Genomic DNA, 72,089 nt, shown 5'->3' on the forward strand with positions numbered 1-72,089 from the left:
CAATGGAATGTTGTCTACTCCTGGGGCTTTGTTTTGACTCAGGTGTTTCAGTGCTCTGTAAAACTCTTCACGCAGTATCGTATCTCCCATTTCATCTTCATCTGCATCCTCTTCCATTTCCATAATATTGTCCTCAAGTACATTGCCCTTGTATCGACCCTCTTTATACTCCTTCCACCTTTCTGCTTTCCCTTCTTTGCTTAGAACTGTGTTTCCATCTGAGCTCTTGATATTCATACAAGATGCTCTCTTTTTTCCAAAGGTCTCTTTAATTTTCCTGTAGGCAGTATGTATCTTATCCCTAGTGATATATGCCTCTACATCCTTACATTTGTCCTCTAGCCATCCCCACTTAGCCATTTTGCACTTCCTGTCGATCTAATTTTTGAGACATTTGTATTCATTTTTGCCTGCTTCATTTACTGCATTTTTATATTTTTTCCTTTCATCAATTACATTCAATATTTCTTCTGTTACCCAAGGATTTCTACTAGCTCTCGTCTTTTTACCTACTTGATCCTCTGCTGCCTTCACTACTTCATCCCTGAGAGCTACCCATTCTTCTTCTATTGTATTTCCTTCCCCCATTCCTGTCAATTGTTCCCTTATGCTCTCGCTGAAACTCTGTACAAGCTGTGGTTTAGTCAGATTATCCAGGTCCCATCTCCTTAAATTCCCACCTTTTTGGTGTTTCTTCAGTTTTAATCTACAGTTCGTAACCAATAGATTGTGGTCAGTGTCCACATCTGCCCCTGGAAATGTCTTACAATTTAAAACCTGTTTCCTGAATCTCTGTCTTACCATTATATAATCTGTCTGATACTTTCTAGTATCTCCAGGATTCTTCCATGTATTCAATCTTCTTTTATGATTCTTGAACCAAGTGTTAGCCATGGTTAAGTTATGCTCTGTGCAAAATTCTACCATACGGCTTCCTCTCTCATTTCTTACCGCCAATCCATAATCATTTACTTTGTTTCTTTCTCTCCCTTTTCCTAGTCTCGAATTCCAGTCACCCATGACTATTAAATTTTCGTCTCCCTTCACTACCTGAATAATTTCTTTTATCTCATCATACATTTCATCAATTTCTTCATTATGTGCAGAGCTAGTTGGCATATAAACTTGTACTACTGTAGTAGGCATGGGCTTCGTGTCTATCTTGGCCACAATAATGCGTTCACTATGCTGTTTGTAGTAGCTTACCCACACTCCTATTTTTTATTCATTATTAAACCTACTCCTGCATTACCCCTATTTGATTTTGTATTTATAACCCTGTATTCATCTGACCAAAAATCTTGTTCCTCCTGTCACCGGACTTCACTAATTCCTGCTGTATCTAACTTTAACCTATCCATTTTCCTTTTTAAATTTTCTAACCTACCTGCCGGATTAAGGGATCTGACATTCCACGCTCTGATCCGTAGAACGCCAGTTTCCTTCTCCTGATAATGATGTACTCTTGAGTGGTCCCCACCCCGAGATCCGAATGAGGGACTATTTTACCTTCGGAATATTTTACCCAAGAGGACGCCATCATCATTTAACCATACAGTAAAGCTGCATGCCCTCGGGAAAAATTATGGCTGTAGTTTCCCCTTGCTTTCAGCTGTTCGCAGTACCAGCACAGTAAGGCCGTTTTGGTTAGTACTACAAGGCCAGATAAGTCAATCATCCAAACTGTTGCCCCTGCAACTACTGAAAAGGCTGCTGCCCTCTTCAGGAACCACAAGTTTGTCTGGCCTCTCAACAGATACCCCTCCATTGTGGCTGCACGTACGGTACGGCCATCTGTATCGCTGAGGCACGCAAGCCTCCACACCAAGGGCAAGGTCCATAGTCTATGGGGGGATTTAATTGATGGAAGGATAAAATATAAAAAATGCAATAAATGAGGTAGGTGAAAGGGAATACAAACGTCAAAAACATGAGATCGACAGGAAGTGCAAAATGGCTACACAGGAATGGCTAGAGCACAAATGTAAGGATGTACAAGCATATATCACCAGTGATAAGATAGATCTCGCACACAGGAGATTTAAAGGCTTTTGAAGAAAAGAGGACCACCTGTATGAATATCAAGGGCTTGGATAGAAAACCAGTCCTATGCAAAGAAGGGAAAGCAAAAAGATGGAAAGAGTATTTAGAGGATCTATACAAGGAAGATGTACTTCAGGGCAACATTATGGATATGGAAGATGACGTAAATGAAGATGGAAGGGACATATGATACTGCGTGAAGAATTTGATAGAGCTCTGAAAGTATTAAGTTAAAACAAGGCCCTGTGAGTAGACAACATTCTGTTAGAGCTATTGATAGCCTTGGGAGAGCGAGCCATGACAATACTCTTCCACGCGGTGAGCAAGACGTATGAGACAGGTAAAATACCAACAGACTTCAAGAAGAATATAGTGATTTAGATTCCAAACAAAGCAGGTGCTGACAAGCATGAAAATTGCCGACCTACCAGTTTAATTAATCATGGCTGCAAATTATTAACATGAATCCTTTACAGAAGAATGGGAAAGCTGGTAGGCTTGGGGAAGATCAGTTTGGATTCTGGGGAGATGTAGGAACATTTGAGGCAATACTGACCCTAGGACTTCTCATAGACGAAAGACAAACCTATGTTTATAGCATTTGTAGACTTAGAGACAGCTTTTGATGATGTTGACTGGAATACTCTCGTTCAAATTCTAAAGGTGGTAGGGGTAAAATCCTAGGAGTCAAATGCTATTTACCCCAATGTTATTCAAATTGTATGTTTAGGAAGCAGTAAAGGAAACAAAAGATAAATTTGGAGTAGGAAATAAAAGTCTAGGGAGAAGAAATAAAAACCTTGAGGTTTGCTGATGACATTGTAATTCTGTCAGAGACAGTAAAGGACTTGGAAGAGCAGCTGAACAGAATGGACAATGTCTTGAAGGGAGGATATAAATTAACATCAACAAAAGTGAAACTAGGATAATGGAATGTAGTCGAGTTAAATCAGATGATGCTGAGGGAGTTAGATTAGGGAATGAGATACTTTAAGTAGTAGATGATTTTTGCTGTCTGGGAAGCAAAATAACTGATGAAGGTCGAAGTAGGGAGGATATAAAATGTAGACTGGCAATGGTAAGAAAAGCGTTTCTAAAAAGGAGATTTTGTTAACATAGATGTAAGTGTCAGCATGTCTTTTCTGAAAATATTTGTATGAAGTGTTGCCATGTATTGAAATGAAATATGGACAATAAACAGTTTCGCCAAGAAGTGAATAGAAGCTTTTGAAATGTGGTGCTACAGAAGAATGCTGAAGGTTAGATTGGTAGATCACGTAACTAGTGACAAGATACTGAATACAATTGGGAGCAGAGAAAATTGTGGCACAACCTTACTAGAAGAGGGGATCGGTTGGTAGGACGCATTCTGAGGCATCAAGAGATCACTCAATTTAGTTGGTGGGTAAAAATCGTAGAGGGAGGCGAAGAGATGAATACAGTAGACACATGTTTGTTTTGTGGGGTGCTCAACTGCGCAGTCATCAGAGCCCTTACAAAGTCCGGACTGGGTATCAGACCCAGGACCCCATCATCCAGAGGCAGCAACGCTAAGCAAACAGAGTCAGAAGAATGTAGGTTGCAATAGTTACTCAGTGATGATTTATTGATTTGATTTATTGATCCATTTCATCTACAGCTGCACAATGTGCAAGAGATATTTGGATTTTTTGTTAATATTAACAGTTTTACATATAATATACCTTTGTACATAATAATTATATATAAAAACAAAGATGAGGTGACTTACCGAGCGAAAGCGCTGGCAGGTCGATAGACACACAAGCGAACACAAACATACACACAAAATTCTAGCTTTCGCAACCAACGGTTGCCTCATCAGGAAAGAGGGAAGGAGAGGGAAAGATGAAAGGATGTGGGTTTTAAGGGAGTGGGTAAGGAGTCATTCCAATCCCGGGAGCGGAAAGACTTACCTTAGTGGGAAAAAAGGACAGGTATACACTCGCACACACACACGGATATGTGTGTGTGTGTGAGTGTATACCTGTCCTTTTTTCCCACTAAGGTAAGTCTTTCCGCTCCCGGGATTGGAATGACTCCTTACCCACTCCCTTAAAACCCACATCCTTTCATCTTTCCCTCTCCTTCCCTCTTTCCTGATGAGGCAACCATCGGTTGCGAAAGCTAGAATTTTGTGTGTATGTTTGTGTTCGCTTGTGTGTCTATCAACCTGCCAGCACTTTCGTTCAGTAAGTCACCTCATCTTTGTTTTTATATAAATTTTTCCCACGTGGAATGTTTCCCTCTATTATATTTTGTACATAATAACACACATTAATATATAAGTTAATGATGAATACTTAAATAAATGTTGTTACGCTATATACAGAGAGATAAAATACAAATGATCTTCTGAATGAGACTACATTGGGTAAACACACAAAAATTTACTTTTGTAGGTATTCATTTACTGTGTAAAAGCAGTGATGAACCAAGTACGACTTCAGTTTAGATTTGAAGTGACCAATGTTTTGTATGTGTTTAATGGTATCTGGTAAGGCATTGTATAGTTTGACACTAGGATGGATAAGACTGTTTTGAAATAACTGTGTGTTGGTGCTTTGAACATGTACATCCAATTTTTGTCTCATATCATAGCTGTGTATTGTGTGATTTTGAGTGATGAGTGGTCTTTTTGTATGTAAGTTTTTCTTTAAATACATTATATTTTCAAGTATATATATGCAAGGAAGTGGCAGGATCATCATTTTTTGAAACAATGGTCTACATGATTTGCGATTATCTATCCCTTCCATTATTCTTATATATATTTTTTTTTAAATTTTGAATGTTTTGATGGCATCTCCAGAATTTCCCCGGAACATAATCCCATACCAGAGGTGAGAGTGTACAACTGCATAATATACACACGAGGTGTGTTGTAGCTGGTACAATTTTTTAATGTACACAGCACAAAACAAGAAGTACTTAATTTTTTGTTCATTTGCTCAATATGTGCTTTCCATTTCAAGTTGTCTTGTAGATGAAGTCCAAGAAATTTAGTACTGGCTGTTTTGGCAATTGTCTGTCTGTATAGCTCTAGATTGGGTGATACCAGATTTTTTGTTTGTGCTGTGTGTGTATCCATAGCTACAGTTTTTTCAGTGTTTATTATTAAGTCATTGTCATCAAAGTAACATGTTAGCCTGTCAGTGGTTTCTTTTATGTTTTTTACAAGAGTTTCTTCTGAGTTTCCTGTAATTAGAACACTTGTATCATCAGCAAATTGAAATATTTTACTGCTGTCATTGCTTATGTTTAGGTCATTTACATAGAGTAAGAACAGAACAGGACCCATTACTGATTCTTGTGGCACTCCATATTTAACAGTCAGTAGCTTGGAATTATATTTCCTAATGACATTGTCCCTTTCTTGATCTATTTCCACATATTGTTCCCTGTTTTTAAGATAAGAGCTGAGCCAGTTGTTAGCTGTTCTCCTAATGCCAAGATTTTCTAGCTTGTGTAGCAATTTCTCATGATTTATGGTGTCAAATGCCTTTGACAAATCTAAAAATATGCCCATGGTAAGTTTTTTGTTGTCGAAAGCTATCAGTGCCTCTAATAGAAAGGAGTGAACTGCAGATTCGGTTGAGCGGTTTGCTCTAAATCCATGTTGAGATTCTGACAGAATGCTATTTACCTCTAAGAAGTCTGTTAGTCTCTTATTGAAAAGTCTTTCTAATATTTTTGAGAAAACAGAAAGAAGTGCCAGGGGTCTGTAGTTGGAAACATCATCTTTGTTTCCTATCTTGTATAATGGCTTTACTTTTGCTATTTTCAAACATGAAGGAAAAATTCCTGTAGCAAAAGATAGGTTACATAGGTGGCCTGAGGGTTCAGTAATCAAGTCCCCACACTTCTTTATAATGAAATCAGGTATATTATCTATACCTGCAGAGTGTTTCATTTTGAGACTTTTTATTGTAACCTGAACTACTTCTACATTTGTTGGGTACAGAAACATTGATCTGCTTGAGACTTTTTTCCCTGTTTCTGTATGCTGTTTTCTATTAGAAGTCTGTTGTAATAGTTTCTCTGTTACATTTATAAAATAGTTATTAAACATATTAGCTACTTCCTGTGGGTTATTAATGTTTTCCAAGCCAGTCTTTAATACTATATTATTAACTCTACTTTTGTGAGATTTAGTTTCTTTTTTTACAACTTGCCAGATTGCTTTGGTTCTGTTTGAAGCATCTTCTATGTATTTGTCATTGTCTCGTTTCTTTGCCTCCTTTATTATTTTATTTAAGATAGATTTGTGGCGTAGAGTGGCATAAATATTGATATTTGTTCAGTGCGTAAGTGTGCTATTTTTGAGGAGAGGGCTTTGGGGCAGGATGTTGGACGCTAACGGCAGTTAGCCTCCAGATTTGTATCTGTGTAGAAGCTAAGTGTGAATAAATCTGTATCTGAGAGAATTCTAGTTGTTTACCTACAACTATTCCATATTCCCTCACTGGTGAACCCGTTTTTTGTGTAATACGCGTCTGAGTTACTGCCCGAAGATTATTTACGCGCCTACCGCGTCGGGTTTCTCCGCGATCGCGAGGGCCTTTGTTCAGCTCCAGACAGTGGCCTTTCAGCACTCACCACCGCCCGGATTTCAGCAACATCTCTCCAGCACTCCTGCCGTCGTAGTGGACATGCCACAAGAATCTTCGGAATCCTTCAGCCAGAACATGCAGTGGAATTCATTGAGTGCTGCCAGTTTCTTCCAACTGCCAACGGTCATGGACTCTGGCTTTGTTAGCCTAGACTTTCCCACGTGTTCTCCACAGAGTGTTGGTCGGAACATTCCTACTCCTGTGTCGAACGCACAATTCAATACAGTTCGTGGCGTCGAGTGAGGTTTTGCTACTTTGGAAAATCCAGTAGTAAATTCAAACTCCTATCAGTTCCCGCCACGTGTGTATCCTTCCGCGCCGGCTAGTCAACAGGTGTTCAATGCTCGCCAAACAGCAAATATCACACCGAGTGTGCATCCTAGTGGACGTGTGTGGGATCCTTGTGTTGCTTGTAATCAAGTCAACAATTCTGTGCTGGACAGTAATTACTCCGACATCTACAACCAGCCCCACCACTCACGGTCGAGTGAATACTGTGTGCATAACGGACATTCACCGGCGTACTTAAGTAGTTGTGGCTTCTCTCCGAGCTACCACGTCAATGAGAATGCACATTTTGACTACGATCCTCACACCGTTCGAGCGTCCGTCGCTTCTCAGCCGCCCCCCCGGCGTCAAGTGAATTTCGCGATTCCCGCATTACGGGATGCCAATAATTCGGACTCGCTATCTTCTGCATGCTCTACTTCCGTCCGAAGTAATAGGCGCACCTCCGCAGTGACTGCAGTGCCGAATCTGCCGAAACTACCAGACTTCAAACCGCTCACCCGGAGTTCTGGTTTAACCTGGTTGAGCAAACATTCAATGTCTGTGCTTTGGACGACGACGCACACTTTGTCTGCTTCATGAACTATCTTCACGACCACGTCTATTTAATTTACGATCTGGTCAAAGCACCCCCCCTGGCAGGGAAGTATGCTGTGGCAAAACAGACGATACTGGAGCGCGTCTCTAAAACCAGGAGAGAAAATGTGCGACAGCTCATCTACGAAGAGCGTCTCGGCGACAGGTCTCCGTCCCAGCTGTGGCGGTGCATCCATCTTCTTGTCGATGAGCAAGTTATGCCTGATGACACGCTCACAGAAATCTGGACTGGAAAGCTGCCTTTGCCTGTCCCGACTGCAATCTCTGCATATGAAGATAGGCCAGTAAATGAACGTTTACGCGCCGCCGACAGAGCATATTCCGCCAGGCAACATGAGCTCCGTGCACTGCATTCTGGACGTGACCGCACTAAGATGCTTTCTGACGTCATGCCCTTGTCTGGTGCTGCTAATAACAAGTTTGTTAAACTAGCCGCCCTGCCTGCACCTTCAACTCCCCGCAACGACAGTGCATTGGCCTCTGTGGATGATTCTGGGGCACATACTCTGTCACCTAGCAACTACCCACAGGAGCACAGGCCCGCCCAACCTTACTGTTTCTTCCACGCGAGATTCGGGGAGCAAGCTCGCAAATGCCAATCACCGTGTTCTTACTCAAACTCCAACTGCAGGTAGGCTACGGTGCCACCTCCTGCGATGTAAACAACGGGCACCATCCCACGATGCACTCAGTTTCGGACAACAACAGTAAGTGTGGTCGAGTCTATGTTCACGATTTACAATCAGGTGTATGTTTTCTGGTAGACACTGGCGCAGACGTCTCTTTGCTGCCGGTTCGCCTAGCAACCAATAAAGTGCAACCACACAAAACAGTACTTCGTGCAGTGAACTTGTCTACCGTACAGTGTTTGGGTTCCACTTTGTATACAGTGAAACTTTCGCCCGAGTGCAAGCTGGAGTGGACGTTTCTAGTGTCAACAATTGAAGAACGTATTCTCGGAATTGATTTCCTCAAGCACTATCAGTTGTCACTATATTTTGTGCAAAATACTGTGTTTTACCCCCCCCCCCCCCCCCCTTAACAAACGTATTCCTTTCGCTCCGCCGAGTGACAGTTCGGCTAACACCAAACATGTGTTCTGTGCTAAGAAGTGTGTAAACCTATCCTTGGAGCTGCAATCTTGGACAAACAAGTGGCTAGTGGAGTGTGCCAAGTCTTCGAAGTTGCGGATGGAACGTACGGAAATGCTGCTGCATCTCCGCAACATACACCACGAGTTGGCCTCCACACAACAACGCCTCACGGCACTACAAGCAGATGACTCGTCGGCTACAGACAAGGTCAGTCCGTGCCAATCTGGTGTTCCCGTACCCACGCACGTTAACGACAATGTTGTGAACTCTCTAAACTGTATCAGCACCCCCTTTTGTAATGATAGTGTATGCCCGAGTGCTCATGCTCCTTGCGTTCCAAATGGACAATTAACTTGCCAAGCTCGTGGCAATGAACTACGGCCATCTGCTGTTCGGCCACGCCCACTCGTGCCTACAGCGCTCGTAGTGGCACGGCCCACTACTAAGAACCAGTGTACCAACCTCGCCCACGTTAACACGCGTGCGGCCTTCACGCAGCCTACGAGTGGTTGGCACACCTGTACTTCCTTGCCCTCAGCGCCACAGCTTTGCCCGTCCGCCACTGCCTGCTCTGCTTCACGGACATCTGACTGTCGTGCCGCGCCATGTATTGCAGTGGTCACTAAAGGCACAGTTCATCGGTTATGCCTAACTGATGGGCCGCCCATATCGCAACGCCCACGCCGCCTCAAGCCGGAATTTATGAAAATTGCAAAAGAACAATTGGATGATCTATTACAAAAGGGAATAATTGAACCTTCTTCCGGTTGCTGGGCTAGTCCTATCCTGTTTGACCAAAAGAAAGACGGTACTTGGCGTATGGTCGGGGACTATAGGCGTTTAAATGCCCGCACCATCATTGATAAATATCCGGTCCCACATTGCAGACTTCAATCATGCGCTCGCAGATGCAAAGTACTTCTCTGTTTTGGACTGTAAGCACGCATTTCGTCAGATTCCTATGGCTCCAGAGGATATTGAAAAGACTGCCATAACCACTCCCTTCGGGCTGTTCCAATACAAATTTATGCCGTTTGGGTTGAAAAACGCCCCCCAAACGTGGCAGCGTTTCATCAATCAAACTTTATCCCATCTAGACTTTTGTTTCGTATACATCGACGACATATTGGTTTTTGCTTCTACTTTGGAACAGAGTGAGGAGCGTGTTCAAGTCGTGACAGATATTTTAGCAGCCGCTGGTATTGAACTGAACAATAAAAAGACTCAACTGCACCAGTCATCCGTCACATTCTTAAGTTATGTTGTGTCATCGGATGGTCTGACACCACCGCAGGACAAGATCAAGCCTGTTCTCGAGATGCTACGCCCTCAGACCTATAGGGAATTACGCAGGTTCATCGGAGCAGTTAATTATTACCTAAAACATTTGCCAGCCGCTTCTGCGGTGCAGGCTCCTCTCACAGATGCTCTCGCTGGCCCACAAACTTCTGGTACCCGCCAGGTACTATGGACACCAGACATGGACAAGGCATTTAACGAACTCAAACAGCTGTTGGCCTCCGCTGTCACTATTGCTCACCCATGTGCGGACGCCACAATGTTTATCACTACTGACGCTAGTGACAATGCTATCGGCGCAGTACTGAGTCAGACATACAACGATGTTACGACCCCCCTGCAGTTTTTCTCAAAAAAGCTAAACAACGTGCAGAAGAAATACTCAGCATTCGACAGAGAATTACTTGCAGTTTACGAGGCCATAAGACACTTCAGAACTGATGTTGAGAGACGAGATTTCTATGTGCTCACTGATCACAAGCTGTTGGTTCCTGCCATAAAAAATCCTGCGACTGATCCCCCCCCCCCCCCACGACGTTTTCGTCACATTGATTACATCTTGCAGTTTACAAATGACATTCGCTACATCCGAGGAGCGGACAATGTGGTTGCTGATTTTCTCTCGGGTGTTGGTGCAGTCACAACCTTAATTGACCTAATGGACCTACCTCAGTTGCAATCGGCAGACCCCGATACCACGCAGTTAATTTCGGACCACAGCTCCTCTCTCCAACTGGTACGCCCTACTTTCCCTAGCATATCTGACTTATTGTGGTGTGATGAATCGACTGGTACGATGCAGCCATTCATTCCTAAGCCCCTTCAATGCCAGGTCTTTGACAAACTACACACATTAGCACACCTCGGTGTCAAAGCTTCCACCCGTCTGGTAGCTGAATGGTTTGTCTGGAGAGACATGTGCCGCGACTGTCAGTCTTGGGCAAGGGCATGCATGTTGTGTCAACAGAACAAAGTTTCCAGGTTCACTTCCCCACCCCTTGGCTGTTTTTCCCAACCGCCAGGTCGGTTTCACCATGTTCATGTCGACCTCGTAGGCCCTTTGCCCCCCTCCGAGGGTTTCCGTTACTTGTTGACAGCTATTGACAGGATGACTTGGTGGGCTGAGGCTGTACCTATTCCGAACATTACCTCTGAGACAGTGAGTCGAGCATTCTTAGATTCGTGGATCTCTAGATTTGGCTCATCTGTTTACCTCACCACTGACCAGGTGCGACAATTCGAGTCTTCAGTTTTCTCTGACTTATGTAAAATGTGTGGTATTGTCAAAATTCATACTTCTGGATACCACCCCCAAAGCAATGGGCTTGTCGAGCGATGGCATCGCACCTTAAGGTCTGCCCTGCGTTGCCATGACTCACTATGGACAGAGGCACTGCCCTTCATGCTTCTTGGCCTTCGTGCGACTTTCAAGGAAGACCTCAAGGGTTCCGTAGCCGAGTTTGTGTATGGCCAACCTCTGGTTTGGCCTGGAGAATTAGTCACTCCCACCCCACTTCCACAGCCCTCTGAACTCCCTTCACTTCTCAAGCGAGTGCACTTGCACTGCAGCAAAATTCAGCCGCCACCTCCGGCTGCTCATACACCTCCGCACGTGTACGTACCATGCACGCTAGACTCTTGTGAGTACGTGTTTCTCAGAGACGACTCAGTCAAAGCCCCGCTTCAGTCGCCTTACACAGGTCCTTACAAGGTCGTCAAACGCTCTGAGAATAACGTGGATCTCCTCATAAAAGACTCTGTAACCACGGTCTCACTCAACCGAGTGAAACCAGCTTTCATTGAGCCTCAGGTGAACCTCCCTGATTCTGCCCCTATTTCTCCCACTCCTGCTTCGAGCGGCCATCCATCTTCCCATAACATGCATTCGGGTATTGATTCTCCACAGCGTGCTTCTCTGCCGAGCACTGCTCCTTCTCCGTGTTCATCTAATTCGAGTGGCCAATCTTTTCGGGGCTTCACTCCTCACAGCCCTTGCAGTTGAACTGCCAACCACGCGGATTCTACCATTGTGTTACCATCTTCGTGTGACAGCTCTTTGTCACGCCGTTCAATCCACGCTGGCTCCTCGCTGCCTTCGGTCACACTCCCTCGTCTGTCAGCTGATCGCCCGAGGTTGTCTCCTGCACAGTCCAGTGCACCTGCCAACCCCCTCTTAGCAGATGCTTCCCCCTGCCATGGCTTTCCCACACCTCCCTGCCTCCCTACCATTGCTCGTACAGGTGCCGCCCAAGAATACACAACACATGTACACCCTGATTACATACATAAATTATCTGTTGTCGTAGATGGTGATACAGTGTGTGTGGTACTCGCGTGTGACAATGTTGAGGGAGGAAGTGCAGAATCTCGTGTGGTGCGCCGCTTTAAATTGAGCAGAAGTGCTGCGTGTGGCAATTTGCGTGCCTTTGTTAGGCCTTCTGGCAAGGTGATTCTCTGCCTGCTGGCTGACGAAGTGCTACACCTCCACTCCAGGATGGTATGTCGTCTTCAGCCGCCGGCGTCGCTTGCTGACTTCGCCGCCGACGTACCGGGTTTCACCCCCTGGTCTCCTACCAGTCGACCGCTTCCGCCTGATGCAGAAGAACTGTAGGTTACCTTCCTAACTTCTCACCCTCCCCCCCCCCCCCCCCCATTCACAGGGACATACTCCATACTGTGCGGGGGGGGGGGGGGGCTATGTGGCGTAGAGCGCCATAAATATCGATATTTGTTCAGTGCGTAAGTGTGCTATCTTTGAGGAGAGGGCTTTGGGACAGGATGTTGGACGCTAACGGCAGTTAGCCTCCAGACTTGTATCTGTGTAGAAGCTAAGTGTGAATAAATCTGTATCTGAGAGAATTCTAGTTGTTTACCTACAACTATTCCATATTCCCTCAGATTTATATTTTTTAAAGTAACTATCAAACTCCTGAGATGAAGAGGCTTGCACAGAATAGAGTAGCATGGAGAGCTGCATCAAACCAGTCTTTGGACTGACGACAACAACAACAAGGACAAAGTCACTATAGCGCCACACAATTGTCACAGGGACACATGCATTCCACTAATTGTAAACACACTGAAAAAACTTGAGAAGTAAAATGAGTTTTTGAAGGTGTAGTAATTGTTTGTGCATATCTAAGCAATATAAAATAGCAAAAATAGTTACGTCCGACATTTTTTGTAGCAAGAAAACGAGGAAAACCGTTTCGAGACGCAGGAAACAATGGTTACAGCACGAAAACTCAACGCGGCAGACCATTTAAACAGTCACAACCTTCTACACAATGAAAAAAGAAATCAAGACATTGGAATTCTCAGAGTTCAGAAGAGCTGCCAATAGATGGCAGCACTATGCACACGTATGCAACTCTTCTACCAGTGTTCATGATGCCCGAAGTTAATGTGCCCCAACAACCCCGAAAGGGATAAAGAGCAAACTTCAATACAGTGGGGTAACATGCTGGGCACTCCGCTTTACTATTAAATATGTAAAGGGGGAAGATGATACCCGATGCAATATCACAGCTGCCCATTGGTCTTCATTCAGATCAAACTGTAAAGGAAATGGACAAGTTTACTGATTATTTTCTGAAGGTAAATATCTACAACTCTGCATCTACATCCATACTTCGCAAGCCACCTGACGGTGTGTGGCGAGGGTACTTTGAGTACCTCTATCGGTTCTCCCTTCTATTCCAGTCTCGTATTGTTCGTGGGAAGAAAGATTGTCAGTATGCCTCTGTGTGGGCTCACTGGAACAGGAGGGGTACTGTAAACACGGCAAGGCGCGTGACCACAGCGCTGACGTCGTGGGGTGTACAAGGCAGGGGCGTCAGAAATTAAAAAAATGAAAGTCGTGTTTTTTATAATTTGGCACCTGAACATGATAAAGTGATCCGAGAACTACCTTCTGACACCTTTTTTTACATTACATTAAAATTTATTGTCACTGAAAAAGAGAAATATTCAAGCTTTTAGGAAAAGTTCTTTTTAGCGTTACTCTATATTTATCACGCCATATCTCCTAAACTGTGTGTCGCACAGCAAAATAATTTTATAATTGCCTTCAGTACTATATGTTGATGACGTCTGCAAATTTTCTGCCCAATAGAGTCAGTAATAGTGAAGTAATAAATTAAAATCAAACGTCTGATGCAGAACTTTTACCAAATCATCATCCGAAATATAGTAAGCGACAAACGTTTCTCCTTTAAATTTTTTTGTGGGGGTGTAAGCGAGAAAAGTTTCAGAAAGGTTTGAATTTAATTTTGTAGTTTGTTCGAATGCGATGGGTGCAACCGTTTGCCCTTTATGAGCGATGCATTGTGCGGTTTGCAGGCGCGCCGCTCAGTCAGTGTGGCCGTCTCAGTTGCAGGTGTGAGCTCCTTAGTGGATGTTGTACAGCGGCGAGATCAGGATATCTTAAGTTCATCTGTAAAGACGCTTGAAAGACTAGTTGTTGATTATTAGAGTAAGTATATGTGTTTGTAGACACGCTGAGCATTCACTGTTTATCTGCGCATCCGATAGCATCGCATGGTTTCTTATTTTATATATTCACTTATTTCATTAACATCACATACGGCTGTCCTCATTATGTCATCCACGGATTCAGCGAGCGAGGTCGACGTGTCAGTTCTGAGTCCACCAAAGAAGCGAGCAAAGAAGAAATCATTAAGTTCTTTTGGGAAACACATGGTGCTTAATGTGTATAAAACGGAACTGTTAGATCCAGAGCAGTCGATGAGAGACATTGTCTCGAAAACAGCTGCAGCTACAGGTGTTGGACGTTCTTCAGCGTATCGTGTGATAAGTGAGTACAAGGCCACACACTCTTTGACGTCTCCCAAGAAAGGAAAATTACGACAGAAACTTTAGAACGTGTTGATGACTTCGATAGAAATGCGAACAAAGGAAAGTACACGATTTTTGTTTTTCGTAACGAATTGCCAACAACTGACGAAGCGCTTACAGTAGTGAACGAAGATGCAGATCTGGGCAATTTTCGGAGAACTACATTTTATAGGTTATTGAGAGAAATGAATTTAAAATATGTCCGGCGTGGGCACGATAGCATGCTAATAGACAGGGATGACATCATTTTATGGAGGCGGCGTTATCTTCGCACCATTAAACGGTTGAGAGATGAAGGCAGACCAATTTACTATTTGGACGAGACGTGGGTGAACGCAGGACATACCCGAAGTTGCGTCTGGATAGATGACACTATAAATTCCTCAAAACAAGCGTTTCTGTCCGCATTATTCACCGGAAGCAAGGGCCCATCAGGTAAAGGGAAACGTCTGATTATCGCACACATTGGCAGCAAAGCAGGGATCGTTGAAGGATGTTTGTGGACTTACGAATCCAAGAAAAGTGGAGATTATTATGAGGAGATGTGCGCCGAAACCTTCGAGAAGTGGTTTCAAGAAGTTCTTCCTCGGCTTCAGGAAAATGCAGTTATTGTTCTTGATAACGCGCTGTACCATTCTCGGAGAAAAGAAAAAGTTCCCAATGCGAATTCCAATAAGCACGAAATATCAGAGTGCCTAAAATCTGAAAACATCGATTTCGAAGACGGTATGTTGAAGAAAGAACTTTTAGATATAGTTAAAAATCACAGAACAGGGGACAACGAATACGCAATAGATGAAATGGCGAAGAATGCAGGGAAAACTGTTCTCAGAATTCCTCTGTACCACTGTGAATTAAACGCCACAGAGTTAGTGTGGGCCAGAATCAAAGGCTATGTTGCAGCGAAACACAAAACATACAAATTGCCGCATGTTAAAGTACTGCTAGAAGAAGCAGCAAGAACAGTGACTGCAGAGGTTTGGAACAAGTGCGTCCTCCATGTCGTTGAAAAAGTGGAAACTCAAATGTGGAAATTAGACTGTATTATAGAGGAGAGAGAGGAGCGGTTTGTTAGAAACCTCAATGAAAACAGTTCAAGTTCGACAGAGTGAACCTTGTTTCGTTCTTTATCATTATTATTACTGATATTGTTATTAAAATTAACAATTAATTGTGTTTGAATGGAGCGTTTTGTTAGCAACCTGAATGAAAATAAATCTGCTTCGACAGAATGAACTCAGTTTAACATTATTTTAACATTATTGTTAAATTTATTTCGCACATAGTTGCCCAGGTTTATCACGGTCCGCTGTGACAGCTCGGCAGCCAGCCGAACGCCGCCAGCTGCAAAGCGTGCGCCAAGTATTTTCCACAACCCTACGTATCACGTGAACACCGAATGCTTTCTCTGGAAACGAGCGTAGTCGCTCACGTGACACTGTTTATGTTTCGTTCCAGCTCTCGGTGAATAGACTGTAATCTCTCTGATTTTATCGTCATGGTCTCTTCGTGAGATATATGTAGGAGGGAGCAATATACTGCTTGACTCCTCGGTGATGGTATGTTCTCGAAACGTCAACAAAAGCCCGTACCGAGCTACTGAGCGTCTCTCTTTCAGAGTCTTCCACTGGAGTATATCTATCATCTCCATAACGCTTTCAGATTACTAAATGATCCTGTAACAAAGTGCCCTGCTCTCCGTTGGATCTTCTCTATCTCTTCTATCAACCCTATCTGACAAGGATCCCACACTGGTGAGCAATATTCAAGCAGTGGGCGAACAAGTGTACTGTAACCTACTTCCTTTGTTTTCGGATTGCATTTCCTTAGGATTCTTCCAATGAATCTCAGTCTGGCATCTGCTTTACCGACGATTAATTTTATATGGTCATTCCATTTTAAATCATTCCTAACGCCTACTCCCAGATAATTTATGGAATTAACTGTTTCCAGTTGCTGACTTGCTATATTGTAGCTAAATGATAAAGGACCTTTCTTTCTATGCATTCGCAGCACATTACACTTGTCTACATTGAGATTCAATTGCCATTCCCTGCACCATGCGGAGATTTCGTTCAGATCCTCCTGCATTTCAGTACAATTTTCCCCTGTTACAACCTCTCGATATACTACAGCATCATCCGCAAAAAGTTTCAGTGAACTTCCTATGTTATCCACAAGGTCATTTATGTACATCGTGAATAGCAATGGTCCTACAACACTCCCCTGCGGCACACCTGAAATCGCTCTTACTTCAGAAGACTTCTCTCCATTGAGAACGACATGCTGCGTTCTGTTATCTAGGAACTGTTCAATCCAATCACACAATTGGTTTGATAGTCCATATACTCTTACTTTGTTCTTAAACGACTGTGGGTAACTGCATCAAACGCCTTGCAGAAGTAAAGAAACACGGCATCTACCTGTGAACCCGTGTCTATGGCCCTCTGAGTCTCATGGACGAATAGCGCGAACTGGGTTTCACACGATCGTCTTTTTCGAAACCCATGCTGATTCCTACAGAGTAGATTTGTAGTCTCCAGAAAAGTCATTATACTCGAACATAACACGTTTTTGAAAATTCTACAACTGATCGACGTTAGAGATATAGGCCAATAGTTCTGCACATCTGTTCGACGTCCCTTCTTGAAAACTGGGATGAACTGTGCCCTTCTCCAATCCTTTGGAACGCTACACTCTTCTAGAGACCTACGGTACACTGCTGATAGAAGGGGGGCAAGTTCCTTCGCGTACTCTGTGTTAAATCGAACTGGTATCCCATCAGGTCCAGCGGCCTTTCCTCTTTTGAGAGATTTTAATTGCTTTTCTATCCCTCTGTCATCTATTTCGATACGTACCATTTTTTCATCTGTGCGACAATCTAGAGAAGGAACTACAGTGCAGTCTTCCTCTGTGAAACAGGTTTGGAAAAAGACATTTAGTATTTTGGCCTTTAAACTGTCATCCTCTGTTTCAGTACCATTTTGGTCACAGAGTGTCTGGACATTTTGTTTTGATCCACCTAACGCTTTGACAGAAGACCAAAATTTCTTAGGATTTTCTGCCAAGTCAGTACATAGAACTTTACTTTCGAATTCATTGAACGCCTCTCGCATAGCTCTCCTCGCACTACATTTCGCTTCATGTAATTTTTGTTTGTCTGCAAGGCTTTGGCTATGTTTAGGTTTGCTGTGAAGTTCCCTTTGCTTCTGCAGCAGTTTTCTAACTCGGTTGTTGTACCACGGTGGCTCTTTTCCATCTCTTACGATCTTGCTTGGCACATACTCATCTAATGCATATTGTGCGACGGTTTTGAACTTTGTCCACTGATCCTCAACACTATCTGTACTTGAGACAAAACTTTTGTGTTGAGCCTTCAAGTCTGAAACCTGCTGTCACTTTTGCTAAACAGAAAAATATTCCTACCTTTTTTAATATTTCTATTTATGGCTGAAATCATCGATGCAGTAACCACTTTATGATCGCTGATTCCCTGTTCTGCATTAACTGTTTCAAATTGTTCCGGTCTGTTTGCCACCAGAAGGTCTAATATATTATTGCCACGAGTCGGTTCTCTGTTTAACTGCTCAAGGTAGTTTCAGATAATGCACTTAAAAAATTTCACTGGATTCTTTGTCCCTGCCACCCATTCTAAACGCTTGAGTCTCTCAATCTATATCTGGCAAATTAAAATCTCCACCCAGAACTATAACATGGTCGGGAAATCTACTCGAAATATTTTCCAAATTTTCCTTCAGGTGCTCTGCCACAACAGCTGCTGAGCCAGGGGCCCTATAGAGATATCCAATTGCCACGTTTGAGCCAGCTTTAACTGTGACCTTCACCCAAATTATCTCACATTTCGGATCTCCGTCAATTTCCTTCTATACTATTGCACTTTTTATCGCTATAAACACGCCTCCTCCTTCACTGTCCAGCATGTCTCTGCGGTATACAGTCCAATCTGAGTTTAGAATTTCATTACTGTTTACATCTGGTTTCAGCCAACTTTTTGTCCCTAGTACTATGTGGGCATTGTGACCATTTATTAATGAGAGCAGTTCTGGGACCTTTCTATAGACGCTCCTGCAGTTTACTATTACCGCATTAATATTGTTATTCCCCATTGCTTTTTGCCTACTGCTACCTTGTCGCGTCTCAGGAGCAGTCTTGTCGGGCCTAGGGAGGGAATTCTCTAACCTAAAACACTCACATGTGCACTCCACACATAGTCCGCTACCCTTGTAGCCGCTTCCTGCGTGTAGTGCACGCCTGACCTATTCAGGAGGACCGTACATTTCTCCACCCGATAGCGGAGGTCGAGAAATTTGCACCCCAGATCTCCGCAGAATCGTCTGAGCCTCTGGTTTAAGCCTCCCACTCGGCTCCAAACCAGAGGACCGCGATCAGTTCGGGGAACGATACTGCAAATAGCTAGCTCAGATTCCACCCCAACTGCCTGTATGAACTGAGGATGACCTCTGAACCCAGAGTCATTGGTGCCGACATGAGCAACAATTTGCAGTCGAGTGTACACAGTGCACTCTATCGCCGCTGACAGGGCCTCCTCCACATCTCGGATGAGACCCCCCAGAAAGCAGACAGAGTGAACACTGGCCTTCTTCCCCGACCTTTCTATTTCCCTAAGGGGCTCCATCACCCACCTAACATTGGAGCTCCCAATCACTAATAAACTCCTCCCCCCATGTGCCTGCTCGGACCTTGCTGAAACGTGAGAAAGATGAAGATTTTTTTGTAGAAACTGAAAAAAAGATAGACACTTGAATTTGCAAATTAATACCGCCCCCATGAACCGTGGACCTTGCAGTTAGTGGGGAGGCTTGCGTGCCACAGCGATACAGATAGCCATACCGTAGGTGCAACCACAGTGGAGGGGTATTTATTGAGAGGCCAGAAAAAGGTGTGGTTCCTGAAGAGGGGCAGCAGCCATTTCAGTAGTTGCAGGGACGTCAGTTTGTAACACTAACCAAAACGGCCTTGCTGTGCTGGTACTGCGAACGGCTGAAAGCAAGGGGAAACTACAGCCGTAATTTTTTCCGAGGCCATGCAGCTTTACTGTATGATTAAATGATGATGGCGTCCTCTTGGGTAAAATATTCCAGCGGTAAAATATTCCCTCATTCGGATCTCGGGTGGGGACTACTCAAGAGGACGTTGTTATCAGGAGAAAGAAAACTGGCATTCTACATATCAGAAAGTGGAATGTCAAATCCCTTAATCGGGCAGGTAGGTTAGAAAATTTAAAAAGGGAAATCGGTAGGTTACAGTTAGATATAGTAGCAATTAGTGAAGTTCAGTGACAGGAGGAACAAGACTTTTGGTCAGGTGAATACAGAGTTATCAACACAAAATCAAATAGGGGTAATGTAGGAATAAAGTTAATAATGAAGAAAAAAATAGGATTGCGGGTAACCTACCACAAACAGCATAGCGAACACATTATTGTGGCCAATATAGCCCCAAAGCCCATGCCCACTACAGTAGTACAAGTTTATATGCCAACTAGCTCTGCAGATGATGAAGAAATTCATGAAATGTATTATGAGATACAAGAAATTATTCAGGTAGTGAAGGGAGACGAAAATTTAATAGTCATGGGTGACAGGAATTCGAGAGTAGGAGAAGGGAGGGAAGGAAATATAGTAGGTGAATATGGATTGGGGGTAAGAAATGAAAGAGGAAGCCATCCGGTAGAATTTTACACAGAGTATAACTTAATCATAGTTAACATTTGGTTCAAGAATCATGGAAGAAGGTTGTATACATGGAAGAAGCCTGGAGATACTAAAAGGTATCAGATAGATCATATAATGGTAAGACAGAAATTTAGGAACCAGGTTTTAAATTGTAAGGCATTTCCAGGGGCAGATGTGGACTCTGACCACAATCTATCGGTTATGAACTGTAGATTAAAACTGAAGGAACACCAAAAAGGTGGGAATTTAAGGAGTTGGGACCTGGATAATCTGACTAAACCAGAGGTTGTAGAGAGTTCCAGGGAGAGCATAAGGGAACAATTGACAGGAATGGGGGATAGAAATACAGAAGAAGAAGAAGAATGGGTAGCTTTGAGGGATGAAGTAGTGGCTGCAGCAGAGGATCAAGTAGGTAAAAAGACGAGAGCTAGAAGAAATCCTTGGGTAACAGAAGAAATATTGAATTTAACTGATGAAACAAGAAAATATAAAAATGCAGTAAATGAAGCAGGCAAAAAGGAATACAAACGTCTCAAAAATGAGATCGACAGGAAGTGCAAAATGGCTAAGCACGGATGGCTAGAGGACAAATGTAAGAATGTATCGGCTTATCTCACTAGGGGTAAGATAGATACTGCCTACAGGAAAATTAAAGAGACCTCTGGAGAAAAGAAAACCACTTGTATGAATATCAAGAGCTCAGATGAAAACCCATTTCTAAGCAAAGAAGGGAAAGCAGAAAGGTGGAAGGAGTTTATAGAGGGTCTATACAAGGGCGATGTACTTGAGGACAATATTATGGAAATGGAAGAGGATGTAGATGAAGATGAAATGGGAGATATCATACTGCATGAAGAGTTTGACAAAGCACTGAAACACCAGAGTCGACACAAATCCCCGGGAGTAGACAACATTCCATTAGAACTACTGACGGCCTTGGGAGAGCCAGTCCTGACAAAACTCTACCATCTGGTTGAGCAAGATGTATGAGACAGACGAAATACCCTCAGACTTCAAGTAGAATATAATAATTCCAATCCCAAAGAAAGCAGGTGTTGACAGATGTGAAAATTACCGAACTATCAGTTTAATAAGTCACAGCTGCAAAATACTAACACGATTTCTTTACAGACGAATGGAAAAACTGGCAGAAGCCGACCTCGGGGAAGATCAGTTTAGATTCCGTAGAAATATTGGAACACGTGAGGCAATACTGACACTATGACTTATCTTAGAAGATAGATTAAGGAAAGGCAAACCCACGTTTCTAGCATTTATAGATTTAGAGAAAGCTTTTGACAATGTTGACTGGAATACTCTCACATTCTGAAGGTGGCAGGGGTAAAATACAGGGAGCGAAATTCTATTTACAATTTGTACAGAAACCAGGTGGCGGTTATAAGAGTCGAGGGACATGAAAGGGAAGCAGTGGTTGGGAAAGGAGTGAGACAGGGTTGTAGCCTCTCCCCGATGTTATTCAATCTGCATATTGAGCAAGCAGTAAAGGAAACAAAAGAAAAATTCGGAGTGGGTATTAAAATCCATGGAGAAGAAATAAAAACTTTGAGGTTCGCCGATGACATCGTAATTCTGTCAGAGGCAACAAAGGACTCGGAAGAGCAGTTAAATAGAATGGACAGTGTTTTGAAAGGATATAAGATGAACATCAACAAAAGCAAAACGAGGATAATGGAATGTAGTCGTATTCAGTCGGGTGATGCTGAGGAAATTAGATTAAGAAATGACACACTTAAAGTAATAAAGGAGTTTTGCTATTTAGGGAGCAAAGTAACTGATGATGGTCGAAGTAGAGAGGATATAAAATGTAGACTGGCAATGGCAAGGAAAGCGTTTCTGAAGAAGAGAAATTTGTTAACATCGAGTATAGATTTAAGTATCAGGAAGTCATTTGTGAAAGTATTTGTATGGAGTGTAGCCATGTATGGAAGTGAAACGTGGACGATAAATAGTTTGAACAAGAAGAGAATAGAAGCTTTCAAAATGTGGTGCTTCAGAAGAATGCTGAAGATTAAATGGGTAGATCACATAACTAATGAGGAGGTACTGAATAGAATAGGGGAGAAGAGGAGTTTGTGGCACAACTTGACTAGAAGAAGGTTCAAATGGTTCAAATGGCTCTGAGCACTATGGGACTCAACTGCTGTGGTCATCAGTGCCCTAGAACTTAGAACTACTTAAACCTAACTAACCTAAGGACATCACACACATCCATGCCCGAGGCTGGATTCGAACCTGCGACCGTAGCAGTCGCACGGTTCCGGACTGCGCGCCTAGAACCGCGAGACCACCGCGGCCGGCGACTAGAAGAAGGCATCGATTGGTAGGACATGTTCTGAGGTATCAAGGGATCACCAATTTAGTATTGGAGGGCAGTGTGGAGGGTAAAAATCGTAGAGGGAGACCAAGAGATGAGTACACTAAGCAGATTCAGAAGGATGTAGGTTGCAGTAAGTACTGGGGGATGAAGAAGCTTGCACAGAATAGAGTAGCATGGAGAGCTGCATCAAACCAGTCTCAGGACTGAAGACCACAATAACAACCACCTTATAATAAATTCATACTGATACTACTGACAGCTGGAAATTGTACACTCCTGGAAATGGAAAAAAGAACACATTGACACCGGTGTGTCAGACCCACCATACTTGCTCCGGACACTGCGAGAGGGCTGTACAAGCAATGATCACACGCACGGCACAGCGGACACACCAGGAACCGCGGTGTTGGCCGTCGAATGGCGCTAGCTGCGCAGCATTTGTGCACCGCCGCCGTCAGTGTCAGCCAGTTTGCCGTGGCATACGGAGCTCCATCGCAGTCTTTAACACTGGTAGCATGCCGCGACGGCGTGGACGTGAACCGTATGTGCAGTTGACGGACTTTGAGCGAGGGCGTATAGTGGGCATGCGGGAGGCCGGGTGGACGTACCGCCGAATTGCTCAGCACGTGGGGCGTGAGGTCTCCACAGTACATCGATGTTGTCGCCAGTGGTCGGCGGAAGGTGCTCGTGCCCGTCGACCTGGGACCGGACCGCAGCGACGCACGGATGCACGCCAAGACCGTAGGATCCTACGCAGTGCCGTAGGGGACCGCACCGCCACTTCCCAGCAAATTAGGGTCACTGTTGCTCCTGGGGTATCGGCGAGGACCATTCGCAACCGTCTCCACGAAGCTGGGCTACGGTCCCGCTCATCGTTAGGCCGTCTTCCGCTCACGCCCCAACATCGTGCAGCCCGCCTCCAGTGGTGTCGCGACAGGCGTGAATGGAGGGACGAATGGAGATGTGTCGTCTTCAGCGACGAGAGTCGCTTCTGCCTTGGTGCCAATGATGGTCGTATGCGTGTTTGGCGCCGTGCAGGTGAGCGCCACAATCAGGACTGCATACGACCGAGGCACACAGGGCCAACACCCGGCATCATGGTGTGGGGAGCGATCTCCTACACTGGCCGTACACCACTGGTGATCGTCGAGGGGACACTGAATAGTGCACGGTACATCCAAACCGTCATCGAATCCATCGTTCTACCATTCCTAGACCGGCAAGGGAACTTGCTGTTCCAACAGGACAATGCACGTCCGCATGTATCCCGTGCCACCCAACGTGCTCTAGAAGGTGTAAGTCAACTACCCTGGCCAGCAAGATCTCCGGATCTGTCCCCCATTGAGCATGTTTGGGACTGGATGAAGCGTCGTCTCACGCGGTCTGCACGTCCAGCACGAACGCTGGTCCAACTGAGGCGCCAGGTGGAAATGGCATGGCAAGCCGTTCCACAGGACTACATCCAGCATCTCTACGATCGTCTCCATGGGAGAATAGCAGCCTGCATTGCTGCGAAAGGTGGATATACACTGTACTAGTGCCGACATTGTGCATGCTCTGTTGCCTGTGTCTATGTGCCTGTGGTTCTGTCAGTGTGATCATGTGATGTATCTGACCCCAGGAATGTGTCAATAAAGTTTCCCCTTCCTGGGACAATGAATTCACGGTGTTCTTATTTCAATTTCCAGGAGTGTATAAACGACTTTTATGTCATAGGAAACACAACTCTCAGAGGTGCTTATTATTAATCCCACGAAATAGCATTAATTTAATTACTTGGTCTGCACATACAGGATATGCCTATTTTGGCCTAAAATGTGTATCTGTCGCATGAACAAATATTCATCATTTGGATTCGAAGCTTTTATATCTTCCGTGTTTGCAGTTAGAATTGTTGGATGTAAGATCTGCCAGTTATGCAAAACACCGTTTTGGGAACTTTGAAAAAAAAAAACGGTGTTTTGCATAACTGGCAGGCCTTACAACCAACGCATCAACATATTTTATTACTTTGAGAATATGAACTCTCTAGTTAGAAAAATCCTGAGATCCTGTGAAATGTGTGAGTAAGTTAAGGTACAAACTATTGGTGTGCACACTACATTCTATCCCATCATTCCACGTAATTTGTGGGATTTATCAGCTGTGAACTTCTATGGTCCTCTGACTAGCGCCCAGGGAGGAATAATGTGCATATATTTGGAATGCTGGGCCAAAGTAACAAAATTACAGCCATTAAGGAAGACAACAACTAATGTTATAATGAAATTGAGAGATCGTAAAGTCATAAATAGGTCAGGAGATTATTACACGCAGGAGGCGGCTACACTGGAGGAAGGACTGTGAGGCATGGACTGAGCTGCTTTTTAGGTTAGTGTGCCTAGGGGAAACACAAAAAGGGCTTCAGTCTCAACGGGTGTGGGTCGAAAGCAGGAAGAATGTAGATCTAGGAACCATCGATATAGGCCTAACAGTTGTAAAATGTCGTAGCTGTGCTGGGAAAGTACCATAGCTCCAAGAGCTAACAGGAAGCACTGATTCTCAAATGGTTATAGGCAATGAAAGCTGGCTAAAGGCGAAAATGAGTTCAGCCGAAATTTTTGCGAGGTACTTAACGGTGTTCAGGAAGGATAGACTAAACACAGTTGGCAGTGGCGTTTCTGTTGCTGTTAGTTGTAATTTATATCGTAGCGAAATTTAAGCAGATAGTTCCTGTAGTCAGTATGCGTAGAGGTCATTCCTGGCAACCAGAATAAAATAATAATCTGATACTTTTACGGACCTTCCAACTCAGATGATACAATTGCTGAAAGGTTCAAGAAAAACTTGAGCCTGATTTCAAAAACGTACCCGACTCATACAATTACAGTTTGTGTTGACTTCAATTTCCCTCGCTATGTTGGTGAAAATACGTTTTTAATACTTGAGGTACGAATGAAACATCATCCGTAATTGTGCTAGAAGCATTCTCTGAAAATTATTTCGAGCAATTAGTTAATGAGCCCACTCAAATAGTAAACTGTTGTGAAAACACACTTTACCTCGTAGCAACAAATAATCCTGAGCATCAAAACAGATACAGAATTTAATGAACACAGGGTTGTCGTAACGAGACTGAATACCGTGACCCCCAAATTCTCAAAAAATATACGGGAGATATACCTACTCAAAAAAGGCAGATAAAAATTCGCCTGACGACTTCCTGAGAGACAGTCTCCACTGCTTCCACATTAACAATTAAATGTGGACCAGATGTGGCCTGAATTCAAAGAAATTGTATCAACAGCAATTTAGAGATTTATGCCAAGTAAATTAACAAACAACGGAGCTGATTCCCCTGTCCCCCTTCGTACACAAAACGAGCCAGGACACTGTTGTGAAAACAAGGAAAAAAGCAGAACAAATTTAAGTGAACCCAAACTCTCTAAGACTGAAGATCTTTCACAGGAGCTAGAAATTTAACGTGGTCTTCAATGCGTGAAGTGTATAATAGTTTCTACAACGATAATTTGTCTCGAAACCCAGCAGAAAATGCAAAGATATTCTGATGACAACGAGATACTACCGCCAAGACACAATCGAAGCTTTCTCTTCGCGATAGCAATGGAAATACTATCGATGACAGTGCTGCTGAAGTGCAGTTACTAAACGCAGCCTTCCGAAATCCCTTCACAAAAGAAGACGGCGTAAATATTCCAGAATTCGAATCAAGAACGGCTGCCAACATGAGAAACTTAGAAGTAAACAATCTCGGAGTAGTGAAGCAACTTAAATCACTTAATAAAAGCAAGTCTTCCAGTCCAGATTGTATACTAATTAGGTTCCTTTCAGTGTGTACTGATGCAATAGCTCCAAACTTAGCAATTATTTACAACTGATCGCTCGAAGAAAGATCTGTACCCAAAGACTGGAAAGTTGCTCAGGTCACCCTTATATTCAAGAAAGACAATAGAAGTGATCCACTAAATTATAGGGCCAAATCATTAACGTCGATGTGCAGCAGGATTTTGGAACATATATTGTGTCCGAACATTATGAATTACACCGAATAGAACGGTCTATTGACACACAGTCACAAGGATTTTGAAAACGTGGACGCGAACTGTTGAGTGCTATTGACAAAGGATGTCCAGAGGGTTTTTAACAATGTACCACACAAGGGGCTCGTAATCAAATTGCGTGCTTATGGAATAGCGTCTCAGTTGCGTGGTTGGATTTGTGTTTTCCTGTCAGAGAGGTTACAGCTCACAGTAATTGACGTAAAGTCGTCGAGTAAAACAGAAGTGATTTCTGGCGTTCCCCAAGGTAGTGTTTAAGACCTCTCCTGTTTTTTATCTATATAAATGATTTAGGAGACAATCTGAGTAGCCATCTTAGGCTGCTGGCAAACGATACTGTCATTTATCATCTAGCAGAGTCATCAGAAGATCGAAATAAATTGTAAAACGATTTAGAAAAGATATCTGTATGGTGCGAAAATTGGTAGTCGACCCTAAATAATAATGAAAAGTGTGAGGTCATCCATATGAGTGCTAAAAGAAATCCGTTAAACTTCGGTTACACGACAAATCAATCAAATCTAAAGGTCGTAAATTCAACTATATATCTAGGAATTCCAGTCATGAACAACTTAAATTGGAAAGAACATATAAAAAATGTTGTGAGGAAGGCGAACCAAAGACTGCGATTTATTGACAGAAAACTTAGAAGACACAACAGATCTACTAAAGAGACTGCCTACACTACATTTATCCAACTTCTTTTGGCGTACTACTGCATGGTGTGGGATCCGTACCAGATGGGATTACTGGAGTACATTGAGAAAGTACAAAAAAGAGCAGCACATTTTGTGTTATCAAGAAATAGGGGGGAGAGCATCACATACATGATACAGGATGGGGTGGACATCATTAAAACGAAGGCGTTTCTCGTTGCGGCGAGCTCTTACAAAATTTCAATCACCAACTTTGTCCTCCGAAGATATTTTGTTAATGCCGACATCTGTAGGAAGAAACTATCATCATACTGAAAAATGGGAAATCAGAAATCGCAAGTAAAGATATAAGTGTTCCGTTTTTCTGCACACTGTTTGAGAGTGGAATAATAGAGAATTATTGTGAAAGTGGTTTGATGAACCCTCTGCAGGCACTTAAGTGTGATTTGCTCAGTATCCATGAAGATGTAGATGTAGATTTAAAACATGTGGGTAAACTGAAAAATTTGCTTTCGGATACCCACTCAGTTTAAAGAATTTTTGGTATGGGAAGGTGTGAGCCATACCTTAGTTTCTAAATTTCATCCTCAAACTGAACAGGTCATGGGTGAACTGGGCAGGCTTTGGCGGACTTGTGCAGATATATAGTCTAAGTGGACAGACATGGTGATAGAATTTGACAAGGTATTAAATGAGCGGTCACATTCAGTTACAGAGGTTTCACCAGTAGAAGTAGTACGAGAGCAAATAGAAGGAGCATCACTCCTGAAGTTCGTCAAATGACGAAGTGGGATGTTGGTGCACAGGAGTTACTGGGTAATGATGTGAATAATTTGCTAATGAGAAAGATTGAGAGAACGAGAAATAGATCGGAGTAAAGTACACCTGCATAGTATAGGTAGGGGATTTACTTTTAGTTAAGAGACACAAAAAGAGTGAAAAAAGAGAAAAAGTTGTAAGTAAGTTTCATCCTTTGTTGAGAGCCATTCTTAATAACTAAGACATTGCACCTAAAAACAATCATATTAACTGACCATAGGCGGGGAATATTAAAGGTATGTACATTTCTGTGCAGTGTTCAAGACTCAAAACCATTCATTTGTGAATAAGAGTAATAACAATCCACGTAGTTTCAGAATTGTGTACTATAATTTGTATGTTGCAAAACCTCAGAAGATTATTAATTATGGAAGTATGTACCCACTATTTAGCCAATTCAAAAGTTTGTGCGAGATCGTAAATATTCTTATGTTTTGCAGTAAGGAATTATAAGAGGACCATTGGCACCATTGCAGGGTTATGGAGTAGAATGTTTCAAAAGGACGTTCTGGGAAAAGGGCAGCATGTTGTGTATGCTTACAGTATTAAAGGTCTGAATGTGGTTGTTTGTAGGCAATTTTCAAATGTTGTATTGCGTTGGGAAGCGAACTAATTGAGTTTGTTTTAAAGTTTGGTTTAAAACGATTGGTGTTCCCGAAAAATAATGATTGGGTGTAAGTTCAAATGCACATGTAGACAGAAACACTTGGAAGAGAGGCTGTCCATGGTGCTGAAATTTTTTGAACCTGTCATCCTTGCATGAAGAATAAAGGTGTGGGTATGGTGTTGAATGTAGGTGTTGATAGAAAAGATCTTGGTAACAAGGAATACAAGAACGGTCATTAGAATTGTGAATGAACATGGATAGAACTTTAACATTTCCACAATCACTTATCTATGAAACTCCTACCGCTAAAGAGCCAGATAATCTAGACCATTAAGCTAGACGTACTAATGTGTCGTCAGAACAGAAAAAAATTTTGTGTCACTTTTAAGTTTGTAATATTTTGTAATTTATACAGGTTTTTTTTACTCTTTCTCTAACACTGAGGAAGAATTTGTATCTTTTCTATGGAGTTCATGTAGTAACTAAGTGTCCTTCAAATCATCTAGTGAACTCGCTCCGTCCTTCCATTGGATTGAGAATGAGGTGAAAAAGTTCTTACTTTCTTCACCTTCAACATTTGACAAAATTCCTTTACCAAGTTTGATATGAAGTTCGTTATTATTGCTTTTGGCACTCCAAATTTCAGTACCCGTCTACTCATCAACTCTTGCACAACTGTGAGTGCGTGCTGATCTGGCAGATGCATCGTCTCGATATAACGAGAAAAATGATCTGTGATGGTTAACACAGAAGATTTCCTGCTGGCGTTCGGTTGAACAGTCCTAACACATCCACCCCAATAACACTCAAAGTTTCCATCGTTTCTGGCAACCCCTGTAATAGTATCTGTTTCCAGTAGAAATTCGAATACTGTGCACAATTCCTGACGTACTAATTGACCTTATTTTTCCGTGCTCTCCATTGTGCTTCTACACTACACTCCGATACGTTGCTCTGCACCCTCCATGTCCAGATAGAACGAGATCGTGCATATCTCTTAGTATTTATTCCCTCAGCTTACCTGGTACAACTATTCATGGTCCTAATGTCTCCTTACACAATAATCCATCATACACACTAAACCACTGCTGCTTCCCATACTGCTAACACTTGCCATCAGCATTCTTTGCTGCTTGCTATTCAGCAAGTCTTTGACCTAGGGCTTCTACCACTGCTGTTTTCCTGCATAGTGGGTCTGCGTTTCTTGTTTCTTCCCTAGTTTGTGGATTACTTCATATTCAAATTCACTGAGCTTTATTACCTGTCTTTTCAGTATACTAAATGGATCCTTCAAACATAGCGACAACTTCAAAGTAGCGTGCACCTGTCTCTCTATCACAGAATAATTTTTCTCCACTCCATTAAATTGTTTTGACGTAAATTCAATACAGTGTTCCTCTCTGTCGACCTCCTGACTCAAAACGCACCTAAGAGGAAGTTTTGGCACATAACATGATAATATAAACGTCTTACGAAAATCTGAGAGCACCAACACTGGAATCGACGTTAGTGCCTCCTTTAAGTCGATGAACACTCTCTGACACTCTTCATACATATGAAATCGATACCTTTCTTTAATAATTGGTTAAGCCCTAATGCTATATTCGCCAGTAGTGGGACAACAAGAACGCCAGTGCCTTTCGTTAGTGCGGGATGCCTACATCAGGGGCAGGTATGCACTTGGGGGAAAACCTATTTTCTCCTTTGATTGACAGGTACTTACCCTACTGTTTCCCATTGATTAACAGGTCCTTAACCTATTGTTCTGTTAATTGGTTTTCCATGTCACCACACTTAACCTATTGTTTTCCACCCCATCCCACTCCCCTCCCACCTCACGAAACCCCCTACCCCTTGATGCTACAGGTACACTTTGAAGTCTGAGTTAACTTATTGTTCTGTTAAGTGCTTTTCCATGTCACCCCCATTTCCTTTTGATTGACAGACACTTAAACTATTGTCCCCCACACCCCCTCTCCCTCCCCCAACCCCCTCCCACCCTCTCTGCTACAGGTACTCTTTCAGGTCTGAGTTACTGGAATAGGTCCCCTCTCACTCTTATAAATTTGATTCACTACTTAATTAAATTAATCAATCAGTTAACCTCTCTGGTGGATAAGTGCCACATTCCCCTGCCATGCCCCCCTGGCAGGAAGTTCAGTTTCCATCAGGACAGTGAAACCTCTACTAACTTATGAAAATGGCAGGAAGATAGGTCACTTGGGCTACCTCCACTAATCTAAGTCGTCTGGCTGCTACCTCTTCCTAGGGATTGGCGTGGAAGGAGTCGACCTGTACTGGACATAAATCTTTTATTTTGCATGCACCAGTCGTCACTTAAACAATTTGATACAGTACAGCCACCCAGTGTAGTCGCCATGGGCTCCAGACTCCAGCTGACCTAGTACACAGTACTGCCACCAGAGGGCACCTTCATCCATGACGTAATCCAAAACTGGGGCCATGACGTCAGCTGATGTTGCAAGTACCGTTATCCAAGATGGCGGAAAACAGTGTGTTCACCACGAGGTCAGGGTCTAGTACACAGTACCACCACCAGAGTGCCCTGTCGTCCATTCCATGATGTAATCCAAGACCGCAGTCTGGTGGTGGTGAGGAAGGGTCTCATAACAGGAAAGTCAAGGGTATTTTGTTTATTTATAAAAAAAATTAGTTTGTGGGGGTTGGATTTCTCTTGCTCATCATTCTCAGCTGTTTGGAAACATGTAGGTCTTTAAGAAGTAATTACATGGAGCAAACAAATATTACATAACCTAATGTTTGGCATTATACTCCGGGTGCCTTAACGTAATGTTTAGCCTTTTGTCAGCACTCAACCTGTTGTTCTGTTAAGTGGTTCTCCATGTCACCCCAATTTCCAAAACTATTCTACCTCCTTTGATACCAAATTAAGTAATTAGTTAGGACCTCCCACCATTTTCTGGTACACATTTCGAATATCACATGATTTTGAACGTCATTTCTGGCGCATTCTCGGACTATCTCTACTAACTTAAGAAAATAACGGGAAAGAAAGGGCACTTGAGCTACGTCCACTAACCTAAGTCACCCGACTGCCACCTCTTCCTAGGGAATGGCAGGGAAGGACTCGACCTGTGCTGGACATAAGTAATCTACTCCGAACACCGTGTTGATATAACAAATTTATGCAGATTAATTAAATCGATATTTTTCATATGTATGGGGTAGTTTTTATTAATTCGCAGGATCCTATTGGTCGGTGAAATCGATGGAATACAAACAAAAGATTGCTAATAAAATACACGTCTCGCCTCTTTACGCCCGCCGCCGCCGCTGCCCCTAGCCCTGACCCCACCCTGGCCACAGCCGCCACAGCATCGCTCTGGTATCCATAGACCGCACTTGGCCAGGCTAGCAGGTTAGGGCTGCAGCAACCAGGCTGCTCACAGTGACCCGATTCCGCAGAATCTCCTCCTCTGCTGCCACGTCCTCGCCAATCACGCGAGGTATGGAACACACCCCTACCACCTCGACACAGAACTCCAAGGCACGCTCACACCGATTCCATAGGCGAAACAGCTCCGAGCAGCACATGTGTTTACCATTGCTGACACTATACCTATGGATACTGACATCACAGACCTCACTATAGGAATCTGTTTCAGAATAGCACAGGCTGCTTTCTCCCTAGTGATCCTAACAGAACATATGACATGCGTCCAGTCATGCGTACCTGCCCGAGCGAAACATCCACGTGGCAACTCACCATCTAAAAGGTTCTCAATGTTATTCTGACATCACATAGCTATGTCAAATAAGAACTGAGTCGACCTCTCGGAAATAGTTAACGCTCGCTTTCTTGATGTCTCAGCTTGCAGGCACGGAAATTCTTGTCCTAAGAGAACCTGTTTACGAAAATAGCGCGGAATAACCCCGAATGCTTTCTTCCTCAGCGTCCCAACGTGTCACCCTGTCCATCACGTGTTACCCTTCCTGCTTTCAACATACACAAACGTTCTCACCACTAAAAGCCTGTGCACGCTCGCGAAAACACCATTAATCATAAAAACATTCTTGTTGTTTGGAAAGAGAGCACTCTCTAAGCACACATGGGGTGCGATTCTGAACAATTACACAACCAGAATTCGAAGAACTGTCATACAGAAGAGACGAAAATGGTTGAAATTTTCGGTATCCTAAAGCTACAGGTATGGAGATGTCCTAATGCCACAGTGTAGGGTGAGTGATGGCATACCCGCCAGAGATGGATGGCTGCTTCATCCTGTCTTTAGACACTTGCTTGCTCAGAACTTTCAGTACATACCTTGCCCCCCCCCCCCATCTTGTTCGAATCAGTGTATACATGCTCCTATGTCCCAGCACAAAGGTTGTCTTGTGAATGAATAGAGCATTGTCTTTTATATAGATCACCATATTGCACCAGCAATTAAGCTCTGCAATGTGCCCTACATATAGTCAAATACAGAAAGATTCTTACTCAATTCCAATGCTCTCCCACTGAGCACAGGAGCTTGAATATTAGAGCGTGAAACCAATCTCCAACCCAGCAATATATCACCATGTACTGTATCGAAGTAGTAAACATACAAGATCGCCCCTTTTACATCATCTGTACATATACCATGAAGACAGCATCATATACATTCCTCGCAGCACCAGCACTATGTATCCCCCTATGATGTCAGCAGTTATCCACCCCCGGCAGGTGACCAGAGTGCCCTCAGCAGACGGAAGTCACTCTCAGAACTGTTCTACAAATTGGGGTCACCTCCCCTGGCACAAATACGTTACTATTTCTGGTCTGGACATGCTTCCCTGCTTGCTTCCTTTTCTACCCCCATCTCCAGATTCTGGGGTTACAAGAAAAAAAATATTTTTTCACATGTTTCACACACAGCAGTATCCTACTGATCGCTCACACAACATAATTCCCTGATATAGACTGGAAATTATTTCTCTTGAAACCCGAAAATTTTGCTAGGTGGGCCATGCTTAAACCACTAACTAACTAGAATCTTGTACCATGTGGAAAGACATTTACTCGAAAACACGAAAAACAAATAGAGAAAACTGATATTTCCACTCGTGAATACCGATGTCGGTGATGTACCAGATTCCAAATCGTCCCTATAATTTACAAGGTGAACTAAGTTGTTTCTCATGTCTAGAGAACCGACAAACGTGTCTTCCACATGCTAGATACACACACCACAATCGATCTTCTCTCAACTAAATAAAGGCGCGTAATGTGCAGAAGCAATCAATCGAACAATTTACATGGGAGGGAATAACAGTCCAGTGCAAACGCACCTCCATATTCAGTCATCTCAGATTTCCATGCGATCACGAAAGCTATCCAACAGGTACTAAGTATTAGTCCGCTATTCGGTCGTCTAGAGGACAACACAGTTAATTCATCTACATTCCTACACTCCAACAGGCCTCCCCAGCCTGACAGCTCCTACCGTTAACGGGAAATGTGAATCATTCGCACACAGGTCACCTACGCAGCACTCATAGGCAGAATGATCATCCTAAGAAACGATCCTCATATATATTTTATGCCTGTACTTACTACTAAAAGTTAGGATTGTGGTCTCAATTGAATGACATTCGACAATGAGCAGAGTATCAGAAATACAACCTGCTGAGGGCAGTGGCTCTGGAAACAGATATATCCATATCATCGTTATCACTTTAGATACTCTTCCCTCTGCTATCACAGTATTCCACAGTCATCTCCTTTGCACATGTGGGAACACAAACACATACTTTATAAGCCTGGTGCTCGAGGTGAACCTATCACACATCCTCTACTACTAATAAGTAGAGTACTTGACCAATAAATGATTCCAGACGATACAAAATAATACTGAGAAAACATCAGCGATGGGTGGACATGTCTCATACGTTTTTCTTGTGAGTGCTACCACTGTGTCTTAGAAAGAGAGACGTAATCGACCACATGTTAAAAAACCAGATGGCAACAACTACTGTATGTTACTGTCACAAGCGGTCTTCGTTCTACAGGTGCACACAAGTATCCATGTTAAAAGCTATACTGGCTTTATAAATCGAGGTATGGCATTACCTCTGAATGAATTGGTTGTTCTGGACATATCATATTTCTGGCACTCGCATATCTTGAAACGTGTCTCCTTTCTCGACCCTATCTGCTACAGTAAAATTCCAACATGGCTTTAGTCAGTCCTTACGCATCCTGCAACTACTCTCATTTCTGCAGCTTTGCACATGTGATCGTTCCAATTTAAGTCAGAACTGAGCATAAGTCGGAAAAAGCCATATCCGGCACCTTCTGCAACCCATGTAGAAACAGAACGACCTGAGTTAGTGCAATAGGACTGTGTTTCGACCATTCGGTGGAAATGTGTGCATTGTGGTGCGTCTCCAAACTAGATACAGATGGGTGTAGAAAAGCAAGCAAGCAGGGAAGCATGTCCAGACCAGAAACAGTAATGCGTTTGTGCCAGGGGGGAACAAGCCCGAATTTGTAGAATAGTTCTGAGAGTGACTTCCGTCCGCTGAGGGCACTCTGGTCACCCGCCGGGGGTGGATGACCGCCGACCTCACAGCTGGATATCTAGTGCTGGTGCTGCGAGAAGCATGTACGATGCTGTCTGTCTTTCTGGTATATATATGAATGATGTAAAAGGGGCGATTTTGTATGTTTACTACTTCGATTCGGTACATGGTGATACATTGCTGGGTTGGAGATTGATTTCACGCTCTAATATTCAAGCTCCTCTCCTCAGTGGGAGAGCAATGGAACTGAGTAACAGCCTTTCCATATTTTACTATATGTAGGGCACATTGCAGAGTTTAAGTGCTGGTGCAATATGGTGATCTGTACAAAAGACAATCATAATGCTCTATTCATTCACAAGACATCTTTTGTGCCGGGATGTAGGAGCATGTACACACTGATTAGAACAAGATGGGGGGGGGGGGCAAGGTATGTATGGAAAGTTCTGAGAAAGCGAGTGTTCAAAGGCAGGATGAAGCAGACCATCCATCTCTGGCGGGTATGCCATCGCTCACCCGCCACTGTGGCATTAGGACATCTCCATACCTGTAGCTTTAGGATACCGAAAATTCCAACCATTTTCTTCTGTTCTGTATGACAGTTCTTCGAATTCTGGTCGTGTAAGTGTTCAGAATCGCACCCCATGTGTGCTTAGAGAGTACTCTCTTTCCAAACAACAAGAATGCTTTTATGATTAATGGTGTTTTCGCGAGCGTGCACAGGCTTTTAGTGGTGAGAACGTTTGTGTATGTTGAAAGCAGGAAGGGTAACACGTGATGGACAGGGTGCCACGTTGGGACGCTGAGGAAGAAAGCATTCGGGGTTATTCCGCGCTATTTTCGTAAACAGGTTCTCTTAGGACAAGAATTTCCGTGCCTGCAAGCTGAGACATCAAGAAAGCGAGCGTTAACTATTTCCGAGAGGTCGACTCAGTTCTTATTTGACATAGCTATGTGATGTCAGAATAACATTGAGAACCTTTTAGATGGTGAGTTGCCACGTGGATGTTTCGCTCGGGCAGGTACGCATGACTGGATGCATGTCATATGTTCTGTTAGGATCACTAGGGAGAAAGCAGCCTGTGCTATTCTGAAACAGATTCCTATAGTGAGGTCTGTGATGTCAGTATCCATAGGTATAGTGTCAGCAACGGTAAACACATGTGCTCCTCGGAGCTGTTTCGCATATGGAATCGGTGTGAGCGTGCCTTGGAGTTCTGTGTCGAGGTGGTAGGGGTGTGTTCCATACCTCGCGTGATTGGCGAGGACGTGACAGCAGAGAAGGAGATTCTGCAGAATCGGGTCACTGTGAGCAGCCTGTGGACAATAGGTAAAGTGCCTGCCAATCAAAAGGAAATGGGAGGGAATGGAAAAGCACTTAACAGAACAATAGGTTAACTCAGACCTGAGAGCATACCTGTAGCAGTGAGTGGTTGGGGGTTTCATGAGGGGGAGGGGAGTGGGAAGGGATGGGGGAACGATAGGTTAAGTGCGGTGACATGGAATACCACTTAACAGAACAAAAGGTTAAGGACCTGTTAATCAAAGGAGAACAATAGTTTAAGTGCCTGTCAATCAAAGGAAAACAATAGGTCTGCCCCTGAGTGATGAAGGCAACCTGCACTAACAAAACGCATTGGCCTCCTTGTTGCCCCACTACGTCTGCCAATTCTCCCATGTTGTTGTTGTTGTGGTCTTCAGTCCTGAGACTGGTTTGATGCAGCTCTCCATGCTACTCTATCCTGTGCAGGCTTCTTCATCTCCCAGTACTTACTGCAACCTACATCCTTCTGAATCTGCTTAGTGTATTCATCTCTTGGTCTCCCTCTACGATTTTTACCCTCCACGCTGCCCTCCAATGCTAAATTTGTGATCCCTTGATGCCTCAAAACATGTCCTACCAACCGATCCCTTCTTCTAGTCAAGTTGTGCCACAAACTTCTCTTCTCCCCAATCCTATTCAATACCTCCTCATTAGTTACGTGATCTACCCACCTTATCTTCAGCATTCTTCTGTAGCACCACATTTCGAAAGCTTCTATTCTCTTCTTGTCCAAACTAGTTATCGTCCATGTTTCACTTCCATACATGGCTACACTCCATACAAATACTTTCAGAAAGGACTTCCTGACACTTAAATCTATACTCGATGTTAACAAATTTCTCTTCTTCAGAAACGATTTCCTTGCCATTGCCAGTCTACATTTTATATCCTCTCCACTTCGACCATCATCAGTTATTTTACTCCCTAAATAGCAAAACGCCTTTACTACTTTAAGTGTCTCATTTCCTAATCTAAATCCCTCAGGATCACCCGATTTAATTTGACTACATTCCATTATCCTCCTTTTGCTTTTGTTACTGTTCATCTTATATCCTCCTTTCAAGACACTGTTCAACTGCTCTTCCAAGTCCTTTGCTGTCTCTGACAGAATGACAATGTCATCGGCGAACCTCAAAGTTTTTATTTCTTCTCCATGAATTTTAATACCTACTCCAAATTTTTTTTTTGTTTGCTTTACTGCTTGCTCAATATACAGATTGAATAACATCGGGGAGAGGCTATAACCCTGTCTCACTCCTTTCCCAACCACTGCTTCCCTTTCATGCCCCTCAACTCTTATAACTGCCATCTGGTTTCTGTACAAATTGTAAATAGCCTTTTGCTCCCTGTATTTTACCCCTGCCACCTTCAGAATTTGAAAGAGAGTATTCCAGTTAGCATTGTCAAAAGCTTTCTCTAAGTTACAAATGCTAGAAACGTAGGTTTGCATTTTCTTAATCTTTGTTCTAAGATACGTCGTAAGGTTAGTATTGCCTCACGTGTTCCAACATTTCTACGGAATCCAAACTGATCTTCCCTGAGGTCCGCTTCTACCAATTTTTCCATTCGTCTGTAAAGAATTCGCGTTAGTATTTTGCAGCTGTGACTTATTAAACTGATAGTTCGGTAATTTTCACATCTGTCAACACCTGCTTTCTTTGGGATTGGAATTATTATATTCTTCTTGAAGTCTGAGGGTATTTCGCCTGTCTCATACATCTTGCTCACCAGATGGTAGAGTTTTGTCATGACTGGCTCTCCCAAGGCCATCAGTAGTTCTAATGGAATGTTGTCTACTCCCGGGGCCTTGTTTCGACTCAGGTCTTTCAGTGCTCTGTCAAACTCTTCACACAGTATCTTATCTCCCATTTCGTCTTCATCTACATCCTCTTCCATTTCCATAATACAGGGTGATTCAAAAAGAATACCACAACTTTAGGAATTTAAAACTCTGCAACGGCAAAAGGCAGAACTAAGCACTATCTGTCGACGAATTAAGAGAGCTATAAATTTTCATTTAGTTGTACATTTGATCGCTTGAGGCGCTGTTGACTAGGCGTCAGCGTCAGTTGATGCTAAGATGGCGATCGCTCAACAGAAAGCTTTTTGTGTTATTGAGTACGGCAGAAGTGAATCGACGACAGTTGTTCAGCGTGCATTTCGAACGAAGTATGGTGTTAAACCTCCTGATAGGTGGTGTATTAAACGTTGGTATAAACAGTTTACAGAGAATGGGTATTTGTGCAAAGGGAAAAGTTCTGGACGGCCGAGAACGAGTGATGAAAATGTAGCACGCATCCAGCAAGCATTTGTTCGCAGCCCAGGAAAATCGACTCGCAGAGCTAGCAGAGAGCTGCAGATTCCACAATAAACTGTATGGAGAGTCCACATTGGCACTTATCTGTCCGTAACTACCTGAACGTCAACCACCCGAGGCGATGGATCGGCCGCCAGGCAGCCCGTGACAGAGCACTTCATCACTGGCCTCCAAGAAGCCCTGATCTTACCCCCTGCGATTTTTTCTTATGGGGGTATGTTAAGGATATGGTGTTTCGGTCACCTCTCCCAGCCACCATTGATGATTTGAAACGAGAAATAACAGCAGCTATCCAAACTGTTACGCCTGATATGCTACAGAGAGTGTGGAACGAGTTTGAGTATCGGGTTGATATTGCTCAAGTGTCTGGAGGGGGCCATATTGAACATCTCTGAACTTGTTTTTGAATGAAAAAAAACCTTTTTAAATACTCTTTGTAATGATGTATAACAGAAGGTTATATTATGTTTCTTTCATTAAATACACATTTTTAAAGTTGTGGTATTCTTTTTGAATCACCCTGTATTGTCCTCAAGTACATCGCCCTTGTATAAACCCTCTATATACTCCTTCCACCTTTCTGCCTTCCCTTCTTTGCTTAGAACTGGGTTGCCATCTGAGCTCTTGATATTCATACAAGTGGTTTTCTTTTCTCCAAAGATCTCTTTAATTTTCCTGTAGGCAGTATCTATCTTACTCCTAGTGAGACAAGCCTCTACATCCTTACATTTGTCCTCTAGCCATCCGTGCTTAGCCATTTTGCACTTCCTGTCGACCTCATTTTTGAGACGTTTGTATTCCTTTTTGCCTGCTTCATTTACTGCATTTTTATATTTTCTCCTTTCATCAATTAAATTCAATATTTCTTCTGTTACCCAAGGATTTCTATTAGCCCTCGTCTTTTTACCTACTTGATCGTCTGCTGCCTTCACTACTTCATCCCTCAGACCTACCCATTCTTCTTCTACTGTATTTCCTTCCCCCATTCCTGTCAATTGTTCCCTTATGCTCTCCCTGAAACTCTCTACAACCTCTGGTTCTTTCAGTTTATCCAGGTCCCATCTCCTTAAATTCCCACCTTTTTGCAGTTTCTTCAGTTTCAATCTGCAGTTCATAACCAATAGATTGTGGTCAGAATCCACATCTGCCCCTGGAAATGTCTTACAATTTAAAACCTGGTTCCTAAATCTCTGTCATACCATTATATGATCTATCTGATACCTTTTAGTATCTCCAGGATTCTTCCAGGTATACAACCTTCTTTTATGATTCTTGAACCAAGTGTTGGCTATAATTAAGTTATGCTTTGTGCAAAATTCTACAAGGCGGCTTCCTCTTTCATTTCTTCCCCCCAATCCATATTCACCTACTATGTTTCCTTCTCTCCCTTTTCCTACTGACGAATTCCAGTCACCCATGACTATTAAATTTTCGTCTCCCTTCACTACCTGAATAATTTCTTTTATCTCGTCATACATTTCATCTATTTCTTCATCATCTGCAGAGCTAGTTGGCATATAAACTTGTACTACTGTAGTAGGCATGGGATTTGTGTCTATCTTCGCCACAATAATGCGTTCACTATGCTGTTTATAGTAGCTAACCCGCACTCCAATTTTTTTTATTCATTATTAAACCTACTCCTGCATTACCCCTATTTGATTTTGTATTTATAACCCTTTAATCACCTGACCAAAAGTCTTGTTCCTCCTGCCACCGAACTTCACTAATTCCCACTATATCTAACTTTAACCCATCCATTTCCCTTTTTAAATTTTCTAACCTACCTGCCCGATTAAGGGATCTGACATTCCACGCTCCGATCCGTAGAACGCCAGTTTTCTTTCTCCTGATAACGACGTCCTCTTGAGTAGTCCCCGCCCGGAGATCCGAATGGGGGACTATTTTACCTCCGGAATATTTTACCCAAGAGGACGCCATCATCATTTAATCATACAGTAAAGCTGCATGTCCTCGGGAAAAATTACGGCTGTAGTTTCCCCATGTACATTCCATAATAATTCATGAGGACCAGAAAAAAGAGTGTAACTCCTTGCTCGTTCGTGGTACTAGAAAATCTCGTACAACCTATTTCAATCTTGGATCAGTCATCACATCAAATTCACTAGTTATGAGACCCAAGTAATTTACTTCTTGCAATGGAAAGTGACATTTTTACATGGTCAGTGTTAGGCATGCAGCTCATAACCTCTTGAACACCTCCCTCAGTCCTGTATATCACATGTTATCTATATACACTATATATTTGTGAGGCTTCAATCCTTTCAGCACCCTGCCGAAAAAACACTGGGGTGTACCTGGTACATTCTTTAAACCAAATGACATTCATCTGTACTGGTAATTTCCCCAAGGTGCCGAAAACGTGGTCTTCACTCTTTCCTCTGTAGTCACTTCTAACTGATGGTCCAGTGTTGAGAAATACTGACACTGTCCAAAGTTATGAATGTTTTCATGATGTCTGGAATTGGGTACGTATAATCTTACTATTCAAATAGTGTTAATCACAACAGTATCAATATTTTCTCATATCGTCCACAGACTTCTTCAGCACAATTATAATTCCTGCCCTTCCTCCCCGTCAGGGCTACTACTCTCTTCTGTTATGCTGTGTGTCAACTGTTGATTGATAAACTCCTCCAAAATCAGCTGCACAGACTATTAGTCTCTGGTCACTGGTAATTCATTCCCTGTCGGAATCTTGTGTTGCATCAGGGATATTGCAGGCAATTGCCCTCTCAGAAAAAAAAACATGTCCTGAAACTCTAACGATAACTGTTCCATTTGTGCCCTACGTACTTCTTTTAAATGCTCTACCTTTTCACGAAATTCCATCTTAGCAGCATTTTGTGCCCTCTTATAACCTACACCTTCTGTGCAGCAATCCTCATCCTCCGGAATTTCTAACATTGCCACTAATTTTCCCTTTAACAGCTTAACCTCCACTCCACCAAAAGTTATCCACATTGATGGGTACTACCTTACCTCCATCCTTGTCCTGTATGCATACGATGCTTCACCTTACCAAACAACATATATCACTCTATCTTCCAACAGTTCCACTAAACGTGACATACTTCTGGTAAGTCAGGCTCCACATTCACCCATAGCGATTTCCCAGTGCCATTTGACACACAGTCATGTGAATTAAGTCTTAATGTTATAGTTCATGGTTTGATTGGATTGCCTTGTACAAAGGACACTCCTTGTGACAGATCAAGATTGACGACATCTTCCCATTTACCGGAATGTTTTCCCAATAAGTTCTACCATATGTCGTTGAAGGTCAATTAAGGCATGACGTTGATACAGGAAGTCTAACCCCAGGATCATGTTTTAGCCGTCGTTTACATGAGAAATCAATTCCACACACTGCCGAAACTTGGTTGCCTCTAACTGCAAATTCGTCATTATCGACCCTAGTGGTCATGTATCACTGTGCCTTACCCCAAGCAACTTATAACGAGGTCTCTGGTGCGCATTTCCCTCAAGACACAAGTGCGCATTGCTCGGCTTCTTATTTACCTCCTCGTTACATGTTAACTCAGATGTATGTTCATTAAGCTTTCTAATTCTATCCGCAAAATCCTCCATGGTCTCCTAGAAATACCCTCAATTTTCACGGAAAAATTGTTCTGTCTTTTGCTTCCTGTATCTTTGTACCAATTTCTACCTGAATTGTTCAAAGTTTCTGCTTTGTCCAGTGTCTCTGTATTACCCAAGTGTGAATAACTTTGCTTCTGTAACAAACGTTTGTCCGACCAACCACCTATTCTGGAAGATGACACGATATTCTCTACAAATGATAACACGTTCTCAGACGACCTATTACCACATTGGATTCTGGGGGACGATGGTCCAAACCCGCATCTGGCTATCCTGATTTCGATTTTACGTGATTTCAAAAATTGCTTGAGGAAAATGCTGGGATGGTTTCTTTGAAAGGGCACCGCTGTTTTCCTTCTCCATCCTTCCCTAAGTTTGTGCCCCTCTCTAACGACCTCGGCGTCGACGAGACGTTAAACACTAATCTCCTCCTCAGACGACTTGCCGGTAAAGGGAGAAACAAGGTTTGCAACAAGTGGATAAACTCCCAGATTCGGTGTTTCAACAATCCTAATTCTTCATCCTTCTCTGCCAATTTATTAATTACAAACATATTTTCTCCCCTTAAATTCGTTACCTGTTTAATTAACGATTGCATAACTTCCTCTCCACTGACCCTTGTGTCTCTGATTTCCCCACTGCATTAGTCTTACTCATATTTAAGATCCAGAAATAACTCGAAAATGAAATGAACACTACGCTTGTCAGCAAGTAACGCTACCCTGTTCACTTCCTCTGTCTAATATTGAGCCACATGGACTTCCTACATTGCCTAGCCATATGACCAAAATGCAGGATAAGAGCAGAATGCCCTCGCAAATTACACTGTGTGCGCCATTCACCCATAGAATTCCCTTTAAATTGAGAGATGTCCACCCACGTTTGCAATTGGAGGCAGACACACTCCACTCCAGTGACCCAGTCTGACAAAAGCTCACAGGCACTGGCTTCTGTCCTTGCAAGAAGAAAACAGCATCAGTGCCCCCCCCCCCCCCCCCCCCGCCCCTATGCTGATATCAGGCAGAGCGACAGCCCATGACCCTACAATGGGCCACGCCCTTGGCATCAGTGGGACTCTGTGCTGTGCAGTGACGGTGTTCTGCAGTAGCGGACACATACACTTACGGGGCTCAGGCTCAATGATGTCCACTGCGAAGGCAAAGGAAGACACCCATGCATGGGACCTGACCTGCTGCCCCCTGGGAGGAGTCAGATGGTGGTAGGCGCAGATGGCAGGTCAGCGGCGCTATAGTATCAAGTCCCACAAGAAGACTCAGTGCAGATGGCGGCTGGCCCGACCCAGTCTCGAACCCATGGCTGCAGCTGGCAATGTTCGTTCGTCTCATAGTCTGCCAATGGCCATGGCATCGTGATCGTGCCCTGAACTCCAAATGCCTCTACCTCAAAATCCGCTACTATTTACTTGGCTCCAGTGCACATTTGTTCCACTGAAATCCACACCCAATCACGTAGCTCATAACAAAAGTGTTTCCCTGGTGCGGTGAATGTGTGCGGCCCACTCCAGCTATTACCACTGCACAGTGCAGTTTTCTACTGAGTACAGCTTGCGCATTTCACCATCCTTTTGCGTACATGCTGCTGTGATCCATACGATGTCACACTATGGTTACTGCCCAGTGGCAGCTTGACGCAGTGTTACTTCATGGCTCCTTACAAATTATCCCAAGTTCCATTAGAAGTAGGTAATAATGTCGTGTAAGAGATGGAAAAGAGCCACCGTGGTACAACAACCGAGTTAGAAAACTGCTGCGGAAGCAAAGGGAACTTCACAGCAAACATAAACATAGCCAAAGCCTTGCAGACAAATAAAAATTACGCGAAGCGAAATGTAGTGTGATGAAGGCTATGCGAGAGGCGTTCAGTGAATTCGAAAGTAAAGTTCTATGTACTGACTTGGCAGAAAATCCTAAGAAATTTTGGTCTTCTGTCAAAGCGGTAGATGGATCAAAAAAAAAAAAAAAAATGACCAGACACTCTGTGACCAAAATGGTACTGAAACAGAGGATGATAAACTAAAGGCCGAAATACTAAAAGTCTTTTACCAGACCTGTTTCACAGAGGAAGACTACACTGTAGTTCCTTCTCTAGATTGTCTTACAGATGACAGAATCGCAGATATCGAAATAGACGACAGAGGGATAGAGAAACAATTAAAATCGCTCAAAAGAGGAAAGGCCGCTGGACCTGATGGGATACCAGTTCGATTTTACACAGAGTACGCGAAGGAACTTGCCCCCCTTCTTGCAGCGGTGTACCGTAGGTCTCTAGAAGAGCGTAGCGTTCCAAAGCATTGGAAAAGGGCACAGGTCATCCCCGTTTTCAAGAAGGGACGTCGAACAGATGTGCAGAACTATAGACCTATATCTCTGACGTCGATCATTTGTAGAATTTTGGAACACGTATTATGTTCGGGACTTTTCTGGAGACTAGGAATCTACTCTGTAGGAATCAGCATGGGTTTCGAAAAAGACGGTCGTGTGAAACCCAGCTCGCGCTATTCGTCCACGAGGCTCAGAGGGCCATAGAAACGGGTTCCCAGGCAGATGCCGTGTTTCTTGACTTCCGCAAGGCGTTCGATACAGTTCCCCACAGTCGTTTAATGAACAAAGTAAGAGCATATGGACTATCAGAGCAATTGTGTGATTGGATTGAAGTTCCTAGATAACAGAACGCAGCATGTCATTCTCAATGGCGAGAAGTCTTCCGAAGTAAGAGTGATTTCAGGTGTGCCGCTGGGTAGTGTCATAGGATCGTTGCTATTCACAATATACATAAATGACCTTGTGGATGACATCGTAAGTTCACTGAGGCTTTTTGCAGATGATGCTGTTGTGTATCGAGAGGTTGTAACAATGGAAAATTGTACTGAAATGCAAGAGTATCTGCAGCGAATTGACGCATGGTGCAGGGAATGGCAATTGAATCTCAATGTAGACAAGTGTAATGTGCTGCGAATGCATAGAAAGATAGATCCCTTATCATTCAGCTACAAAATAGCAGGTCAGCAGCTGGAAGCAGTTAATTTCATAAATTATCTGGGAGTATGCATTAGGAGTGATTTAAAATGGAATGATTATATAAAGTTGGTCGTTGGTAAAGCAGATGCCAGACTGAGATTCATTGGAAGAACCCTAAGGAAATGCAATCCGAAAACAAAGAAAGTAGGTTACAGTACGCTTGTTCGCCCACTGCTTGAATACTGCTCAGCAGTGTGGGATCCGTACCAGATAGGGTTGATAGAACAGATAGAGAAGATCCAACGGAGAGCGGCGCACTTCGTTACAGGATCATTTAGTAATCGCGAAAGCGTTACGGAGATGATAGATAAACTCCAGTGGAAGACTCTGCAGGAAAGACGCTCAGTAGCTCGGTAAGGGCTTTGGTTAAAGTTTCGAGAACATACCTTCACCGAAGAGTCAAGCGGTATATTGCTCCCTCCTACGTATATCTCGCGAAGAGACCATGATGATAAAATCAGAGAGATTAGGTCCCACACAGATACTGACAATCCTTTCCACGAACAATACGAGACTGGAATAGAAGGGAGAACCGATAGGGGTACTCAAGGTCCCCTCCGCCACACACCGTCAGGTGGCTTGCGGAGTATGGATGTAGATGTAGATGTAGACGAGGGCCTCCCGTCGGGGAGACCGTTCGCCTGGTGCAAGTCTTTCGATTTGACGCCACTTCGCCGACTTGCGCGTCGATGGGAATGAAATGATGATGATTATGACAACATAACACCCAGTCCCTGAGTGGAGAAAATCTCCTATCCAGCCGGGAATCGAACCCGGTCCCTTAGGATTGACAGACTGTCGCGCTGACCACTTTTTTTTTTAAATCTCATTTTGTTCGTTTTCTTTCGTTGTATCTGCTCGGGGCGGACGTCGCAAGACACCCATTGTAGTTCGTCGTTGTTCCATTAACTCAGTTTTTTTTATTACAGAGGGCAGCTAACCCTCTGACCGATCACGCTGAGTTACCGTGGCGGTGACCACTCAGCTACCGGGGGCATACATTAGAAGTAGGTAGTAACACTATATTAGTTTGTATATAACTATGTTGGAGATTCTCGATCGGAGTAGTGGGCTGAAGTGTTTTATCTGCAGCATCAGCCTGGAGAATGTTGGAGGCAACAGCTGGGGAAGTCATACTGGTTTCGTCAGCAGGCTAAACAGAGCTGAAAGCAGCAGCAGGCTGAGACAAAAAAAAAAATGCTTCAAATGGCTCTAAACACTATTGGACGTAACATCTGAGGTCATCGGTCCCCTAGACTTAGAACTACTTAAAACTAACTAACCTAAGCACATCACACACATCCATGCCCGAGGCAGGATTCGAACCTGCGGCTGTAGCAGCAGCGCGGTTCCGGCCTGAAGAGGCTGAGACAAACTGAAAGCAGCAGAAAAAATGGTGGATCTTTGTAGCTCCAGAGGTTGAGGGTTCAATATCTGTGACAGTTAGTGGCCTGTCTGTAGTCTCAAATTCAATATAATCATGGTCGCTGGAAACCCCTTGGTTGACAGGTCAAATGCCAATCTTGCGAAATCCATTAATCGTTGTGGACATAGTTCCTGCATTTACAAAAGCCTTCCGTGTAGCCTTTACATATTTGAAATATAGAGACAACACAGCCTGGATTTGACCTTACCCAGAGTGAAAGATCCCAGGCTTAAAACACACTCAAAGTCTTCATCTAGAGCCTGTAAGCGGTGAGGCCAATGGGGTGGAATGCATAGCAGTACTACATCATTTTCCTTTGCGAAGTTGCTAACACCATGTTTTTAGTGTACGTAAAATTCCCGTCGGCAAGAAGGTGAACTGGCCTCTCTAGTTGCTCGGCTCCAATTTCCAAATTGTTTAAATCATTGACAAATTGTTTAAATCACTGACAAAAGAATACTGAATTGCGTAAAACCACTTGGGTGATATTCCACCCAGTTTCCAGGAGAACAGTCATCGTTAGCTTGAACTCTTGAAAAAATAAGTAGAGGATGTGTATGTTACCAGGAAGCACTGAAACATATTTCTTTTGTTACAGTGTTACCTCTTTCAGCATTGTTTCCTGCCTTTTAGGAGGAGGATTTTCTAATCTTTGTTTTTGTACTACGATTACTCCGTACTCATCACAATGAAAAATTCTGTCAGGGGTAAATTTGCGTGTATCAGCAACTCGAGTTAATAAACAAAAGAAGTTATTCACATTCAGTTTGTTGCTAGTACCGCACTTATGGACTTTGTCTTTGAACACAATCGACCAGTCTTTTCCAGCTATTTGGTTTGCTTGTGAAAATATGTGTTTCTTACACAGAGTCTTTGCCTGTCGAAAGACAAGTCTTCTGAGGTTATATGATGTCAAACCAAATAACCTTTCCTCCGTGTTTATCAAAAAATTCGACCAATAAATTCTCTCTTCTGGAGTAAAAACGTTGGCAGTTATGGCTAGGCTCTTGAACAAACATTATTCCTTAATGAAATTTGTTGCAAGTAATATACCTCTATTTCCAGCCAATAGCTCAATACATAGTATCAATGCTAGCAATAAGAACAATCTTCATAAAGATCTAAAAACACTTACCTTTGTCCAAAAAGGGATCCAATACTCGGGAACACACATTTTCAATAAATTGCCAGCAACCATTAAAAACTTGGTTTCAGATAAAGCACGGTTTAAACAAAGTTTGAAAGACTTTTTGATAGGCAGCTCCTATCCTATACATGAATATCTTAACAGAGACTGTTAAGCAAGCTTAAGTAAAAATGTCTATTAGATTTCAGTTTTGACAGTACTTGGTCAGAACAGTCAAGATTAGGTATTTTATGTATGACAAATTTATTAATAGTGCATATCAATGTTTCATTCTGACGGCGTGTTAATTCTGTAAATGTTAGCTGTTCCAGTTTACCGCATTGTATTCACCTATTTCGACAATCTCCTGACAAATGATCAAGGTAGTAAGTATTATATTCAAATGTTTTTATGTCATACTTTCTGACATGTTCCACACCAACGAGAATCATTTCATTTTCTGGGTCTATGGAACGAAAACTGAATCTAATCTAATCTAATCTCTGGAAGTGTTTTATTTGGATACATAGTCCCACTCATCGAAACAGTAAATATTTTTTCATGTTTCTCGGCTTGTCAAGAGTTAGTTTAACTATTCTTTCTGGAGTTGTTTGTGCCTAACAACAAAAGTGAAGCAACTGCAAGGGAAGATGGAAATGGAATGGAACTAAACGGGTTGAGGGGGAGGTGATTGCAAAATCGGGTCAGATTTACAAAGGACTTGGCAGTATGACCCCACTTACCAGTATAACGTTGCTCCTCCTCCGGCCAGGGTGCGTGCACTGCTTCGGTTGAGGAAGCTGTCATAAACCTGTTGTATCCCCTCCTGAGGCAAGCTGGCCCACAACTGTTGTAGCAGTTCTTAATATACTGCATACTGGCGTTGTGTGTGAGTTGTCGTCCAGGCTGGTCTCACACATCATCTGTTTGGGGGCAGATCTGGAGATCTTGTTGGTAACGGGGGTACCTCAACATCTACATCTACATTATACTCTACAAGCCACCTAATGGTGTGTGGCGGATGGTACTTTCGGTACCACTATCTGATTCCTCCAACCATGTTCCACTCGTGACTAGCGCGTGGGAAGAATGGTTGTCAGCAAGCCTCTGTATTGGCTCTAATTTCTCGAATTTTTTCCTCGTGGTCAATACGCGAGATGTATGAGGGGGGGGGGGGGGGAATAATTTGTTGTCTGACTTCTCCTGAAACGTGCTGTCCCGAAATTTCAATAGTAAATCTCTCCGTGATGCACAATTCCTCCCTTGTAACGTCTTTCAGTGCAGCCTGTTTAGCGTCTCTCGCCATCTAAACGATCCTGTTCTCCTCTATCCTGATAGGGATCCCAGACAGATGAACAATACTCAAGAATCGGGCTAACAAGCGCCTTATAAGCCACTTGTTTCGTGGATGAGCTACATTTCCTTAAGATTCTTCCGATGAATCTGAGACTGGTACCTGCTTTACCCACTATCTGTTTTATATGGTCATTCCACTTAAGGTCGCTCTGGATAGTAGCTCCTAGATATTCTACGGCAGACGCTGCCTCAAGCTGTTTGTCATCAATAGTGTAGCTGTACGTAGTGGATTTCTTTTCCTGTCTATGAGAAGTACGTTACATTTATATACGATCGGGCTCAACTGCCAGAGTCTGCACCATTCGTAAATTCTCTGCAGGTCGTTCTGTAAATTCTTACTGTCTTCTGGCATTGCTACTTTGGTATAAACAACTGCATAATCTGTGAATAGCCTTAAAGAGCATCTGACGCTTTCTACTAGATAATTTACATATATTGTAAACAGCAACGGTCCTATCACACTTACCTGTGGTACTCCGGATATTACCTTTACATCTGTCGATTTAGTTCCGTTAAGAGTGATGTGTTCACTTCTGTCTGTAACAAAGTCTTGAATCGAATAGGAGGTCTGCTCCGACACATTACGCAGACAGTTCCTAAGACATGTGCCATGTGTGTACGAGCATTGTGCTGCTGAAAAATGGCTCCACGGTACTGACGCATGAGAGACAGCACATGAGGACTTTGGATATCCGAGTCTTATAGTTGTGTCGTCAGAGTTCCCTATATCACTACCAGGTCCGACCTGAAGTCATACCCAATGGTTCCCTAATCCAGAGAGTAACACCGCTATGCCACTCCAAAGCACTGGAAGAGTGGGACGTCACACCAAGTCACCACCATATTTGCCAACGATTATCATCTGGGATAGAGCAGAATCGCAATTCATCACTGAACATAATACGACGTCATTCATCAGCAGTCCCTGCTTTCTGGTCATGACATCACTCCAAATGCAGACGTTTGTATTACGATGTTAGCAGCAGCCTATGCATGGAACGATAAATCCCTAGTCCGGCTGCAGCTTGTCTCTGACCGATGGGGCGAGATAATGTTGCAGGTAGTCCGTTACTCGCATGCACCGGTGTCCGACAGATTGGTTCACGCATACAGACCACTTGAGATGGCAATAGACACCGACAGGAAATTTGTTTTTGTTCGGGGAGGGCTTGGCTCGCTGCTAATTGTAGTGGCCGTCACGAACGCCGGTGGTTCCAAGTGCTCCGCGCGTAGGCCAGAGCGCCCTGTTGCACGGGCCTGCACAGTGTGGCAGCCGACAGCTGTCGCGGACCCCGGGGTGCGCGGCCGGGTAGCCTGCACGGGTGGCGAGCCGCGAGAGTTTTTCAGGTATGGTTAAGCGATCTGTGAAGGCGTCATTACGTGTTTCCCTACGCGATCGGGCTGAAAAAAGTGGCCCAGTTGTTTAAATATTCCACATACTGCAATCGATTTCCTGACTAATTCTTTTAATAAACAATTTTCAGTACACCACCTCGTATCACGTACATTGTTTAAATAAGCAGTATTCTATACAATGCAATCAATCAATCAGTATTTCCAGAACAGGGAGGGGGTGAGGGAAACTGAAGGATATAGATTTAATTAATGAATTAATTCATTAGTCCATCAATTTGATACAGTGCAAGGGTGGGGTATTCGAGTAATCTGAAGTAGCTCGTGAAAGCCGAAAATGGTACAATTGAGCTATTTCCCGCCAATTTTTTCAATCAATTTAATTAAATAGTCAATTTATTTGATATGAGAAGTGGTGCCAGGTTTCTGAGAGTGTGGGAGAGTTAGGGGTGACATGAAAAACCACTTCATCGAACAATAGGATAAGAACTTGCCAATCCAAAGGACTGATTACCGCCAGCGGGTCATAATCTTCTTAGCAGAACTATAGGTTGAGGACAAGTCAGTCAAAAAAGAACAATAGATTTGCCACTGAATGTATACTTGCTCCTGATGTGGGCAACCATTACTAACAAAACATCCCAAAACGAACTTTGTGCTACAACTAATATCACCTCAGCATGTGAAAATCATAGCCTGTTATTAATGAAAGTATCTAATTCTATATACGAAGTTCTCATACACGCTGTACAGTCCCTCCCTGAGAAGTTGTTTGCGATTTCAACTTTTCCCTTGCCTTTCATTTTCATGCTGTTTATTAAAATATTGGTAAATAAAATACGATTAGCATTATTTCGGTTTATATGAGGTGTAAGTAATGTAAAAATTGGAAAAGAAAATGTTTTCGCGTAGGAACTCAATCCCACGACTTCCAAATGGTTCAAATGGCTCTGAGCACTATGGGACTTACATCTATGGTCATCAGTCCCCTAGAACTTAGAACTACTTAAACCTAACTAACCTAAGGACATCACGACTTCCAGATTACTGTTCTGTACTCTTTCCGTTGTCTGGAAACTATGCTAGATTCAATGGCTCATGTCTCTCCCGATACGTGCAAAAAATGTTATTATTCTAAATGTTCGGCCATCTGGACTTCCCAATCTTGTCGCTCTGATTACCCTTCATATAAATAAGGGCGAGTCGGTGATGACGAGTAGTCCCAGTCCCCTTGTTAGGTCTTTCAGTGGTCTGTTAAATTCTTCTTGCAGTATCACAATTTATTTCTTGTCTTAAACTATTTTCGGTTACACTGCAGTGACATTTCATTATCAATGTTGACACAAACAGGAGACGGAATATTACTGCAATTGCATTTTTCTTTTTGTGCTAGAGAAGTCATTGCCACGTTTAGTGACTGCAAAATACGGAAGTAATACCATTAAAATATCAAGTTCTCCGTTTATGTCATTCCATTCTTCTGTCATTACACACCAGTCGTTTGAAAACACTAGCAGCGCTTCAGCCGGTAAAACTTTTGACAGCTGAAGTAACTGGCATGTAGTAATACAACTCAAAAGCTTGCATATTTTCCCCTATAGCGTTCCCGTCACATCACCGAAATTAAGCACTGTTGGGCTTTTCTAACACTGGGATGGGTCACCATTCAGGTCTGGCAAGCGGGGTGCACTCAGCCCTTGCAAGGCCATTTGAAGAGGTACTTGACTGCGAAGTGGCCACACCGGTCACGAAAACTGACAGTGGCCGGGAGAGCGTTGGTCTGAACACACGCTCCTCTGTATCTGCATGCGATGACACCTAAGGGCTGAGGATGACTCGGCGGCCGGTCGGTACCCTTGGGCCTCCAAGGCCTGTTCGGATGGTGTTTGTTTGTTTTGTTTGTGGTTGTATTCGGCCATCTAACCTGTGTCGTCACTGCCGTAAGGATGTACTCTGGATCCGACACTCTACTATTCTCGAAGACCGCTGATCTGCTGCATGATGGCGTAACGGTTTTTATAATTATTAAAATAATGACCAAACCTGAAATACAATTTTACAGCTGCCTCATCGCATCGATTACTGGCAGAAAGCAATAAATGAACGTCAACTGCTTTCAGGATATATGCGGGACTGGATCGTATTGAGTTAGCAGCAGATAAAAAATAAAATAAATAAATAAAATAAAAAAAACTAAAAGAAATACATTGCACTTTAACAATCCTGGCAGCTTAATTAAGTTTCCAAATATGTCATCATCATCATCATTGGTCAGTTAACTCGACCTAATTTCTTCATTCATTTCTTAAATAACTGAAGATTCGACTAGCTGTCTTCATCCACAGCAATCTTCAGCGCTTCTTAATGTAATATGAAGAGGTAGGCTTGTAATCTTCTTCGCTTGATGCAACCATCTCCTGGCTAGTCTCCCCCGTATTCTTCCTTCGACTTTGCCTTGCCGGATTGTTTTTTTCTAAATTATCCTCTTTTCTTCTTAAAATGGGCAAGGAACTGGAAGTATCTTTGGCTGACATGGGAAGATAAAGTTCTTGTGATACTAAATTCCTCTATAATGGAAAGATTCATTCTTCTTTCTGCCATGGTAAACGCAATATATTCCGCCAACACCACGTCTCGAATGCGTCAATTCAGCTCTTGTCTCTAGCCTTCACGGTCCAGGTCTCAGAGCCGTACCCAGAACACAGGAAACACCGAAGATTCCATTAGCCACATCTTCATTGTTTTTGAAATTTCCCGGTTCTGCCATTAACGTGACAAGGCTGGGGAGGAAGTTTCAGGTTGCCGTTGAGACTTATTCGTTAAAGTTGGAGATTCCAGGTAAGGTTCCGCTGCTGCGGGAACGTCCAGAAGCGTGGTAACAGGCGATCTGTGAGGAGGAGCATAACAATTAGTTTAAGCTGTTGAGGAACACCAGGAATGGTTCCCTTTCCGGAAAGTGTTCAACAGAGAATTACTATAGAAAACTGTTCATTGTGCTGTATATATACAAAAGGAGGCTGGGCAAACGGCAATGGATTCCGCCGAGATGGGCATGATGAGGGACTACGGGCAACGGAGGGATTAGCATGAGTGAGCGTGTAGCCTTATGTGGTAGGCACTTAAGAGGTAAAAGCCGAGAAGGCCACCAACAGCTGCAGATGACTCAAGCTAAGTGTTGTTTGGAAATACCAAAACTCTGAACAGAACGAACACTCTAATAACTTAGAATGAGAAAAGTAATGTTGATGCAGTAAGCTTAAGGATTATATGTGAGGCCAAGAAAGGCAATGCTATGTACACAAGCACCAACTGTGATTACAACATATACGTGTACACTATGCAGGTTTACACACTGTAATAACAAACAAAGCTAGCTTACAAGGTAGCCATTATCACGAGTAACAGCGCAGATTACATTATTATTAAATATACTGTGATGATAAGCGCTTACATTAAAAACGTGTCATACCAGAAAGTGCTCCACACATATACTTATAAATGAAGCAACATCTAGTTATTAGTATATCAGATTAATTTAACGTATTAGCCTTATCGGCGCTATTTTATTGAAAGGGCGATAAACGCACGGTCTTGTCAATGTAAATCACACATCTATTTTTAAACAAACAGTAATTAGTGTCAGTAGAAACACTAGAAAATACTGTTTCATGTAACATATGTAAGTTAATTGTGCAATTATTACTGTAGGAATTCTGGCCTAATTCCATTTACATTCACATTTCCAGTTCATTTTTATTCCATTTCAACTGTACACGATACATCAAAGTGTTGATAGAAGTGCGTTATGTGGTGGGAAGTTACTTGAGATCCGATTGGCTAAAGTTTGGAGATGTTTGTGGACGTGGAAGTGGGAGCTTCTGGAAACTGCAAGGAAAAAGAATATGTTACGACCCTTGAAAACAGAGAGCTGATTTTGGTTTTTTGATGTGCGAGTGGATATTCAGTTAAGACCAATGGAGACCTGTGTTTTTCGCTATCGGTAGTGGAGCTGAGCGATAGATTCTGAACAGAGACTTGTGCTTCGGCTGTCGGAGCATGAGACTATACTTCGTTATATGCGGATATTTGTTTGCACATCTGAGTCTCGGGTTAGAAGAAACGCCCTTAGTAATTTGAGCATATTGAATGGAGACTACCATTACTCGCATGCTGCTAGTTAAATTTCAAACGGGACAGACATTTTATTTCATTAAGAACCAGCATTCATTGGGAAGCATATATTGCTGAATAAAACAGTTACATAATATATAAATCTGGAGTGTGGAGTACGTTATTAATGTGACTTCCCTGATCTTTTATGTTTAATAATAATCTCTAACTCGCATTACGCGTCTGTCCTCAACCGTTTGACTGCATGACAACCAGTGTAGTTGACTGGCTGGTCACTGACGTATCAGGGCGTAAAGCAGACTGCATGGCTCGATCCTGAGACATCCACGAGCAAAGTTTTAGCGAATAGAGTCGTACATTAGCTCAAGGAAGTTAAGTCGCAACCAGATCTTACAAGAGGACCCTCCATACTGTAAATCACCGATTTTGATGCGCTTCAAATATGTTGTAGAGGCACTTATCCTGTGTACCTGGCTATCCGGTTTTTTCGCGACGGGCCTTGGCTTTTTAGAAAATCGATTTTGAAGTTCATTGCGCGATTTGTATACCCGTAACATTAAGTATATTCCGAGCAAGTCAGCGTAGCGCAGCGGGAAAGGTTCACTTCTACCGCGATGGAGGTACGGTGTCCGAATCCTGCTCGTGTACTTTTTTTTCCAAAATCGACCGAATTTTTCAATTTTATTTCAAAGAATATCAACAAAGTGTAAGGTGTGCGAAATTATAAAGATATATTCAGCTATTAATTTTTTATGTCATACAATATTACAAAATCTTATTTTTCATCGTCCACATTGCTTGATGTGCCAGAACAATATTGTGGATGATACTTATCATAGAAACAATCTAAGCACAAATTATGGCAGCACCACGCACATTTTATGAAAGGTTCAAAATGGTTCAAATGGCTCTGAGCACTATGAGACTTAACAGCTATGGTCATCAGTCCCCTAGAACTTAGAACTACTTAAACCTAACTAACCTAAGGACATCAGACAACACCCAGTCATCCATTTTATGAAAGCAACCGTCTTGCAGGCGCACGGTTTCTTCATGAGCGATACCGGGAAACACAATTCTTTTGCAATCAAAAAGATTTCTCTTTCATCCGTTAATTTCGGTGCGAACCATGCGTATCTAATCATGCTTTCAGAATTAGGTGCGCTGATTGATGTAGGATTAGCGAATGTAATTTTATCGAATCTTCCCTAGAAGCGACCTCTCTATTGTCTTTCGTCAAGTCGGGAGCATTCTGAATCATTTTCGTGAAGATTTTCACCTGTCGGTAAAAATAAACATCGCAGGGCTGGCAATAAGGAGTGCACTTTGGTGGGACCACTTTTAGGGTGCAGGTACTCGCTTTCCTTTCATTAGTGAATAGATGATCGTATTAAGTTGAATCGATTTGCCCTCCTCATGAATCAATAATGTATAGAAATTTCTGTCCCACGTACGGAAGAATTAGAGAACGCAAAAATTCTTCGTACACCAGTTTCGTGAACTTCCCGGATTTCGTGCAGGAGACAACTACATTTCTGTATTTCCCAGTTAATTCGTCTACTCGTTTTTGAACGTTAGGACCAAATTTTCCGGACTGTGCATGCATACATAGAAAAAAACATATGACAGCAGGATACGAACACGGTACCTCCAGCGTTACGGTGACTTGCTCGGAATATGTGTAATGTTACGGATATACAAAGCGCGCAATGAACTTCGAAATCGATTTTCTCAAAAACCAAGGCCCGTCGCTAAAAAACTGGATAGCCAGGTACCCAGGGTAAGTGCCTCTACAACATATTTGAAGCGCATCAAAATCCGTGATTTACTGTATGGAGGGTCCCCTTGTTAGTGAATTTAAGCACTGCGGCTCGGCGATTCTTCGTTTTATTTCTTTATCACACTTTCCTGTGTCACTTATCAGAGATCCTAGATATACGCTGATCACCCAGAATATTATGACCATCTACCTAATAGCCGGTGTGTCCACCTTTGGCATGGATAACGACGGCGATGCGTCGTGGCTTGGAAGCAATGAGGGCTTGGTACATCGCTGGACGGAGTTGGTACTCCATCTACACACACGAGTCACCTAATTCCTGTAAATTTCAGGGAGAGGGCGTTGAACTCTGCCGCCACGTTCAGTCTCTCCCAGATCGATCAAGTACAGACTGGCGAGATGGGGGGCCAACACATCAATTAGAACGCGCCACTGTATTTCTCGGGCCACTCTGTCTTGGTCGTCTTGAAGGGGTGTACGTGGTCTGCAATCAATGTGCGATACACCTCGGGCATCATGTTGCCATGTACGAACCCCAGTGGACCCAATGATGCCCACGTGAATGTTCCCCAGAGCATACGGAGCCCCTACCAACTTGTCTCCATTCCGCAGTACAGATGTTAAGGAGCTGTTTCCCTGGAAGATGATGGATTCGTGCCCTCCCATCGGCATGATGAAGAAGTATCGGGATTCATCAGAACATGCAACGCTCCACCACTGCGCCAACGTCCCATGCCGATGGTCACGTGCCCATTTCAGTCGCCGATGTCGTGGAGTTATCATTGGCATACGCATGGGTCATCGCCTGCGGAGGCCCATCGTTATGAGTGTTCGGTGCAATCTGTGTTTTTACACACTTTTACTCTGTCCGGCATTAAAATCTCACGCTTGCTCCGGCACATTTCGTCGCCTGTCCTGTTTTACCAATTTGCCCAGCCTACGACGTCTGACGTCCGTATTGAGGATTGGCCGCCCAACTCCACTTGGTTGTTTCTTCTTGGTTTCGCCACATGATGGAGATGCTCACCATAGCAGTCCTCGAACACCCGACAAGTCGTGCAGTTTCCGAAATGCTCGTGCAGGAAATCAATACCGTGACAGTCTGCCCCCAGTCAAACTCAGACCGCGCGCTTTCGCCATACTACACACGGACAGCACGTTCACTGATACTACATGCACCGTTCCTGTCTCTGACTAGCAATCATTCGTCGCCAGGTGACGCTGCTATCGCCTGTACTGGTTTATATCGACACTAGGTCGGTGGTCACAATGTTCTGGCTGATAAGTGTACATTAATTATTCACTACCTCCGAATCCTTTAAGCATCTTGTAAGTTGAATTTGATATAAACCTTAATGATTAATGACCATTAGTTTGGCGTTTGTTCATATTTATCTGTAGACCGAAACTTAAACTAACAGTTTTCACTCTGGAGACGAAATCTCTAAGTTCCTCCTCACTTCCTGCAATGAGCGTAGTGTCATGTGCAAAGCGTAGAGTGTTGATTTCCCTCCCACCAATTGGAATTCCACCATCCCAGCCATCCTGTGCTCCCCTGATGACATACTCTACATAGATGTTGTAGAGCTTGGGTGACAGTGTACAACCTTGTCTGACTCCATTTGTCACGTCGAAAGACTCCGAGTATTCACCACCCTCCATCCACCATTTCCGATATACAGCTACCAGTTTATTACTCCACTCAAAAGTGGAATAGTGGAAGCTTGGCCTTCACACTTCTAAGCGTAGTTTTGTGCAAAGCAAACGACAATCCGTTGCACGGAATTAGTTTAGTGAAATTTCCACCCGTCGGTAAGGAGAAACAACTAAGATCACAGCCTCGAACTCGTCTTATATATGACAAGAATTTATCTTGGTTGACTGCAAAGTATAAATCACGGTAAAATAGTGATCTCCAAACTGTTCCTTATGGCCACACTTTTAAAACAACTCTTCTTTTCATAATCAAAAAAACTTTTCTCAAAATTGCTCCACACTCCCGACTTCCCGTCTTACACATCCCAGAACCCCCACAACTCATCAGTTGTCTCCTTTCCGCTCGTCAAAACTTTTACGCAGGTATATTTTTGTCAACTGGGTCTAAGCTTCCAGAAACACTTAGACAATACACACAAGTACCGTGTGAATAATATTATAACTCAAAATAATAACATCAGTTTACATAACACTTTCATATTACATGTTAGTACACATAAATTACAAGATAACTGATGACGATTAAAGTAAGGAAAATATATGCAGTTCCTTTCTGTTGCCCATTACGAGGTATTGACTTCGTGAAACATTGTCACAGGAACACCAAAGCGCCAAAATCTGTCCGTCACAAAACGTCGGTTGCACTCTCAACGTTCCCTCACGCCACAATCATGCACGTTCTGTAGGCGAAAATACGCGCACATACAACGACGAGACTCATTAGTATTAATGTTTAAAGACTTTCAAGTGATTACTCTACCTCAAATTAAGGAACATTTTAACTGAACAATGTTTTGATTAACAAGTAGTGTAGAAAATCATTGTCATCAAAACGGACGATTGTTGAACATGGTGATACTCATTATGGACTGGATTAACTGATTTACAGAACTGTATTCTTCTTTGGTAAGCTTTTGCAGGCAATATTGATTTCCAACCATGACTTTTCGCGTGACTGTGAACTTTCTTCTGTAACACACTGAAATAGGTAATTATCTTCCCCACTAGACAGTGATATTTAGGTACAGTAGGTGCTGATCTGGTCCAGTGCGCTAATATATTTTCGTAGTTGACAGAGTGGACACTGTTCCTAACAATCAAATTTCGTGAAGAATAAACTTTTGTGTTACTGCAGTCTAAGTAGCGGTGTGGTGTACGTTTTTGCGCAAACACCATCCGACACTCATTTAGAATTACTGCTTCACCGTGGTCGAGAGTGGTGCTGCTGAGGAACAGACTACGAAAACCGGGTTAGTATCGGTACAAGGAGTCTTCAGTTTATATATGACTTGATAACTGATTGATGATGATAATTGATCAAGATAGATAGGAGAACACAGAAAGATGTGTATTAACTCTGAAACGGGTCCAGGCATGTCCTCAATGAACTGCAGTGAAATTACAAAACTATGTATCCATCATAATGTGAATTTCAAACGTGTTTCACGCATTACATTGCGGAAAATTAGCAGAATATGAATCACCTAGTTTAACACGGAGACTGTAAGAATATGTCACCAAAGCCACAATGTAAGACGTTCGTTCTCTCTCTCTCTCTCTCTCTCTCTCTCTCTCTCTCTCACACACACACACACACAAACAAACAAACACACATATACACACATTGTTAGGTCATACTCCTTATATCTATACATCTTCTTCCAATATAGAAATCCTTTTGACAGAAAGTTAATGATGTGACCATTAGGGATTCTGATTGACAGAAATATCCTAAGAACTCGCTGTTTCAGTACTACTTACTATTTAATAGTACCTACGGCTACGGTAGCTGTTTGGTGTACATCAGTAACTCGACATGTGGATTCTTGCCTTCTGTTACTTGTGTTGGACGTTGTGAGGTGGCGGTGGGGGGGGGGAGGGGGTGAATGACCAATTGGTCGGTGTTTTGTATGTATTTATGAAAAGACACTTAAACTGTCTGTGCGTGCTTTACATCCACCTTCGCTGTTTACCAGAGCCTGAAAACTATTATTGTGGTCAGGCAGAAAGGTCTGGGAACATACCATAATTTCCAGTCTGCATGTGCACATTACTCTTTGTGCTCATTGAAAGAAAATATTCCCACTAGCTGTTTACTCAGCGGGAACAGGAACTATGACTATAAATAAAAGTTTTGATTTGTAACTGATTGATATATTCTATAAAAGTCCACAAGCACAAAGTATAATAATATCCCTAATAATAATAATAATAATAATATCTCTGTCGGAAACAGCACCATTAACAGTTCAGCGGCGACCTCTACGGGAAGTTCCAAGTAAAATGGTCTGTCGCCCTGACTTCTACTCACCTAAAGTCAGTTGCCCGCCTCAGAAGTGGAAAATAATCTCGCCACTTCCCACAGGGTTTTATCAACATTGTGGGCGGCACAAAAACAGTTACTACCGTGAAATCTAAGCACACCAGGTCGGTGTACAGTCCTCCCTACTTTTAAGGAAAACACATTCAAGTCTGCCCAGCTCTGACCTTATACACGCAGGCGTTTGACTGACGCAAACAGATTGATATCTCGGTGCGAAGTGTGTGTTTTCACTTCCTCTCTGGCCGTATTTACATATAGGCGCAGCGCACCGCCAAACGGAACAGTTGTTATCAACCGCCCTAGGCACAAGTAGCAGTACCTAAATGGCCCCTTTCTCGGACACGTATAATCTCTCTGTCGTTTAACAGTTTATAATTTTCTTAATTTCTGTATAAATAGAGTTAAAGTTTCCTTTAGTTACTGACAAGTTTTAGCTCGACATTATTTGAACCTTGCCAGCTAGAATTTTTAGAACAATACCGACAGTGGAACATGACCTCTGAGCTGCCTCTTTAAGATTCCTTTAACTGTAGTTATTTACAATACAGTCTTAAAACTTGATACAGCTGTATTATTACACGAATGCAATGGAGTGCTGTAATTAGAACTTTCCATTATAAATACAACTGATACTTAATCTACCACGAATAAGGACATTTTCGTTCCAAATTTGGTTTTTAGTAAATAACTTCAAAACTAAGACAAGTAGCTTATTGGTGTCGGATAATTACTGTGTTTATATGAAAAATTAGGCTACATACGAATTTTCATCATTCTGAATCTAATATTTAGCGCCTTCAATTTTTCGTAAAAACGCCGATTTTGACCAAAATATTGCTGTGATCAAGCTGAGGCTGTAGGTTTTAATTGTGACATACATTTGCATATTCTGACCAATTTTTAGTTTTCTAGTTTTATTATTTAGAGCCACTTATATTTTCTTAACGTCGTATATTTTTCCTAACACATTCATTTGATCATTCTGAGGCTTTACAACGTTAACATTAATATACGTAAGCCTGGAAAAATTATTTTAATTTTTAATTTCACTCTTAGATTATAGTACAGTCCTTTGTAAGTTAAGCACAGGCGGTTCTGGTGATGCGGCGCTGGTAATAGTGTACAGGAGGAAGCCCTAGCACAATCTCTCGCCTCTGTATCTCTTATAATGATACAACGCTTGTTTCGCCTTACCGTCCCTTCCCGTTGATTAGCCTCACGGCTATAAATCTCACTTTTTTCCATATTTAATCACTAGGTGACATTAAAGGTATCTTACTCGTACTGTTTCTTCGGAGACAATGGTCGTGTCAGTTCTGCTAGTACGATCAAATGCCTATACCTTCAGTGCTTACCACCTGTCATAAGACCACACAGGCGGTGATGAATGTCTTCCAGTGTTCTAATTTAAACAGAAACGGAGGCAAGCACAAAAAACGCTCTATGGCCCACGCGACGTCACGACTATTCCTGCTGGCATAGCACATGTCGCACTAACTTGTTTCGTGTTATCATGGATGTTTGACACAGACTTCCCTCTTCCCCCATTTACCTCCAACGCCTCTTAATTTCCTACCTTACTTGTCCTCTTACTCCTTAACGTATCTGTGTAGCATAGGATTTCGATAGCTTCCAGTCACCTCTTTACCTCCAAACCCTGTATTTTATTTCCATACGTTACTGTACTCTGGACTTGCTTTTTCCAAAACTTGTTTCTCATTTCTTGTCGGTATTTAACAACTGCATCGCTGTTACTTCCAAGAATGTTTGTTTGTCGTGGCAGTCTCCTCTATCGTGCAACTCTTCGGCTATCTTGTGTAACAATTGTTCACTTTTAACTCTTAGTTTGTTGAAACTTCCTGGCAGATTAAAACTCTGTGCCGGACCGAGACTCGAACTCGGGACCTTTGCCTTTCGCGGGCAGTTTTAATCTGCCAGGAAGTTTCATATCAGCGCACACTCCGCTGCAGAGTGAAAATCTCATTCTTAGTTTGTTGGTTACACAATTGAGGATTATTGGGTCTATCTTGCTGGAAAAAAAATTATTTCTCTGTGTGTAAACACGTAATGAGAAATTCTTGCCGTCGTCGTAGGGTTGTTATTACTGATTACACTGCTCAATTTACAAGTAATCCAAGGGCGTAGTAACTCCGTATTTTATTTGCTACTTGTACAGCTTAGCGTGGGGAGCGTTAGACTGCGCGATTGGGAGGGAAATACTGCCGAGAAGAATATGCGTACAACATTTACCGACCGCTAAACCGATACACTAACGAGTCTGAGTGTGGTATTTAGATTGTTTTGCGCGCGCCTCTGGGGAAACGCTAGTCTTGTTCCCATTCTTAAGACACAAACAAATAAATGTTAATTTATACAATTTTCAGATAGATGTCATTCTTAAGAGACATGTGATCATCATCTGCGGACATTAGTAAGAAGACTAGTGAAGGGTAGGTTCTGGTCGATGGGCACGAAAAGTGGGTGGCGTATAGAATCTTTTTCACGTAAGGATTGCTCTCATTAATTTGGTAGTTTTACCACTTTATTATACATAAAGTCGTGTATGAAAAACAGTTTTTTTACCTCGCAACGAGTTAAAAATGGCGGCTGCAGCCCTTGTCAAAGTAGGCGCCTCACGGCACGCCCTGGTTTGCGCGAAGCATTCTACAGACTCGTGGCCGATTCTGAGACCCACAGAAACAGAAAATTCTTAGATTGGAATGATTTTGAGAGCCATCATGATAGGGGTTTGAAAAGTCCCTCTAAAAAATGGCAGCTGTTTGAAAAACATGTCAATTTTTTGGCAAATATTTTTAAAAAATATTTAAAATTCGAAAGTAAAAATCTCTCGCTAAGACCCCCTAATCTTTCATTTAAAAATTAGATGAATCAGTTAATCTGTCGAGACTCTAGAGTGATTTGCCCTCTGAAAAATGTTTCGAGGAAAATGGGTTTCAAGTTTGGGGTTAAAAAAATACTGTTTCAAAACTTAGGACTAGTGTGCGATCCGAGGATCTTATAGAGGCATCCTTCCTCTTCGTCAAAGAAGCTCTGGTTCTGAATCTGGTGCTGTATTTTTTCAATCCTGGCTCTTCTAGCAAAGTAAGACATTGTTTGCTCCGCGGCAGCCACGCGCTGAAGGTCAGATAACTCCGTGAAGCTTTTGCTCTTCTTCCCTGTGACGATTCCTAACACGTTCATAGTCTTCAGAGCAGACGAATAACCTTCATTGAATATAGCTGAAGCTATATAGGTTGCTATTTCTACAGTTTTTACCCCACAATGAAGAGGTTTCGCTACCAAATACAAGCATATAAGCTCTCATTGTCATTTTGAGTACTGGCTACGGTACATTTTTTAAGCAAATCCTCAATGTGCAGAAATTTCCTTGAATTAAATCATCGAGCGCCTACAGCTGCCTACATTTCAGTCGACGCACGGTTCCGTTCCATTCGCTATAACTTCTAAAATACTTTCACAATCCAAATGTCCATTTGCAGGCATAATCTATACATTTCAGCGACGTTGATTAAGTGAGAAATTAATTTTTTTCATCAGAAACTCCCCATAAGTGTCTGATCTGTTTGAGTGTGAGTGCCGCAAGTCCGAAGACTGGACTGTTGCAGCTGTCCACCCTAGTGTATGTGGTACAAACGTCTCAATCACTATCTATCTGAATCTGCTTAGAGTACTCAGGTCTTGATATACCTCTACAGTTCTTAACTACCCCGCCATCCCCCCCCCCCCCCCCAAATAGACCCCTCATCGCCAAATTAACTATTCTTTGTTGCCCCATGATGTGTCGTACCAGCTTATTTTAATCGAATTGTGTCATGAAGCTCTTTTTTCCCCAGATCAATGCAGTGCCTCTTCATTGGCTACTCGGGCTGCCCACCTAACTCAAGCATTACTCGTAGCACAACATTTCAAAAGCTTTTATTCTCCTCTCATTTGTGCTGCATTTTACTTTCGTGCAATCCACAAAAAAATTTCAGAGAAGACTTTGCAGTGCTTACACTAACCTGGTATAAGATGTGGCATATTTATGTTTTTCTTAAGAGCTATTCTTACTATTGAAAATCGGTATTTTGTATCCTCTCTACTTCGGTCATCATCAGTTGTCTTTCTTCTCAAATAGCAAAAATCAAGAAGTGCAGTTAATTTCTCATTTCCCGATCTAATTCCCTCAGCGTCAGCAGATTTAATTCGAATACAGTGTGGTACCCTTATTTTAGTCGTGTTGATATTCGTCTTATAAACCTGTTTCAAAACAGTGTCTACACCAATCAACTAAATTACTGGCGTGCATCCACAGAAACTCCGTTCCTTGAACTGATATTTCGGCAGTACACATTCCGGCTATATTCCGCGACAGCTGAGAGACTGAAGCTGCAGCAGTTATTTTAAACACGAGAACCGTATCACTGTGCGTGCTATCACAGAATACACAAAAGTCCGATACACTGGTGTTCAAAATTAAAGCAATATGCCACTGTTTCCCCGTACTGTGTCTAATTCAACAATATGCCCGTACGAACTCGTTCTGCACGGAAGATGGCATTCCAGCCAACGGACAACGATGCCAACGATGACGTCAGGGCACCTATGAAACGAGATAGTGTTTGACGGGTAGTCCCACATCCACAATCGCTGTATACAGTGTCACAGATGGTGCAGTATGGCACAGAGAAGATGCCTACCAGACTCTCTGCGGTGGAGGGCCGCAGAAAGAACGGAAGCAGGACAGTAGCAAACTGATGCGGCCCGATGGCTTAGTGCGAAGCGTTCTGTTGTTTCTCGGATGTAGCGACAGTTTATAGAGACCGAAACTGTATCCCGAAGACCAGGGCATGGCCGACCACGTGTGACTTCAACAGAGAGGACCATTACTTAGCTGTAGGGAGACAGCGGTGCCGCCTTAGTAGTGCAAGCCAACTGGTATCTGACCTCGCAGCATCCACTGGACACGTTGTATCGAGGTAAACTGTGTGCAGAAGGCTTCGGCAGAGTGGTCTTTATTGTCGGAGACCTGCTGTATGTGCACCTCTGACACGTCATCACATTAGGGAACGTGTAGAGTGGAGTCGCCAACATGCTACCTGGACGGTCGAACAATGGACTAACGTTCTTTTCACAGATGAAACCTAATTTAGTCTGGAGAGTGATTCTCGATGGATTCGCATCTGGAGGGCAGTGGAACACGATTTCGCGACACAAACATTGTGAATGAAACCGATATCGAGAAGGATCCCTAATGGTGTGGGCAGGGATTATGTTTGCCACTCGAACACCTCTTCATGACATTGTACTGGTGAATCGACAAGGTTTGACTGCCGTTAGGTATCGTGACGAGATCTTGGGGCCTTATTTGCGGCTGTTGCGAGGTGCTGTGGGCCCAGACTTCGAACTGATGGACGATAATACTCGACCTTATAGAGCAAGGATGGTTCATGTTTTCTTAGAAACGGAAGATATTGCACGCATGAGGTGGCCTGCTCGCTCTCCCGATTTGAATCCCGTAAAGCATGTCTGGGATGCACTAGGGAGATGGCTTGCATCGCGTCAGCATCCACCAACAACTCTCCAAGACTGCGACAGCTTTGCAGGAAGACTGGGCGTTATTCCCTCAATTTGAGACTGATGACATCATTCACAGCATGCCCCGTCGTTGTCAGACCAGTATTGCTGCCAGACTGGGTTGCACCCCATAATGACCACATTAACTAGTTGCGGAATGTGTGTGCAAATCCGTTAAGTTGGAAAAAACGAATAACATTTTTCTTTACCGTTATGCATGTTGCAGTTGTTTACGTTCTGAGTTCATTGCAATGTTTCTACTTTATCATCACCTGTTTGTACCGTTTTGTGGCAAAATAAAAGCAACGTTGTGAAACGTTTGTTGCTTGGATTCTGGACACCAGTATATATTGTTTGACGGTAAGTAGCGTTATATGAACTGAATCTATGGTTAGACGCTCGATCCATGTCGGGATACCGATTCATCAAAAATAACTGCACTGAAGTGACGTCTTCGAAAGTTGCTCAAAGAAAGCGCTGGATTCCATGCTTTGATAAGGCTGAAACCGCTATCTCTGTTAATTTAATCCTTTGCTAAACGAATTTTCACTGCTACCTTCATCCATTGAAGAGACGATGTTGTCAGTCCGTGAGAGATGCACGAAGCACTGAAGGTACTCAATACTCTTGGAGCCAAATAAAGAGACTGTGACAGAGATCTCCATATATAAGGTGGTTATAACTAAACTTTCGCTACGTGAGAGGGCCCCAAGAAAAACGAGTGGTCGTAGGATAACGAAACTTTGTGAAAACATTTGTAAGAACATGTGGAGGAGAAATAACGAATGAACCACTGAAAGAAACAAAGAGTAATTTCCACATGAAAGGGTAAAATTTTTTAAATGCGTACTAGTTTTACATTGCAGGTTACAAACTTTGCTCAGTGCGACGACCATCTGAGTCCACGACGGCCCGGAACTGCCTAAGAGATTGCGCTGCTGCTGCCCGAAATATGATGAAAAGTTGGTTTCCTTCCTCGTTATGTTCGTCTCCAACCGCCAACGTGTGTTAGTGTCCCACTGATAAACCCCGTAGTTCAAATAACCCCATAGCCATAAATTACACAGACTCACATCTGGTGATGTTAGTGGCCACGCGAGTTTGAAACGATCCACCAACGATTCGGTTTTCTCCAAACGTGTTACGAAGTAACACAGTGATCTGAAGAGCAATGTGAGGTGGAGTTCCATCGTGCATCAAAACAGTTGAGTCCAAAGCACCTCTCTGCCGTACAGCGGGATCACAAGTTGGTGAAGCAGATCACAGTAACGTGTGCCATTCACGCCGCATGTCCTTGTTCCTCCTACGTCACCGTGTCAGTACCAGCGCCTACGGGCAAGTCATGACACTAGCACACTAGACTCTCGCTAATCCGGTCCTCAGTAGTCCGGTCCCCCAGTAATCCGGCACACATCCAAAAACACGTGTACAATGAATTATCGTGCGCAACAATGCTTAGTTAAACAACGCTTTATATACTGTATTTGAAATTGTAGCTTTCTTTACAAAAATGGTTCAAATGGCTCAGACTTAACGTCTGAGGTCATCAGTCCCCTAGAACTTAGAACTACTTAAACCTAACTAAGGACATCACACACATCCATGCCCGAGCCAAGATTCGAAACTGCGGCCGTAGCGGTCGCGCGGTTCCAGACTGTAGCGCCTAGAACCGCTCGGCCCCCCCCGCCGGCCTTTCTTTACAGTTCGGAGTTATGTCTTCTAAAAGGAAACACGTTACGCTAGATCTCAAGCAGAAACTCGAAATTTTAGATAAGTTAAATCGAGGGTCTTTGCAGAAAGCTATTGCTGCTGAGTTCAATGTTGGATGAGTAGCTATTTATGACATCAAAAAGAAAGAAGATGTTATTCGACAATACACGACATAAATGGATAGTGAGTTGGGAAAACGGAAGGTTATACGAAAGAGTGAGAATGATGAACTGGACGTAGCTGTTTATAAATGTTTCTTACGGAAGATAATAGAGGAAGAAAATTTAACTGCTGACGCCTTGTATAATGATGATTCCTTCAAAAACATTAGCTGCCAACCACGAGAAGGCAGCTCGTGGTTACAAGCAACAGAGACAGTGCGTAACATTAATGGCGTGTTGTAATGCGGATGGGAGTAATAAACTACCGCTTATGGTAACTGGAAAATCCCAACATCCACGTTGTTTTCAACACACTGACATAAATACTCTAACTGCGCAGTATTGCACTCTGAAGAAAACGTGGATGGACAGACAAATATTCTCTCGGTGCTTTCATGAAACGTTTCCACCAGCAGTGAGAAAAGACCTGAAGAAGAAAAAGCTTCCAGTGAAAGCTATCCTTATAATTGACAGTGCTCCCAGCCATCCTTCAGATGTTTCTCTAAAGTCCGATGGTATACAAGCACTCTTTCTTCCACCCAATGTGACAGCCCTAAATCAGCCCATGGAACAGGGAATTTTGGAATCACTTAGTTATTATTGACATTCACTTCTCGTTTCCTTGCTGAACGAAAGTGAAAACGACTATTGAGACTATGCTGAATGCGCCGAAAGCAATTAACTTACGTGATGATGTTTTCCAAGCAGCAAAAGTAGGGGATAAAATGGAGAGTGCTACCACAATGAAGAACTGGAGGAAATTGTGGCCATCCATTGATGCTGAGTTGGATCCAGTAGTGAGTTACAGCGATGAGCCAGTCAGTTTGAAATTACCAATTACTTTCTACACTGATATGTTCTACAACCTTCCAGGAGGACAAGAAATTGATGATGAAGATGAAGTGGCTGAATGAGGAAAATTGTGATACAGACCAAACTTTAACAGATGAAGAAATAATCAGAAGCGTGCAAGAAAGTAATGATGGAAGTGATGAAGAAGAGGACACAGGAGGAGAGAGCATGAAGATTTCTCACACTGCTGGTGCTGAAGCTGCCAAGCTCTTCCTGGAGTACATCATGCAACGACCAGATACATACAGTACCGATGTAATGCTATTAAAGCATGCCACCGTCGCGTATCATCATTGCGAGGGTTAAAAATTAGAGACATGTTTCATAGTGAGTGATACGACTGTATAATTATGTACAATATATTCCACACTCAAGGACCAAGTTTTCTTTGAAAATTAATGTATTTTTGGATATAATAAAGTATATCCTCTATGTTTTAAAACCCGGCAGGGTAGCTGAGAGCACTAACACGCTGCTTCCTGGACTCAGGTAGGCGCGCCAGCCCCGGATCGAATCCGCCTGGAGGATAAACGGCAAGGGCTGGTATGCTGGCCAGCCTGGATGTGGTTTTTAGGCGGTTTTCCACATCCCATAATATGAATACCGGATTTGTCCCCACGTTCCGTCTCAGTGGGTCTGCGGCGCGTGGGCCTGCTCTCGTAAACTGAAGGGTAGGCCGAATGTAGGAAGCTAGGAGGAGCAGATGAGGCAGAACACTCGGTACTGCAGTGTGAATTTAAATCACCTTTCCTTTAGCAAGAAGCTGAATACAACTTTGCACTGAGGAGCACATAAGTGCGAAGCCAGATATCTCAAGTTCACAGAAGTTACACAGGCAAATTCTGTAGTGGCTAGCCCACTATGAAATAGGAACGATGTTGCTTGGTCGTCTGCTCGGCGTCAAATGGGCAGAATCTGGAGCGGCGCTCGTAGAGCTGCACAGCGCCAGCTAGAGGGCGCTGTCATCAGTGTCTGTCGTAGTGCCAACCTAAGAACTTGCACCTACGCCGTGGCATCGTAGCTATCGATAACACAGCATACTTTCATAACGCGCAATTCTTTAATTGCTAATATGATGTTTCCCGTCTTTTTGTTACAAGAAATCGTACCAATAACAGCGCCCATTCGGGAGATCTTTAATGGCCTACTGCTGTGAAACAACATATATTTATTCATAGAACGTAAGTTATAATACACCGCCGAGAAAAATTTAGGATCTCCTATTAGAGATTTACTGTTGCAACAGTGCGTATGTGGTACATGATTTGTTAAACTTGTTGGTTGCTGAATGGCATGAGTCACTTTTCGTCCCATCATATCTCACACATGCTCGATTGGACACTAGTCTGGGGATCATGCTGGCCAGGGAAGTTGCTGCACGTCTTGCGGAACACGTTGAGTTTCACGGGCAGTGTGTGGGCGAGCACTATCCTGTTGGAGCAACGCATCACCTTCCTGTTGCAAGAACGGCAAAAGAATGGATCTAAAAACATTCTGCACCTACCTAGCACTGGTTAGCGTCCCGTCGAGAAACACCAAGGGAGAAAGAGAGTTGTTATAGCGCCCCATACCATAAGACCAGGGATGAGTCCAGTGTGTTCTGGACGAATCCACGCTACGAGACAGCGCTCACCAGGTCTATGTCGTACCGCGCGAACGGCTGTCACTTGCGTGCAGGCAGAATCTGCTTTCATTGCTGAAGACTATGGCGACCTATTGCATCTTCCAAGTGATCCTCTGACGCCACCAGTCGAGCCGTGCGCGTCGATGCTGTGGCGTGAGTGGAATAAGGGTTAGATGTGTGCGTGCCCGTGGTCTCACTGATAGAAACCCGTTCGTAGCAGTTTGTGTTGACATGTGTGGGCTCACAAGCCCTCAATCTGTGATGTGGTAGCTGTACGATCTGTCACTGCTGCCCTTACGGCTATCCTGGAGGGCGTCTGTGCTGCGTGAACGTAGAACCTCGTCTGTGGGTGTGAGAACGTTCACGTGATCACCGATACCAGCATCGTCGCACAACTGACGCAGCACCTCCAACTTGTGTGACAGTTCTCCAAAAGAACCATCCCACCACTCGGCAGGCCACAATGCGACCTCTAGCAAATTCGCTCATTTGGCTGTATGAAGCATGAGTGTGTCTCCGTAGTACGGTTGCGTGCTTGGTTCACACGTCTACATTACACTGAGCCTTCTGACTGAGCATGCCCTATCGCTATCTGTTGGCGGCGATGTTGAAACGATAATCAGTACATCTGCTATCCTCCAGGTGGCATATGCCGCCATAGAATCATAATAGTCGTCATCTTTCCAGACGTACTATTTTTTTCAGCAGTGTATAAAACCTGCTAATCATAGGCTTCAACTTAAAATGGAGAAATCCGATATGGGGCCTCACAAGTTCTGCTCATGATGTAGGACGTGATCTTGCACTGCACTGGTCATATTTCTCTCCGCGCAGCAAAAATCTAACGTGTTTAAGGGGACCACACCCTGCCTATCCAACCCATGTTAATTTAGGCAAGTATTTGACCCATTTCTGAAAAAAAACTATTTGATGCAGGACCTTAATATTTTTACTGTATGTTACATGATGCTAATATAGTCAACTGAACTAAAATCTACTTCACCCATTTTATAGTTTTTAAGAAATACTTTTTTTACATTTATTAACAGAAAATATTATGTTTTTTCTGCAGAAAATATTTTTTATGAACTTCCTAATGGG

The sequence above is a fragment of the Schistocerca piceifrons genome, chromosome 1 (genome assembly GCF_021461385.2).
Source record: "Schistocerca piceifrons isolate TAMUIC-IGC-003096 chromosome 1, iqSchPice1.1, whole genome shotgun sequence".
Taxonomy (NCBI): Eukaryota; Metazoa; Arthropoda; class Insecta; order Orthoptera; family Acrididae; genus Schistocerca; species Schistocerca piceifrons.